Consider the following 54,842-nt stretch of genomic DNA (forward strand, 5'->3'; position numbering starts at 1 on the left):
TAATGACATACTATAGCAGTGATTCTCAAAGTGTGGTCCGGGGACCACTGCTGGTCCGCGACAGAGCTCAGGTGGTCCGTGAGGGGATTTCTACTTTTCCAAGACAAGCTAGCAGTAGGCTTTATTTGTAACAGTGTTGCAAAGCAATTTTCACCACAATGAGACAGGCTTGTAATGTGAATAAAAGGCAAGTGTCGAATTAGCACCCGTCATTCAGTTGACAGGTGGTCCCTGAACATTTTTAGGGAGACAAAGTGGTCCTCGGTCTGGAAAAGTTTGAGAAACGAACTCCACTAGAGGACAGACAGATATGCTGTTTTCTCAAATGTTACCCGTTACAGTATGTTGACAGTGAGACTTTACTAAACTAGTAATGATGAGTCATTAAAAACCTCATTGCAGTTTTCACTGGTATATAAGGGTGTACACAGTGTGAAGTAGCCACCTACGTATATACGTCACACATATATTTCCATGGTATAAACATTTCAAAACTTCAAAACTTCAACCTTTTCACCTGCCAGGGGGCCCCCTGATTGGCCAATAGTGAAACATTATTAAATTGTGACAAGATGCAATATTGAAAAAATGGATCTGTCATGTACAATACTAGTTGATAACATATGTTATCCGTAATTCCTAGCTCATCATTATGACACTGTCTAGTTCTATGTAAATTTGTTGCAAAATTTGCCCTCCAGGGGGGCCACAGCAACCTATAGCCTAAGCGCCCCGGGCCATATTAATCCAGCCCTGGCAGTGAATGTCTCCAGTGTAATTTAGTAATTTAGTAGTTTACACTGCCAGGGGTTTTGACGCCCGAACTTAAGGCTGAGCTGAAGCTGTGGTTATCCAGACTGGCCTTTAAACAGGCTGAGGCACAAGGTACAGGATTAGATAGCATGTCCTTCTAAACAACACGCTGAAACACTATTTTGAGTTTAACCCCTTAGCGCAGAGCCTATGTTATTATCCTACTGTCACCAAAATTGTAATGCCTATGTCTTAATTCGTTACTTAAGGCTCTCTAATGTCATAGCAATGTTGTTATGATGTAGTTGAGTATTTTCAGCAAATAGTGAATAGGCCTGCTGGCGACCCTATCTGCAGTAAGAGGCTACTTTAATCTTATACTGTATAGGTGGTTTGTATGTATCTCATGGTAAATATTTGTGGAATTATGGCTGACAACTTCAAGTGTTGCCACATAACTTGTAGAGATGTTTTTCTAATTGTTAAAATGTCCTGTGCATAGCCCTTTCACCATGCAAATGCGTGTTGTTGCCAAAATTCCACATTAGCAATCATGTGAGAGAACGGCAAAGTAAAATGAACAACAAAACTGTTCCAGCATACTTTCATTTCACCTCGTTTAGCATTTATGGAAATGCAAGAATAATTTATTTTCTATTAATGGTAATAGCATATTTTCTCATAGTTCTTTTCAATATGACTATATTGCTGGTTGTATTGAAGGACAAGTCTCTTCACGAGCAGCCCATGTATCTGTTGATGTGTTGCCTGCTATTCAACTCTCTGTACGGCAGCTCTGCGCTGTTTCCGAGGCTTTCAGCTGACCTTCTGTCTACAACTCACACAATATCCCGTCCTGCATGTTACACACAGCTATTTGTGGTTCACTCCTATGCAATCTCTGAGTTTGCTGTGTTAACGTTCATGGCATATGACAGGTACATCGCCATATCTGAACCTCTGCGATATCACAGCATTATGACACAGAGGAAGACTGGTCTGCTTATTTCATGTGCTTTTTCCTGGTCACTCGTTTGTGTGATTGTTGGAGTGTACTTATCTGCCAGACTACCCCTGTGTGGCAATAAGATACCACGATTATATTGTTCAAATTGGTCTGTTGTAAGACTTTCATGCGTGTCAACGGTAATTAACAATATTTGGGGCTTTTTTGTTACTGTGACCACAGTCTGTCTACCTGCTGGTTTCATATTGTTCACATACATCAGGATTCTCATTGTCTGCAGAAAAAGCACAGCTGAGTTCAGAGGCAAAGCACTGAAAACGTGTCTGCCGCACATTGTCAGTTTTGTCACCTATTCCATAGCAGTCTTCTCTGATATTACTCTTGGTCGGTACGAACCAGATGAAATTATAGTCGCTTTGTTAATTTCTCTTGAATATCTTATGATTCCGCCATTACTAAACCCTCTGATATATGGTCTAAGCTTGCCAGATATCCGAAGAAGAATTCTGAGAATGATCATTTCATTAAAGATTGTCCTTGAACGTTGAGTTCTTAGAAATGTATTTATCAGGAACATGACACCAAAAGAAAACATACTTAAATGTTTGAAATGTATTTCTTGCATTTTGATGAATCTGTTATGGGGCCTACACCTACTTTGCCCTCTGTAAATGGACCACTGGTGTTCTTCAGACATATTTTGAATGTCAGATGTCACACAATTTATACTTTGTAGCACATTGTCCTTACAAAATACATTTGGTACCACTTTATAATAAGGGGTGCATGAAAAGCATTGTGAAGACTTTGTAAATAATTGACTATTGGTAAACAAAACATTAACAAATATTTGTAAATGAGGGGAAATGTTATGCTAATATTTTGTATTTATCAAACATTTACAAATTGTTTGTGAATGAATAAAAAACACTCTGTTAAAAGGTTTGTAAAATCTTTAACATTTTATTTGTAGATATTTTCTAAAGCATTAATAAAACTTACTTCATCATAAAACATTTGTTAATGTGTTGTTCATGATTAGTAAATTATTATGTTATAATGTGAAACATGACTGCCTGATATTGCTATGTCGTAGTGGGAAATGTATTGCATAGTTCTAGTACAGTTTTTGGACAACTGATAAAGCATCTGTCCAGGCAACTCAAAAGTAGACAAAGAATAATTAAATAGTATGTGCCTACACGGATCACTCAATAAATGTACATGTAAATATACAGTAGCTGCAAGCAGCAATTTAAGGCTAAGCAGTGAACCAGTCTAAGTCGACATGACAGTAGAAAATAGACCTGACCAGCTGCGTTTCCCAAAAACTCCTAAGTAGTACTAAAGCCTAAGTAGTACTCCAGTATGAGGGGCCGCCTAGGCAATATAGGCCTACCAGAAATAGGTTTCACATCATAACTAAAAGCTTATGAATACACTATTTTACCTCGCACATGCACTTTAGCAAGAATTTTATTGACATGTATCAGAACAAAACGTTGTGTGTAGGCCAATACAAGTACCGTATTGGCCCGAATATAAGATGAACCTGAATATAAGGCGACCCCCCCATTTTCAGGCTCATGTTTTGGGGAATTTTTTTTTTTGAAGACTAAATTTTGTTTCACATTGGAAACTTCTTTCAAAATGCAGTTTTTAATTTGTTGGAAAATCAGAGGCTTTTTACACAGAAAAAAATGCACAATATAATTACTAAGAAATTTTCATGATAAAAGACCACAGATAAGATGGCTACTCACACCCTTTTCCTTTCTTTGCCCAGTAGGCACCTACAGCTGCCTGGACGCGCCTGTTCTAAGTGCAACGCAAACATAGCCAACACTCAGAGCATGTCTGCGCCAGCCAGGCAACCAGTCCAGTAGAGATAGGCTACCTATTGTGCAATGCACAGATTTTGCAAAATGCTTAGTTGACAGCAATATCTAGCCTAACCAGCATCCGTCTCGCCAAATCGCTGTTCATTTTATGCATCCAAAGTTTTCCATTGTACTAAACCGAACGTAACCAAAAGCAGATTGACGCATTGCATTTGAACAACCGTATCTCGGTCATTTCGTGAAAAAAAAATGGGGAAATTAACTTTAAACTTCGTGGTGCATTCACGTTATTGCCCTTTTTTCGTGGCTGGGCAACGCTTCCGCTGCCTATTCATTTGAATTGCCCGACTGCTGCCTAGCGACCCACTAGTTTGACGCCTTTTCGGTACCGTCACATGGTAATCAAACATTTCAAACAAGCAATTTAGGGTTAGAGTTAGGTTTAGGGTTAAGGTTAGGGTTAAGGTTAGGGTTAGGGTTAGGGTTAGGGTTAGGTTTAGGTTTAGGTTTAGGGTTAAGGTTAGGGTTAGGTTTAGGTTTAGGGTCGTATGACATAAGGCGTAAGTACCGAAAGGGCGTCGAATTAGTGAGTCCCGAGTGTATCAGCAGTGTTCTGTCAGCACCCCTCCCCGCCCCTGCAGACGCTTGGATAACCATAGCAACAACATGTGCTGAAAATACCGACCACGAGTTGCTAGGCAGCAGTCGGGCAATTCAAATGAATAGGCATTTTGAATTTTTAGCTGCAAAAATGACTGTACTTGGATCTTACTAGAAAATATTTGTTTATTACTTAGTAAACGTTCATGTAAAGATCAAATCTGGCAACAGGCAGCCTAGTTTCAATGAGCAGCATAGTTGCAGTACCCTTTTAACGGGCCTTCCCCGTCTCTTTCTCCCCGCTCATTTCCTGTCCCTCTGTTCCTTTACTGTCACAATAAAGGTATAAAAAGTGCAAAATGATTATGATATAGGCCTATATATAAAATCACGTGTACCAGGTTTGGTTTCAATCCGTTCAAAGACTGCCGAGACAAGTGCTCACATGTTGTTTTGCGACTTCTGTCAAATGATAGCTGATTTGTAGACAGCTTGCTGCAAAGAGCATTTTTACCACTACATTACATCACATTACATTTCATTTCATTTAGCTGACACTTGTTTTATTCAGGGTATTGGTTACAGTCCCTGGAGCAATGTGGGGTTAGGTGCCTTGCTCAAAGGCACTTCAGCCATGGATGCAGGTGTAGGGAGAGGTCAGGTGGGATTCGAACCTATAACCCCCAGATTGAAAGACCAACTCCCTAACCGTTAGGCCACGGCTGCCCCACTACTGAGAGAGTCACTTTTTGAAAATTGGATGTTCGTTTCAGAAGTTACAGGCAGAAATGTATCTCAACTTCTGACCTGTTGGTGGCACTAGAGGATTTAAGCTGGGGACTGGATTTTTTTGCGAGGAAAAAAAAAGGAGGAACATCAAAAGGGTGCACTGCAATTACCAAAATCAGTATCGATTGGCCCTACCGGTAGGCCACTCGTATACTGCGCGGCCGACCCGGGTTTGATTCCGGCTTGCTGTCTGTCCTCCACTGTCCTGTCATAAAAAAAAAACAATAAAGGCGTGAAAAGCCCCCAAAAAATGCTTAAAAAAAATCTTACGTATCAAAGTTGGAGGTACATGTATGCATGTCTATTCAGATGCAAGTGGTATTGATAGCCCTGCATTCCAAATCACAAGTTTTAAATTACACTTGTGAACTGAAAAGTGAAAGCCCATTGGGAAACTCCGACTCCCATTGTCATTGTGACACAGCACACAAGTGAACACTGCACACAACAAAATTGCATTTATGCCTCACCCATGCAAGGGGGCAGCCCTCAGACGGTACCATGCACAGGGTACCTCAGTCATGGAGGAGGATGAGGGAGAGCACTGGTTGATTACTCCCCCCACCAACCTGGCGGGTCGGGAGTCGAACCGGCAACCTCTGGGATACAAGTCTGACGCCCTAACCGCTCACCCATGACTGCCCGATACTTTTTACAGTTGTCAATACAGCTTTCATTATGCCACACCCATTTTTGACCGCATGCCGCATGCTCTATTGCATGACTTATGTTTGTAGAATATGCTTGTCGTCATGTTGCTCAGGGCTGTTTGGACATATTTTACCTCAAACTGTATCATATAAGCTACAAAATACTGTATGTGCGCTATCTGTGGCCATACATTTTTTCAATCCACACAACAATGGAATCTTAACTAAAACAGTCTAATAATAGACCATCACACGCCTACTAAGAAATAGAGAAGCAACTATTTGTCTTATTTTTAAGTAACTTTTATTGTGCTTCTATTCTTGTTATATTACAGGTTAAATTTGTCATACAGGAGCAATGTATCACTTACTGTCCAGCGGTGAGAACATACAGTAGCTCCATATTCAAAAGAAATAAAATTGTAATACATTTAGAAATGGAAACAATAGACCTTATATTAAACAGCATTTAGGCCTTCTGTCTTTATTAGAATAAGAATTGGAGGTAAATTATAAACATTGCTATGTTAGGGATGATACACACCACAATGAAACAAGCACGTAATAGCCATCTCCCATCATAACACAAGAACAAGGCCTGTGCATTTCTGTTAAATTATTTAGTCGTCAATACAAAAATTGCATCTTCACATTAATTGCTTCCTTCATCTTTCCTCTCTATCCATCTATCATACAGTTGACACACCGAAGGCTGATTCAACCAATTGGAAATGTGTCCATAATCAGCAATTGATATCTATTGTTGCCTACACATCTATCTATTCAAATAGGTAGTCGCCCATGTTACACTGGTGAACATAACTTTTTGTAAAATATTGCTCATAGAGCTATTTTCTGTTCGTACATGTTGAGGCAAAATATACAGTGTTGCCATTGATCTATAAAACAGAAGAGAAAATGGAATTTGTCCCTGTATAATTATATGTATAAAATATTAATCAGACCACAAATGATTCGGTTGATGAAGTGAAGGTTTATTTAACAAAGCACAGATCAATAAATAGCCAAAGCAAACCCATGCTATCTATCTGTTCACATCATAGTCGTCTACGGTCTTCTTGATAAAGCAATTGTGTATCTTCATTTGAATGGCCTCTTTAATCTTTTCTGTGCGTGCCCCATACACCACTGGGTTTAATACAGGAGCGATGATCAGGAAATAAAGAGATAACACAACGCGAGCAGCGTAGGGAACATGGCTCATGTCAAATCTACTCTGATACAGCTCAAAGGAACAGCCAATGAAAAAGGTGGATATGGACACCAAGTGTGGCGCGCAAGTATTCAATACTTTAGTTTGCCCTGTTCTCGTCAACTGAAGACACACTAGTATAATCCTAACATATGAATATATGATTACGACAAAGGGCAGGACGACATAGATAAATGTAACAGTTGCGCTGTATATCTTTACTGATACAGGGTCAGGACACGCGAGTTTCAATAAGGAGTAGTTGTCACAATACACTTTCTCTATCACATTACCACAGATGTTGAGGCTCGCTGTGAGTGACAGGGTGATCATTACCCGACCAAAAGGAATAAGCCAGACAAAGAAAATACATATGACGACAATTAAAGGAGATATTATCTGTTTGTAGTTTAGAGGAAAGCATATGGAAATGTACCGATCAAAAGCCATCATCATTAAATTCATCATCTCACATCCGCCGTATGTGTTGATGGAAAATATCTGGATGAAACAAGCCGCCCGAGATATCTGAAATGTTCCTGAAAGGATGTTTGAGACAATAAAAGGTGCGAGGCTAGAGCCGCCATACAAGTTAATGCATGCTAAGTTGCCAATGAGGATATACATAGGCTCATGTAGCCTCCTCTCAACACTAACAACATATATAATCAACAAGTTGCCAAATATCATAACGGGGTAAAATAAAGCCAAAACAGCAGCAAAAATATATCTTTCATCGTGTATCTGGCGATAGGCATCCAATATAAAAGTCACATTAGACATTTTTCAACAGCGCCTACAATACACATTTATGACTCACACACAGACTGTCAGGAAAAACAGGCTTAGGTTACATGATGGTGATACTTTCATTTCCCCTGCTCAGGTTTAAAGTAGCATTTTCCAAGCAATAAGCTATTTGTTTATGAAATAAACAACTTTCTGGTGAAGAGTTACACCCTGATAGCTGGTGTGCAGCGACTTTGAAGTAAATTCATGTATTGTCTACTGATCTGTACTGCGGCAAGTGGTCAACTGGCCTGTGGCTCTCCTCTTTATAAAGACTGAGGACACAGGGTATACTGTAAAGTACAACAATTGGAACTGAATAAGCAATGGGCTAAGTCCTGATTGGATGACTACAGCATACGTCATTGTTCATTACGATAATGACATGATGGCATTAGATAATCTGAATTAGTAAAATAGACTGCTGAAATACAGTAGATGTAATAAATAAATGATGTTTAGCTACCCTACAAAACAAGCTATCAAAATGTCAATGTAATAACAAAAATCAATGCCTGACAAGAGTTGATGTGGTCCATATTCAAATAACATGGTTTCAACATGTTTATGCTGCATCAATCAGGTTGGCTTTAAGCCCTGCAGGAGTTCGGCAGTTAGAAATTGTGGTATGAGCCAGGGGTGTAAATAATAATGTAAATTAATCGATCCATCGATCCTACGGCCGACGATTTGACCGATTTAGCGCAGATTTAGCGCAGAGCCTATGTTATAACCTTATTGTAATGGCTATGTCTTAATCTGTTACTTAAGGGTCTCACTAATGTCATAGCGATGTTGTCATGATGTAGTTCAGTATTTTCAGCAAATAGTGAATAGGCCCGGCGGCAACCCCATCTGCACTAAGAGGCTCCTCGAATTGTATCGTATCGAGGGGCATTCTTAAGTATAGAAAATAATCGAATCGCTGGCACCTGTCCAATGCCCTTGCTCCAGAACATAATAGAAGTAGAAAAGTAACTGGAAAAAATCTAATCGAATCGTATCGTGAATCGAAAGTATCGAAATTAATCGAATCCCTGCTTTAAGAAATTGGTACTGTATCGTATCGTCATGAAGGCTGTGATTTACTCCCCTAGTATGAGCTACTCGAATGTAAAGATATAGGCCCTATTAGGGATGCAAATTATCGATTAATTCATTAATCATTAGTTGATAGCCTTATCAATCGACTTACGATTAATTGATAAGCGGCGTTTTCCCCCCGAAATCTCAATGTTCCTCGAAAAAACACTACTCAATCTAAACATTTTAATTACAAATTCAGATAAAATACCACATTTAAATTAATTCTATTTCAATTCCTTAATCCAAAGGTGATTTAAATATTCCCACTATTCACACCCATCTTCAAACACACTCTTCACATGCCCATTTCACCTGGGTCTCTTTTCAGTTGAATTGCCGATTAATTGTGATTATTGTTTTTTAATCGATTAATGCATTGATGGATTAAAGTCGATTAATCGCTTAATCGTTTGCATCCTTAGGCCCTATAGTATGTCACAGAAGCTACAGTAGTGCACATTTCTGCAGATTTGCAAGAATATCTTTTCATGGGACAGCATGCAGCACATCGCCATCCAACACTCATGCAGAACACCGCTGTGTGTTTCTCTATGGCTCTCCACTCACACTGCTAAATGGAGGGAAGAATTTGAATCGTTTGGTACTATTACTTTTCTTTAAATAAAAATATTGATTAAAATATTGTGATATCAATACTCTATTTCCTGTAATAATTGTGATATTTTTATTTTTTACCACAATCGAGCAGCCCTACATTGCATTACATTACTTAGTTGGATGAAGGTGTAAGGAGAGGTAAGGGTTCGATTCACACCTGCCACCCTCTGATCATAGGACCACCTCCCTACCCATAAGGTCACAGCTGCCCCGGCCCAAACATCATGAAAGGGGTTTTTTTTCGTGTGTGAGACACAAGGCCAGGTTACTAGAATCAGCACAAAACAAACTGGGTTTCTTCTCATGGACTAGCCCCAGGGATGACTGAAGCTTCTTTTTTGTACACTAAGGGAGACGCAGGTGCATCGAAACATCATGTTGTGCACCAAAAAAAAACCCTCAAAGAGTAAGTTAGGGGTCTTAAACACCAGGGCGGTAAAGCGTCGCGAAACGGCCGTGTTTTTTACCGGCGTCGGTGAAAATACATTGAAACATACCTGTCCTTACACACCAACCGGCGGTAGTCGGGCGTCAGCGGCGCGGGAGCCGGCTCCGTGCCGCGCTGCATTTGGAAAATAGAACTTGAGCGTATTTTTCACGCCGGCGATCGGCGGTGTCTCATTCAGATGAATGTCAAAGTAGCACACTAGCTTTAGCTGTGGGTTTTTTTTTTAACAGGACTGGCCGCGCACACCGACGCTGTCAGTGTGAAAGGCAGAGAAAAACACAGGCCGAAACTAAGCAGAAAGACCACGTTCGTCCCGCGACCGTTCCGTTCCGCCTTGGTATGTTTTGGCCCTTGTAGTCTGCACATCCAAACGTCTGACCTGGGAGCAGGACAAGTAAATTCAGATAAGAAAGAGAAAAGAAGCTTCAACTAGGGTGTTCTGCTCCCACTTGTTTGAACGGGGTCAGCTCTATATTCCCACAGCCCATTGGTCCCACAGCTTATCCCTAAGAAAGTATTCAAATATAGATCCTATGTTCCACAACTCCATGTTCCCACATTTCCGAGTAAAGTAAGAGCATGTGCCTTTCTCCCCAACATGGAACATAGGACCTACATTTGAATAAAGTCTTAGAAATTTGAGAACATGGAGCAGTAGGAATATGTTGTGGGACCAATGGGCTGTGGGAACATAGACACACTCCCTGTTTGAACAGAACATCCCTGTGGTCATCCCTGGGTCTATTTGATGAGAAGTAGCCAAGTTTTCTCTGATTGTACTGTCCTGCATCCCCAAACCATTCCCAACAGTCCCACTACCGAGCTTGACTAGCCAGATGATGCACTTTTTTGTGAAACTCACTTGTTTACCACCACCACACATGCTTGACACCTTGTAAAGCAAATATGTTTATCTTGGTCACAAGAGAGATGAAAATACCAAGGATATGGATCACTGGAGCCATATCGTGTGGTCTGATGAGACCAAGATATAATATAATGCGTAATATAATGCATAATTCCACTTCTATATAATGCGTTATATAATGCATAATATAATGCATAATATAATGTGTAATATAATGCGTAATATAATGCATAATGCCACTTCTTGGAAATGCTGTCTGCAGTCCTGTTGTACGGTACTTGTAACTTTAAAGTGATTTTGTGATTTATTTTGATACAAGTCTTTCATTGATTGAAAAATGATAGTGTCAGCACAGCAGGCGTGTCAGCATGTGATAATACATTTGGATGACAATAGTATGGACAATGTCCTGTGTGTCATCAGATGTTTATTAAAGACACTAAATGAATAAAGGCGTACACACTGAAGAAGGGCTCTACCCAAAACATTTGTGGGCGAATAAACACAGAAAAACCTGAAGAGTGCTGTCCTTTGCTTTCTTTATTCATTTATGGTCTATGTGGGATTCAACACCCAGCAAATAAGTATAAATAAGTATAAATTAGTATAATCATACAAAGGCAATCCAAATATGTCTGAACAACACAAGACACAAGTGTTATGGTATATGGGCCATAGTACAATCATGTCAAATCTACTCTGATATAGCTCAAAATAAACTCCAATAAAACTGTAAATATGAGGACATCCCCTTCACCCCAAAACTGTAATTGATAACTACATGTTCATCAACAAGGTGTCTTTAGTTGGAGTCATTGTAGCATGTTATACAGGTGAATTGATAGAACATAACTATTTGCAAAATTTAGCTCACAGAGCTATGTTTTGCACACGTTGAGTGTTGCCATTGACCTATAAAACAAAAGAGAAAAGGGTATATGTCCCTGTATAATTCTATTAACACAACATTAATCAGACCACTTATAATACTGTTGATGACATGAAGGTTTATTTAACAAAGCAGACATTAATAAATAGCCAAAGCAAACCCATGCTATCTATCTGTTCTCTTCTTCTTCATGAAGCAATTGTGTATTTGAATTGCCTCTTTAATCTTTTCTGTGCGTGCCCCATATACCACTGGGTTTAATACGGGGGCGACGATCAGGAAATAGAGAGATAACACAACGCGAGCAGCATAGGGAACATGGCTCATGTCAAATCTACTCTGATACAGCTCAAAGGAACAGCCAATGAAAAAGGTGGATATGGACACCAAGTGTGGCGCGCAAGTATTCAATACTTTAGTCTGCCCTGTTCTCGTCAACTGAAGACACACTAGTATAATCCTAACATATGAATATATGATTACGACAAAGGGCAAGACAACATAGATAAATGTAAAAGTTGCGCTGTATATTTTTACTGGTACAGGATCAGGGCATGCGAGTTTCAATAAGGAGTAGTTGTCACAGTACACTTTCTCTATCACGTTACCACAGATGTGGAGGCTCGCTGTGAGCGACAGGGTGATCATTACCCGACCAAAAGGAATAAGCCAGACGAAGAAAATACATACGACGACAATTAAAGGAGATATTATCTGTTTGTAGTTTAGAGGAAAGCATATGGAAATGTATCTATCAAAAGCCATCATCATTAAATTCATCATCTCACATCCGCCGTATGTGTTGATGGAAAATATCTGGATGAAACAAGCCGCCCGAGATATCTGAAACGTGCCTGAAAGGATGTTTGAGACGATAAAAGGTGCGAGGCTAGAGCCGCCATACAAGTTAATGCATGCTAGGTTGCCAATGAGGATATACATAGGCTCATGTAGCCTCCTCTCGACACTAACAACATATATAATCAACAAGTTGCCAAATATCATAACAGGGTAAAGTAAAGCCAAAACAGCAGCAAAAATATATCGTTCATTGTGGATCTGGCGATAGGCATCCAATATAAAAGTCACATTAGACATTTTTCAACAGCGCCTACAATACACATTTATGACACACACAGACTGTCAGGAAAAACAGGCTTAGGTTACATGATGGTGATACTTTCATTTCCCCTGCTCAGGTTTAAAGTAGCATTTCCCAAGCAATAAGCTATTTAACAACTTTCTGGTGAAGAGTTACACCCTGATACCTGGTGTGCAGCGACTATGAAGTAAATGCATGTATTGTCTACTGATCTGTACTGCTGCAAGTGGTCAACTGGCCAGTGGCTCTCCTCTTTATAAAGACTGAGGACACTCGGCATACTGTACGTTTCCACACCTGGAACTGAATAAGCAATGAGGTAAGTCCTGATTGGATCACTACAGCAATGAGGTAAGTCCTGATTGGATCACTACAGCAATGAGGTAAGTCCTGATTGGATCACTACAGCGTTGCTGAATGTTCATTATGATAATGATATGATGACATTAGATAATCTGAATTAGTAAAATAGACTGCTGAAATTTCTCGAAATGTACCTCACAAAAGTGAGTACACCCTGTGTTAAAATCCATGGCTGGATTGGCCATATGGCATAAAGGGCATTTACCTAGAGCAGTGATTCTCAAAGTGTGGTCCGGGGACCACTGGTGGTCCGCGACAGAGCTCAGGCGGTCCGTGAGGGGATTTCTACTTTTCCAAGACAAGCTAGCAGTGGTAACATTATTACAATGCTAAACATACTAACGTCATATTGTCACCACTACAAGACAGGCTTATAATGTGAGTAAAAAGTAAATTATCTGGATCGAAATTAGTAGTGTGAGTGTGGAATTAGCACCCCTCAACTGTCAATTCAGTGGACATGTGGTCCCTGAACATTCTTGAGGGGACAAAGTGGTCCTCGGTCTGAAAAAGTTTGAGAAACACTGACCTAGAGCAGTGTTTCTTCAACCTTTTTTTAGGCGAGGCATCCTTTCAATTCATGAAAAATTTCAAGGCACCCCAAACCAACAAGCCGTAACATGGCATCGCATCCGATACCACACAAGCTTACAAAAAGTAAGACATTTGAAGACGTTCGAAGCTGCAGCTCTATCTCAGACAGGCTATGTGTAGGCCATACTGGGGTGACCGAAATTTACTTTGTTGTGCGTAAATGGTAGATGAAAGATTCCACTGACTAAGCATTCATTTATTCATTTAGACAATTATGAATTATATTACATCATTTATTTATATTATATATTGAGGTCAATTTCACATATCTTCAGCCAGGTTTACGCGACACCCCTGAGGGGGTTGTGTGGCACCCCAGGGTGCCCCGGCACCCCTGTTTAGAAACATTGACCTAGAGGACTGTTGGTGATTTTTAGCCTGGCCTCACCCTCAATGGTATCAGTCCTCATGCTGCTACAGAGGCCTCTCCACGGTAGTGAAATAGAAATGAAGCATTTGGCTGTTGCAGTCAACATAACTCATATTAGATTCATTGGTAACACTTTATTTTAGGGATACATCTATTAGCACTAATACATACAATGTGCCTATATAAGTAACTTGTAAGGCGTGTACAAAGCAAAATCAAACATTTGTTAGGCATGTATTGCAAATGTCTTGTTCATGCACAATAAGGGATTTATTACCAATTTAACCTTAGTAAGGTTAGTAAATTCATTTAATGTCAATACATTACTTGTATATGCATCATTGTCTCTCTGGATGCCTGTTGGACTGGTCTGGTGGTACTATGCACTGATGATGGCTTAGACCAGTGGTTCCCAAACTTTTTTCCTTGCGCACCCCCTTGTACATTTCAATGTGGTTCGCGCACCCCCTAATCGAATGTTTTGGTGTACTTATTGACACTCAAATATGGCTTCACTGCACAAGTCATTGTACATTATGCAGAGTCATTTAGGGAATCCTCATTTTCCAATATACCTCAATATTCCTAAAGTATACAATTCACCATACAATTAAAAACTACGTCATTTTCTTTAAATCTGTATAGAAACGCATATCCACCATTGCTCAATTCAGCTCACGCACCCCCTTGTGGCAGGCCACGCAACCCCAGGGGTGCACGCACCCCAGTTTGGGAAACCCTGGCTTAGACTAAGCAGTGTTGCCAGATGTGTGTGTCTCAAATCCCACCCAAAAGGTGCTCAAAAACTGCCAAGAGGTGCTAAATTCCGCCCAATTTCAACAAATTGCATTGATTTCTATGGGCATAAAACTACAGAAAAAAAAAACAGCAAATGGACGATTTTTCCCGTTTTTTTTTTTTTTTTGCAGACGACCATCCCAAGCAGCGGTAACCGCCCAATCTGGTAACACTGCCACTAAGTATGTGTACTTGTTGCATTGATGAGAGGCGAATGGGCTACTGATAATTAAAACAAAGATAAGATTTTGAGCCCTTGTATCTATGTGATTGGCCAGTGGGATGGGAAATGGGTTATGTCGGGGTGGGAGGTGACCCAGGCCAAACAAAAAAAACCCACTCAAATACAACACACACACACACACACACACACGCATGCACGTGCACGTGCACACACACACACACACACACACACACACACACACACACACACACACACACACACACACACACACACACACACACACAAAATATGTCATATTCTAAAGATGGGCTAAGACAGGAATTTTCCTGGCCAGACTCACACTTTGGTACCCATAGTATAGATGCTGAACTAAACATTGTAGCACAGTAATCCCCTAATGATGATAATAATAATAATAATAATAATAATAATAATAATAATAATAATAATAATAATAATAATAATAATCAGCATCATCATCATCATAATTAAACTAAACTCATTATAATAACTAAAGCGCTGTATTATTAACAACACTGCATCCCCTATTCACCAGTTCATACATGTAAATACATTACATTTCTAAATGTTTTTAATGAAAAAAAAAAAACCCACATGACATGTCTAATGTCAGAGTGTATGACGAAGGCAGTGCTTGTTTACTGGTTTGCATACAGAGGATTTGATAGGGCCAGCGATATGACAAATCTCAAAGGTGAAAGGTGTTGGATGGTGGCTTAACACTTTATAAACGCACACACCAAACACTGCAGCGCACACAAGTGCATTTCTTTCACACAGTCTGCACACACACAGTCTCCTCCTAGTGATTTCCTATGCAACAAGGGACTAACTGCCTATCGTATAGGATGTGATGTGTTGTATGTTATTTACCATTTGTATTGTTGGCGTTGTACGTATATTTGCTGTGACATTTCAATGGCTGCCATGTCTCCTGCTGGAATAGCTAATGCTACGGGGACGTTCATGTTTGTCCTCAACAGCATCAATGACACAGACACACACAAGCAGCTCTACCTCGCTGTGGCACTGACTGCCTATCTCTTCACTGTATTTGTCAACTTGACGTTGATCGTTACCATTTGCTTGGAGAAGGCTCTGCATGAGCCGATGTATTTTTTCGTGTGTAACCTGTGCGTCAATGCCATGCTGGGTGCTAACACGTTCTATCCCAGGTTCATATTCGACCTGTCCACCCAGGTCTACCTCATCTCATACTACGAGTGTTTGCTACAGGTGGGTATTAGCCTAGTACACTGTAAAAAAATATCAGTGATATGTCATGATAACTATTTTATTCTGCTATACACTGCAATACTACAGGTAGGTATTCCAAGAACCTGGCTCAGTACACTGTAAAAACAACATATCAGTGATAAGTTAGTGAAATATATCAGTGATATAAAGTTTTTTTTTTTTATTCTGCTCTACACTGCAATGGCAATATTTTTTTCTAAAACTACACAACTTGAAATCACAAGTTTACCAGCTGCTTCAGAATTACAAGTTAATTTAACTTACAATAAAGATTTAAATTAACTTGGAATTCTGAGGCAGCTGATATTTGTTACAGTGTAGAAAAACAGGTTTAAGTTAACCTTGAGGTAGTTGGAACTGCAGTCCTCATTTTTTTTAACCAAATGACACCTGTGGGCTATTTATTAGTAAGTTTACCACTTCATGTTGTTTGAGGATTATCGTTTAATTTGTTGGCCATTGGATTGTTTTTCTTTGACCTGTGTTAATGTCTGTTGTGTATAATATGTGTTTCTTGAAATGTTCATGTGGGTATTCTGTGCATTTGTGGTAGCTACTTGACACCTTAGTTTCCTTCCGGAAATCAAGTTGCCCCCTAATCCACACAGTACCGCCAGTGGCACGCTGTAATAGTCATTGTTAGGTTATTTACCATAGTATTACTTTACTATCACTAGTACAATTACTATTACTATTTTACATAACATTACCCTAAGCTGATTTTTAAAAAAAAATCCAAAGCGATTTACAGTTTTTTAAGTACAGGATAATGGTTACAATCCCTGTAGAAATGTGTGCTTAGGTGCCTTGCTCAAGGGCACCTCCACCATGGAGTGAGATAGGGAGAGGTAAGGGTGGGATTCAAACCTGCAGTCCTCTGATCTAAAGTCCATCTCCTTAACCACGAGGCCAGTGTTTCCCAACCTTTTTTGTCTCGCGTACCCCTTAAACCTCTTTGTTGTGCTATGAGTACCCCCTAATTCATGTTCTACAAACTTTGTATATTGCTTTCTCTGTCCTGATGTGACTGCTCCATACATTTGTTATAATAATAGCATCTTTCTAAGTACCCCCTGCAGTGTGCTTGCGTACCCCTAGTGGTACACGTACCCCTGGTTGGGAAACACTGCACTAGACCACGGCTGCCCATAACATTATATAACAGAGGGCCTTAAGTAATGCACTATGGCTCGGTCATTGGCATTCTGGTAACAGCAAATGTATAGTGTCGTGTTTTAACGGGTTAAGTGACTGTAGCCTCCTACTCCACTTCCCTCCTCCCCAGATCTGCTTCCTATTCCACTACCTCAGTGTTGCCAGAGGGGAAATGCTGAATTATCACCAAAGCATCAGAATTATTGTTTTTTGGGGGGGATATTATCGTACAAGACCCAAATTGTTTTTTTCAAGCCATCGAAATGAACTGAATGACAACTCTGAAATTATCGTACATCATTTTTTTTTCATACAGAGGACAAAATTATGGTACAAATACGATAATTATCGTACATCTGGCAACACTGTACTGCGTGTTCTGATTGTACTCCTGTACTTCACTATTCCCCAGAACTGCTTCATATACTACTACGTGTTCTAGAACTGCTTCATATTCTACTAGGTGTTCTAGAACTGCTTCATATTCTACTGCGTGTTCTGATTGTACTCCTCTGCTTCACTGCTCCCCAGAACTGCTTCATATACTACTATGTGTTCTAGAACTGCTTCATATTCTACTATGTGTTCTAGAACTGCTTCATATTCTATTACGTGTTCTAGAACTGCTTCATGTTCTATGTGTTCTGATTGTACTCCTCTGCTTCACTGCTCCTCAGAACTGCTTAATATTCTACTACGTGTTCTGCGAGTACACGTCCCTGGCGGTGATGGCGTACGACCGCTTCGTGGCGGTGTGCCGTCCGCTGGAGTACCACTCGGTGATGACGCCGCGGCGCGTGCTGCACCTGGTGCTGTTCACCTGGCTCTTCACGCTGGTCGAGGTGGCGGTGGGCGGTGGGCTGACCTCACGCCTCCCCATGTGCGGCACCCGCATCACCAGGATCTACTGCTCCAACTGGCCCATAGTGAGAGTCATTTTTGTTACTCATTCTCTTTCTCCTTCTCTCTCTCTCTCTCCCTCCTTCTCTCTCTCTCTCCCTCCTTCTCTCTCTCTCTCTCTCTTTATCTCTCTCTCTCTATCTCTCTCTCCTTTTCATCTCTTCATCTTCCCAAGCTACTCCAAACTAGTTGGACACTGGGACATTTCCAATATAATATTTGCCACTTCTCATAAATAGCTCGGATCTACTACTCCAACTGGCCCATAGTGAGACGGCTACGTGCTGTTGTTCATCCACGGGGTCCGGTCTTTTGTCACTCTAATCAGCTGCTGTGATAGACAACACCTGTTGTCTAGGCTACCTGTTGCCTAGTGACGTCAGCTGCTTTTGACACTAGTCAGCCTAGTTTGACACTAGTCGGTGCGTAGCTGCTATCTCTAGCCTACAATGGATTTAACTTAACATTAAATAAAGAAATGTCCCCGCCATGTGTGAATCATTTAAGTATATCCATATAATAAGCGGGTTAACGTTCGGTGAGTCGGTCGCTTTGTGGAATAACAGCACTTCAGAGAGAACGCTCCGCTCCGCGTCGGGGTCTAAAGATTCTCTCTGTCGTGCTGCTATTCCACGGTAGCGACCTTCTCGCCGAACGTTAACCCTTACATAATGTACTGTAATGTAATATAAGTGAATGTAATGTGTTTTGCAGGTGAAGCTCTCCTGCCCGGGCGCAGACACCACGGGGAACAGCTTGTACGGCTACGTGCTGTTGTTCATCCACGTGTCCCAGGCCATGCTCATCGTCGTGTCCTACATACACATCATCCGCACGTCCCTGCGGTCCACGTCCGGCTGGGCCAAGTTCCTGCAGACCTGCCTACCGCATCTCATCACGCTCGTGAACTTTAACGTGGCGCTGGTTCTGGACATGTTTGACTCGAGGTTTGGCCTTTACCAGAGATCGCAGGCCAGCAGGAATTTCATGAGCGTGGAGTTTCTCGTCGTTCCCCCGTTGATAAATCCCCTCATCTACGGGATGTCCCTGACGAAGATCCGAAGAAGGATAATAAAGTTTTGCAAACACCAAATTAAGCCCACGATTTGACAAAAGGTTTTAAATGACGATGAGAGGCCAGTGTAGTGATTTCTATCGTTGAAGACATATTTACTGGGGGTATGAATTAGCTAAAACCCAACATGTTAAATGTTCTAAACATGTTCTAAATATGACGAAACACAAACACATGTTGTATAATAGCATATTTACATGTAGCCTATATGTATGCACATTTATACATGTATTTATTAATTACCTGTATATTTATATTTGCGTGCGTAAACTGTGTGCCAAAGTTCTGTATGTTTTCACCGTTGGTTTCTACCATAAATTTGTAATGTGCTTTTCAGACAAACCAATGACTACCCATTCAATGTGTATTGTACTTAAACACTTTTAACCACTTAGCGCACAGCCTATGTTATAACCTTACTGTCACCAAAAGTGTTATGGCTATGTCTTAATCTGTTACTTAAGGCTCTCAGTGATGTCATAGCAATGCTGTTATGATGTAGATGAGCATTTTAAGCAAACAGTGAATAGGCCCACTGGCGACCCCATCTGCACTAAGAGGCTACAAAGTTGGCCCAGAGTGTAGTGGAAAGCGCGCACATCCAGCAAAAAAGCATCAGCAGGTGCCAAATCAAAAACTGTCACATGTAGGAGCGGGAAAGGATCTGCACACTGCTTGCAAAAGACTTAATTTATTATGAGCAATGTTTTGATCAGGCATCTTGAGATGCCTGAAGAAGATCTATGATCGAAACGTTGCTCCTAATAAATTACGTTTTTTGCAAGCAGTGTGCAGATCCTTTCCCGCTCCTACAAAGTTGGCCCAGCTGGTCTCATAGGACTCAATGTTAAGTGCTAGCATGGAGGTAAAATTTGCACTGCCATACCCCGGGAACGGTTGAAAGTACAGGAGAACGGTAAAACCCTATTATTTAACTCAAGGGGAGGTGTAAAATAAGTTTATTTCCAAAAATGGGACAGTATCACTTTAAGCAAACAGTGAATAGGCCCGCTGGTGACCCCATCTGCACTAAGAGGCTACAAAGTTGGCCCAGCCTTGGCTTAAAACGACTGGGACCTCTACTGCTACTGTACACCAATGACGCTGGTTCAATTCCAGCCCGGGTCGTTTGCCGATCCTTCCCTGTCTCTCTCTCCCGGGTCGTTTGCCGATCCGTCCCTGTCTCTCTCTCCTGGGTCGTTTGCCGATCCTTCCCTGTCTCTCTCTCCCGGGTCGTTTGCCGATCCTTCCCTGTCTCTCTCTCCCGGGTCGTTTGCCGATCCGTCCCTGTCTCTCTCTCCCGGGTCGTTTGCCGATCCTTCCCTGTCTCTCTCTCCCGGGTCGTTTGCCGATCCGTCCCTGTCTCTCTCTCCCGGGTCGTTTGCCGATCCGTCCCTGTCTCTCTCTCCCGGGTCGTTTGCCGATCCGTCCCTGTCTCTCTCTCCAGACTTGTTTCCTGTCTTTCTCCCACAGTCCTGTCTGGAAAAAAAAGCTGAATGTTCTTGTACCATCCCTGTACTGTTACGTGGCGCTATTCCAACATGTCGCTATTCCGACGTCAATGTCTATTGTCGGAATGCCAACACGTTTTCCACCGTCCGCCACTATTCCTACATGCCGCTATTCCAACATCCCTAACCTTAACCCTAACCCTAACCCTAACCCCTAAAAAGTGTCGGAATAGCGGAATAGCGCTATGTCGGAATAGCGATTGCCCCCCTCCCTGTACTGTGTGTGGTGGGTTATTTATTTCACCAATGAGGCTGGCGGGTCGGCTACATCATGCTGTTCGAGCAGGTCTTGTACCGTCCCTGTACTGTGTGTGGTGGGTTGTTTATTTCACCAATGAGGCTGGCGGGTCGGTTACATCGTGCTGACAGGTGACAGCCAGTGCCAATTAAACAGAGGAAGATACCACTGATTTGGTGATTTGCTTTTTTGCTTTTATTTATTATTCACAGTAGATAGGCAAATTACCTCAGGGATGTCAGGATGGAGTCAAACACGCGACCCCAGTGTAATGGTCCAGCGCCTTAGTCCACTGCACCCACCCCAAATGTTTATTTTAATTTCTTCTGGTAGCTTCTAGGATTGTTGCTATGATGCGGTATACAGGCCAACAGGCCAACAGGCCAAGTGTGATGACGTACTGCGTATTGCCTCTCCCCCTCAGGAGGCCTAGTGGTGAGATATAACTCAATCTCCTACACGTCTCTCTCCCTTCAAAGAGGGAGCTGTTCATTGTACTCATTACACGTGGCAGATGCTTTTATTCAAAGCTACTTACAAAGCAGTGCGGAGGGTGCAGAGTACAGCAGTGTGCAAGCAATGTAGAACAAAGCGCAGCAATGTATACATTTAGGAGGACCTAGGTATTCATTACAAGTGGCAGATGCTGTAGATCAATGTCTACATTTTGGAGGACCTAGTAAGTGTGCATGCCGGGCAGAGTAAGTGTACAGGGGTACAGTGTTGTCTTCGTCTTGTGCAGGGCTGACTACAACATCACACTTGGCCTGTTGGCATTGCATAGGTGGACCATACATTTGATTTTTTTTTTTTTTTTACAATTTGCTCAGAGGGCAAGCAAAACAAAAGGCTCAAAGAATGGTAGCTTAGCTGTCAACTGCTGTCACAAATGTACAAAAAAACGCCACATAGAAAGTGTGTTATAGGAAGTAGTTCAGTCATCATAAAAGCAAGGCAAATGTATTCATCTGACACACAGCTGACTAGTGCACTCCATTGGAAATAGATGGAGGGGCGGAGGGGGGAGGCTGACAATGGAAAACGTATCCAGTCACATGCATCACGTTTTCATTCTGTATGGCATACAGGAGCTGGGCAGAAACAAGCCATTGTATTTCTTCTTGACATTCATTTTGTACGTGGCGATTATCACTCTTAATTTAAGTTTAATTGCAACTATTGTAGTGGAGAAGAGCCTTCATGAGCCCATGTATATTTGCCTGTGCAACCTTTGCGCAACTAGTCTTTATGGCACCGTTGGCTTCTACCCTAAATTTTTGATCGACTTGTTGTCCAACAACAAAGCAGTGATTTCCTATGCAATGTGTGTTACCCAAACGTACATCATATACACCTCAGCTATGTGTGAGATTGCAATTCTGACCGTGATGGCTTATGACAGATATGTGGCGATATGCAAGCCGCTTAAATATCACAGCATCCTAACGCCCAGACGTCTTCTGAATCTACTGCTGCTGGCTTGGATATACCCGCTCTCTATGGCTGTCATATCCCTACTGCTGACACTAAGATTACCCATATGTGAATCACGCATTGACAAGCTGTTCTGTGACAATCCATCGATATTAAAGCAGGGCTGCAACTCTAACTCTGCGCACGTAAATCGCCTCTGGAGTATAATCATGATCGTTGGACAGGTCGCGCAGGCCGTTTTAATTTTTGCCTCCTGCACTCAGATCGTGCACATCTGCGTCGGTTCGAGTGAGGGCCGAACGAAGTTTATTCAAACCTGCCTACCGCACGTATTGGCTATCTGCATCTCCACACTCGCTGTGTTATTCGACCTGCTCTACAGCTGGGACGGCGCGGCCAGTCTGCCGCTGCACGTGCGTAACGCGCTGGGTTTGCAGTTTTTGATTTTGCCTCCGTTCTGCAACCCTCTCATATACGGCATGCAGCTCCCCAACATTCGACGGACATTTATTCGAAGTCTCCGCTGCTCCGGAAGAAGAGTAGGCTGCAAGAGAACTCACTGACCATGAGAATAAATATCTGTACACCACAAAAACTCCCTTGTTGTAATTTAATGGAAAACTTGGCACAGTGTTTCGACCTGCAAGCTTTTCTGGTGTGCGGATATTTTGTCCTTTTTCCTTGGTGTCCTGCACCCATGACATTTGCTTGTTGGGATGTGCGCTCACCTCACACGTTTTGACTCCCTGATGGTAGACCCTGGTTGAATAATCACCTGGTTGAATTGGACACGTAAGAAAAAACGGTAACACTTTATTTTAGGGATACATCTATTAGCACTAATACATACAATGTTAATGCCTGCATAAGTAACTTGTAAGGCATGTACTAAGCAAACGCTAAGGCCTACTAGGTCCTTGCCAAGGTTAAAATGGTAATAAATCCCTTATTGTGCATGATCAAGACATTTGCGAATACATGACTAACAAATGTTTGATTTTGCTTTGTACATGCCTTACAAGTTACTTATAGAGGGACATTGTATGTACTAGTGCTAATAGAGATGTCCCTAAAATAAAGTGTTACCGAAAAAACATGGTTGCATTTAGGATGTGTGGCACTGGATTGTGGACTAACGAATCCATGTCCTGTTGACACGCTATACTACTGGCAATGTTACAATAAATGTAATAAATGTCTAATATGTTGTTAAAAGACTATTATATTATTTAAGTTGTGCACAATTAAGGGGGTTCCCTTTAACAGATATATGATATACTGTATATGGTATCAACAGCAAAACCTTTTTATTTTTTTACATTTTTATGTTTCTATTTCATAATTATGCGTTATATGAAATGAAATGTTTCTTTTGTGATGAACAGTGGTATGCTAATGCTATAGTGTAGCATTTCAATATCACACTTTGGATTATTGTATGTGGGTTTAATTCAATTGTGGATTTGGAATATTTGCCATGACGAAATTATGACGAAATTATTATTTTAAAAAATAAATACAAATAATTTGATTATTAGGCCTACATCAAGATTATTATTTATTATGATACATTCATTCTTTTATTTCCGGCAGGTTCATACAGGGCTTGACATTAACTTTTTTTGCTTGCCGGCCACTGTGGCTAGTGGTTTTCCCAAGTCACTAGCCATCCAGCTATTCTACTAGCCACATTTTTTTTATCATGACGCTTTACATCTAACCTCAGAAGATGAGGTGCTTCAAGAAGATGAGTACATGGCTTTCTACATGGAGATAAAACAAACAAATAGAGACTGAGTAACTGAGCATTGTCTTGAACTTAAATACAAACAATTGATACACAAGGGGCAAAGTGCAGAATATACGCCATTCTGATGTCATACCATAAAATAAGCTACCTGCCAAATTGGCTAGTGACACTGAAATTGTTATCAGCCTTAGCCAGGTTTTACCAGCATTTGGCCGGTTGGCAGGTGCCAGTGTCAAGCCCAGGTTCATTACAATAAACAGGAGGTGAGAGATCCTGGTTTCACATCCATCACACTCAGTTTCTTCTTCCTTTTCTTTTCTCTTTTTTAACCTTGCAATGATTGAATAAAAATAAAAGAAATAAGAAACTGTGTGTTATCTATTTTCTACATTATAAGACTGCTTCCGAGCCACACCAAGAACCTAGTGGAGTGCGGCGTGTGGAAAAGGTGAAGGAGGAAGTCAGGTCTGAAGTAAATGGACAAGCATAGAGACATGATGCTGGATCACCAGCTTCTGATTTGATATAAATAAAACCAGAACAAGTTTGGGAGACATTTGTCTGAGATGGTCAAAGATAATGATCCAAGTGCTGACTGTGTAATGTGTAGGCAACTTTGTGTGAGGCTATAAACACATTTGCTATATATGCAGACAACTGGAATGGCTGACCTGGCCTGTCACAAATGTGGGAACCGAGAAGTCATCATAACTGAATAGAGATGTGTCCATCCAACCCAGGCCAAAGACCATACTGTACATGTTTTGTATGCCAATAAGAAGATTAATCTTTACGTAAAGAGCAAATTCGTGGATGATTTTAAGGGCTTTTGTTGCACAGTTCTGTGCAGCTGTGATATTGTTTTGCAGGACAGATTCTGCAAATTTCCTACAACTCCATATACTCAATATGCCGATATATATCGTTATGGTGATATAAAAGTGTATATTCTCCTATATCGTGATAGTAATTTCATCAATTTTATACAATTGAATATCATTTAATTACATTTCATGTTTTCACAATACACACTATAAGTTCATGTAACTGTAAAAATAAGAATAAAAAGATTCATTTTAAAGAACGGTTGTTTTGCGACATGAAAAAAATAAAGAGCTATATAACTCGTGATATAGTTTTTTTTCCATATCGCCCAGCCCTACGAACACGTTTAACATGACTGAGAAGACAATTTTACAACAGTGGCGCAGGGCCTCATAAGCAGACGCTGTGTGATCGAGCTTAACAAAAAATTATACTATAACTGCTAAAACATTCCCTAACAAAGCAATTGCATTTATGTTTTAGTCCAAGTCCCTCCAATGCTTGAAAGTGGCCGAACGGCTGTTGCGGTGGGCCCATCAACATCTTCTGAGTCTGCGGGCCGTGTATTTGCTGGGCACTGCCAACAGGGTGGTGGATCTGCTGTCCCTATAGACCCCTTTAGAGTATGTAAACAGGTATGACGTAATTTGGCTGCATGCGCACCGCTGCCTCAAAACCTTCCATGCTCCGTTCACTTGTACAGAGACTCGACAGGTGTTTTTTTTCTCAAATAAGATAACGGATGCTCGTGCTAACCTCAGATATGCAGTGGACACCAAGGATACGGGTATTCTAGTCTAGAGTGGAGGAGACAGATGGAGAGGGAGAGATGGAGAGGCTTGTTGATTTGTTCAGTTGCTGCCCTGCCTGAAGCATAAGAAGCATAAACACTACTCTATCAAGTACCAGAGAGAGAGAGAGAGAGAGAGAGAGAGAGAGAGAGAGAGAGAGAGAGATGGAGAAGGAGAAGGAGAGAGAGAGAGAAAGAGGGAGTAACAGAGTAGTAGGGAGTAGTAGATCCGAGCTATTTATGAGAAGTGGCAAATATTGGAAATGTCCCAGTGTCCAACTAGTTTGGACTAGCTTGGGGAGATGAAGAGATGAGAAGGAGAGAGAGAGAGAGAGATAGAGAGAGATAGAGAGATGAAGAGAGAGAGAGAGAGAGAGAAAGACGGAGTTACAAAAAATATTGGAAATGTCCCAACAAGAGTCCAACAAGCCTGAGGTTTGGACTAGCGTGGGAAGATGAAGATATGAGAAGGAGAGAGAGAGAGAGAGAGAGAGCAAGAGAGAGTGAAACAGAGAGAGAGAGAGAAAGAGAAGGAGGGAGTTAGAGAGAGAAGGAGGGAGAGAGAGAAGGAGGGAGAGAGAGAGAGAGAAAGAAGCAGAAAGAGAATGAGTAACAAAAAATGAGTCTCACTATGGGCCAGTTGGAGCAGTAGATCCTGGTGATGCGGGTGCCGCACATGGGGAGGCGTGAGGTCAGCCCACCGCCCACCGCCACCTCGACCAGCGTGAAGAGCCAGGTGAACAGCACCAGGTGCAGCACGCGCCGCGGCGTCATCACCGAGTGGTACTCCAGCGGACGGCACACCGCCACGAAGCGGTCGTACGCCATCACCGCCAGGGACGTGTACTCGCAGAACACGTAGTAGAATATTAAGCAGTTCTGAGGAGCAGTGAAGCAGAGGAGTACAATCAGAACACATAGAACATGAAGCAGTTCTAGAACACGTAATAGAATATGAAGCAGTTCTAGAACACATAGTAGAATATGAAGCAGTTCTAGAACACATAGTAGTATATGAAGCAGTTCTGGGGAGCAGTGAAGCAGAGGAGTACAATCAGAACACGCAGTAGAATATGAAGCAGTTCTAGAACACGCAGTAGAATATGAAGCAGTTCTACAACACCTAGTAGAATATGAAGCAGTTCTAGAACACCTAGTAGAATATGAAGCAGTTCTAGAACACCTAGTAGTATATGAAGCAGTTCTGGGGAATAGTGAAGTACAGGAGTACAATCAGAACACGCAGTACAGTGTTGCCAGATGTACGATAATTATCGTATTTGTACCATGATTTTGTCCTCTGTATGAAAAAAAAAGATGTACGATAATTTCAGAGTTGTCATACAGTTCATTTAGATGCCTTGAAAAAACAATTTGGGTCTTGTACGATAATATCCCCCCAAAAAGCCCCAAAAAGCCATAATTCTGATGCTTTGGTGATAATTCAGCATTTCCCATCTGGCAACACTGAGGTAGTGGAATATGAAGCAGATCTGGGGAGTAGGGAAGTGGAGTAGGAGGCTACAGTCACTTAACCCGTTAAAACACGACACTATACATTTGCTGTTGCCAGAATGCCAATGACCGAGCCATAGTGCATTACTTAACACACAGAGGACTGAATGCCCTTCAGAGGGCAATTTGACATGTCTCCAAAAACAAATCTGTAACTCTGAGTTTTTGTCATTGAAACATATAACTCACACCATTAGAAACCTCAGACCTACCAGATTTCAAATATATATATATATATATATATATATATAAAATAAATTATATAGCTGGCCCAATTTAAAGATGTGTCACATGTAAAGTACCGGTGCTTGAGTGGCTATTCAGAGGTGACAACACGCCCCTTTCATCTAGGATAAACACAGCCATGCTGCTCACTTGGCCACAGGACAAAGAGAGTGACAGTTGGGTGTGCTATCAGAGCACATGGAGATTGACAGGGGGGTGTGGGCCATTAGAGGTTTTTCACACCTATCTCATTAGTATTCAACTGAGACAGGCAGTGGCAGTGGCATAGTCTTTCTTTTTTGCATTTTGTATGAAAACAACAAAACATTTCTAAATGCCCTTTTTACTTTTATGCAGCGAACACATTTGTTTACAAGATTCAAACTTCAAAAGTCTTGGCTAGATATATTTATTGTGTGTTTTCTTGCACTTTTTGAAGACCTCTGAAACCTGTTTTTTGTACAGTTGTGTTTATACTCAATTTAAATAAAACATGTTTGTATGACAGGCTTTTCAGAATACAACCATATATTCCACTTTTGCAGAGATGCTTACTGAAAATACTTGAAAATGTCAGGGTGGTGCAAGCAGCCTAAAAGCCTCTGAAAGACCTTAGACCTTAAGGCCCTCTGTTATGTAATGTTATGGGCAGCCGTGGCCTAGTGGTTAAGGAGATGGACTTTAGATCAGAGGGCTGCAGGTTTGAATCCCACCCTTACCTCTCCCTATCTCACTCCATGGTGGAGGTGCCCTTGAGCAAGGCACCTAAGCACACATTGCTCCAGGGACTGTAACCATTATCCTGTACTTAAAAAACTGTAAATCGCTTTGGATTTTTAAAAAAAGCATCAGCTAAGTGTAATGTAATGTAAAATAGTAATAGTAATAGTAAGCTTTGGAACCAGCTTCCAGATGACGTAAAAAATGCACCCACTATTGATACTAGACTCAAGACAAAGCTGTTCTCAGATGCTTTCCCCTAGCTTAAATTTATCATTATTATTTTTATTTTGATGTTTATTTAATTTGTTTTATTTTATTTTATTATTATTTTTACCTTGTGTTTTATCTTAATGTTTTAAATGTTTTTTGACTCTAATTTATTTCCTTCTTTCTTCCCTGTTTCCTTTCATTTACATTTGTTAACTTTGTGAAGCACATTGAGTTGTACCTGTGTATGATATGCGCTATATAAATAAACTTGCCTTGCCTTACTAGTCATAGTAAAGTAATACTATGGTAAATAACCTAACAATGACTATTACAGCGTGCCACTGGCGGTACTGTGTGGATTTGGGGGCAACTTATAGGGGCAGCCATGGCCTAGTGGTTAGAGAGTTGGTCTTTCAATCTAGAGGTTGCGGGTTCGTATCCCCCCTGACCTTTCCCTACATCTCCATCCATGGCTGAAGTGCCCTTGAGCAAGGCACCTAACCCCACATTGCTCCAGGGACTGTAACCATTACCCTGAATAATAATAACTGTAAGTCGCTTTGAATAAAGTGAAAGCGTCAGCTAAGTGCAATGTAATGTAACTTGATTCCCGGAAGGAAACTAAGGTGTCGTGTAGCTACCACAAATGCACAAAATACCCACATGAACCAGCATCACTGGGTACTGACAAGTCAAGGGTAGCGTGAGAAATACAACAGCATATTGGAATTAGCAGAACTGGTCCTTTAAGTACATTCAGATACAGTATTACTGTGAAAGGAGGCCATTGGTTATTACATATTCACTCAGCAAACCCTAACCGCAACCCTAGAGACCCAACATTTTATGTAAGACACATTTTGGCGCCTGACAATATGTCCATTTTTACATTTCTGATAAAATTCAAGGAAAGGTTATGGTAACACTTTATTTTAGGGACACATCTATTAGCACTAATACATACAATATTAATGCCTGTGTAAGTAACTTGTAAGGCATGTACTAAGCAAAATAAGACAGTTGTTAAGCATGTATTCACAAATGTCTTGTTCATGCACAATTAGGGATTTATTACTAATATAACCTTAGTAAGGACCAGTAAGCCTATATTTCTATTTATTAGTAAGTAGTAAGTGACAGAATACAATGTGTATAAGCTCCCGACACACTGTGTGAACAAACCCTGAACAGTGTGAAAACAGATGCAGAATAAGGGTCCCTATTCTAAAGTGATGCACTGGTCAGCCCAGATGGCTCAGGGCCTCTGCACTACCAAAGTCCTAGGGCCCCCACTTCACCCAGGCCTGCACTACCTAGCCCCCCCCCCCCGATCTACAAAGTGTAAGGGTATATCAAATAATTATTTTTTACCCAGCTGAGTCATCTAGTTTTCTCTTGTTCATATCAATGAGAGGGAGGTAACAAGAGCCTATATATAGCAAGGATTGAACGTACACTTGTCAATGGCGGTGGGTTGGTGAGATGTAATTTTTTTTCATGTACCACTGAGTTTTAATTGTAAAAAACCCCAAAATAAATGCAGAACATTAGAATAATAGTTTTGAAGCAAAACTAAACTACTCTTTTGTGATAATTAAGTGAATGTTTGAGAACATTAGCTTCAAGAAGTGCAGTGCATGATGGGTACGCAATCTAGGCCAACAGACAACCTACCCAGCTCTGAGCCTACGTCCTTAGCTCCTCCCCCCACTTGTGAAATTTAGTTGCTATCCAAACAATTTGCCATGTACGTAACAACAGAAATATTATCATTGCTGCATTGGCCATGCATTGCATTTCTGACTAAGGGCGTAGCCTACCCATCATGCACTGCGCTTCTTGTAGCTAAGTTTTCTCAAACATTAACTTATTTATCAGAAAAGAATAGCTTAGTTTCGCTTCCAAACTATTACTCATCGTTATATTCTGCATTTATTGTAGGGTTTTTACAATTAAAACTAATTGGTGTATGAAAAAATGACATCTCACCACCCACCGTCATTGAGAAGTTTACGTCCAATCCTTGCTATATAATGCTTCCAATTACTCATTGACATAATGAGAAGAATAAGTGAGATCTTCATACCTACTGAGACTTATGTAGACTCTGAAATGTTCTTACACTTTGCTTCCCGGGGGGGGGGGACGTAGAGTGGGGGCCCTAGGTAGTGCGGGGGCCCTAAGCCATCTGGGCTGAGCAATGCTTCACTTTAGAATAGGGACCCTTATTCCACATCTGTTTTCACACTGCTCAGGGTTTGTTCACACAGTGTACCAGGAGCTTATACACATTGTATTCTGGCCCTTACTGCTTACACATAAATAGAAATCTAGGTCTACTAGGTCCTTACTAAGGTTATATTGGTAATAAATCCCTTATTGTGCATGAACAAGACATTTGTGAATACATGCTTAACAACTGTCTTATTTTGCTTAGTACATGCCTTACAAGTTACTTACACATGCATTAATATTTTATGTATTAGTGCTAATAGATGTGTCCCTAAAATAAAGTGTTACCAAGGTTACATATAATCACACACGTCCTGTGATACAAAATTCAAATTTCCACAATCATTCTTTATTGATAAAAACATGAGAGATGGTGCCAGGAATTTCGTGAGGGCCCTCGTGCCCTCCCGCTTTGGCCTTGTGCCCTTGAAAAAAAAAATCTGCCATAAGGCCACAGTGGCATTGATGCCCTCTGACCAAGTTTTGCGGTTTAGCATTAAGCCGGACACCTAATTGATTAAAATGCATGAAATTGCATTTAAGAAACACAAATCCCCAGTTCCTCCCAATCCCCCGTCCAAAAATATGTCCTCCTTTTTGCTGTCACGGAGATGGTCACCCTACCCTTCACACAGTCTTGTATTTTGCACTGCATTCACTCTGAATTAACACCGGCCAGCCTGCAAAATGCTGCTTACATTTTGATGTAACTGCTAGAAAAGACCAACTTACCAACCACTTTTATCAATTAGTATTTTGCTTTAATTTATGGCCAAGGTGCCCTGGCTTTTGGCCTTTGTGCCCTTAAAAAAATGACAACTTAAAAGGCCAGGTGGCCTTGCCCCTAAAATGACAAAATTCCAGGCCTGGATGGTGCCCTCCATCCTTTTACTGAAAAGCAAAGAAAAAATGAATGAAAATCAAAGGGGCGTCTTCTTCTCTGTCATTTTCATGATTTCTAAGCACCCTTGTCTAATCATAGGCATCTTTAGCCCATACATGACGGGGTTAAAAAGCGGTGGAATCATCAGGAAGTATAACGAAATAATGACTCGCAGTACGTCTGGCATGTTTGCTTTCCCCAATCTGCTCTGAATCATTTCGAAGGAGCAGCAGATGCCGTAGTTTAGTAGCGAGACGAGGTGAGGGCCACACGTGCTCAGGGACTTCCGCTTGGCCTCGCGACTGGCCCTGAACGTAACACTGATCACCCTGATGTAGGAATAGAGTATGATTAGTAAAGGGCCGCCAATGAACAAAACGGTGGTGTAGAGGCCAAATATGCTGTTCATGGTCGTATCCGAACAGGCCTGTCGCACAAGCAAGTAGTTGTCACACCAGACCTTCTGGATGACGTTACCACACAGCTCCAGCTGCACGTTTAAAGACAGGGTGATGGTGAACTGGCAGAAGGAGGACGACCACGCGAGAGCAAGCAAAATACACACTTTCCTCTGTGTCATTATGGTGTTGTACTGCAGCGGGTGACAGATGGACGTGTACCTGTCGTACGACATGACCGACAGATGGCAGAACTCAGCCGTGGCGTACGTGTACATGCAGTACATCTGTAGGTAGCAGTACACCAGAGAGATTTCATGCGAGTCGGAGATGACGTTGACCAGCAGACAGGGGAATAGGCTGGTGGTACCGTACAGCTCATTCACACACAGGTTGCAGACAAACAGGTACATGGGCTCATGCAGAGTGCTGTTCACACAGATGGCCGAAATCACCAGGACATTGGCAAATATTATGCTGCCGTACAACAGCAATATTACAGCAAAATAAAAATATGCAGTATTACCAGTGTCAATGTATCCTGCAAGGACAACAGTAGAGAATTTTGTTAAGTTTGTCATGGTTATCGTCACACATATGTAATATGAGGGGAAAAGTGTTTGAGGTATGTTGTTAGGTCATGATGGCAGCTGTCCCAAAGCCTAATGATCCTTCTTGCAATGTGGCCCGTGTACAGAGATGAAAAATAAACTGAATATAAAACAGTATAATATAATATAATACAGTATAATACAATAAAATACAATACAATACAATACAATACAATATACAGTAGATGATCTGTGCCCCCAACACTACTTGCTAGTACACCCTGTGTGAGAGAGATGAAGCTGTGGTGCAACTAGAGTATATTTAAATGGAGCTATTGTATTGTAGTAGGCGTCAATGCATGACAGCCTCACCCAGGGACCAGCTTCTGCTGAGTCATTACATCATATTGTATCTGCTATAAGTGGGAAAGAGGTCAATGGGAGGAAAATAGTAAAGTAACTAAGTTTTTAGATTGTTTTAAAAAAATGTGTTTTTTTTTTTTACAATTTAAGATTTACCACTTAGCTGAACTATTAACTTGTATGTTTATTCTTCTTGTCAGCTGAACTATGACCTTATCTGGTTAAACTAAAGATTCTGTTAGTGATTACTTGTTAGGGGCTAATAAAGGCATGCCACCACTGTTAGCAGACGGGGCTTGTATCATTTCTGTAACATCTCTGTGATGAACAAGACTCCCATTCTGCTGCAGAATGTTAAATGTTACCTCTGTCTCCTGTGTGGGTTTTCTTTCAGGTAAATTTTAATAAGGTGATACAGTGAATTTATTCACATATTCCCTGCATTGCATCGCATTGCATTTGCTGTGTGGTAAGCCCACTTCTAGGCACTAACATTCGCAACGCTAAGCAGTTCCGAGACGCTAAAACAGCTAATTTTGCTAATGTGGAAGTCGGCCCTACACCGTAAACCCCAACATGTTCCACTAACTCAAAACTTTTGTGGAAACTTATTCCCGTTAAAGTTTTAGTTTTGTGACCAAATGTTTTATGTAAATACTACATACATTCATGCATATGAAGGACACAAAATCTTTAATCTCAAAAACTTTGAAATGACTGAAAAGATTGAAAACATTAATTCCATAATTAGATTTTTTGTTTTTAGCAGCCCAAGTCAAGTATGTACTCCAAACTCTAAAATGCACAGAAACAATGGTTTACACAAAAGATTTGAGTTGAAAACTAAAACGTTTACGTAAGTCTTACATAAAATCAGACATGTTATGTGAAAACAAATGTTATGAGAAAAAATAAAATCTTGAATGTTTTAGTAGCTGCTACTCAAAGATCTAACATGCTCCATTGACATAAATATTTCGAGAATGATGCAAAAATCAATGCAATTAGTACTTAGCATTGAGTTACAATTTTAAAGTAAACAAGCACAGCTTTTTTTTTTTGCTATATTGGCTCTAAGTTGTTGATTTCAAAATCAAAAGTTTTATGTTTTCCCATTTTAGAGCCAAAAAAAAATCTTGGTTGGTTTATTGATTGGTTGGTTTATACTAATGCACTAGGCTACCACCCCTCTGTTTAAACCAAATATAACATGAGCTTTAATTCCACAAACGTGAACAATGCTTTATATCAAGTTTTTTTTTTATTTTGTTCCATGTCGTTGACAAACAAAAACAGTAGACAATAACACAACAATCATACAATACACAACAATCTGTTCAAAAATGTAGACCCAGTCTATACAGTCAACAGTCAATACATTACAAAGAATCAACCTCAACACATTAGGCAATTTAGTCATTTATTTGTTGTCCATTTCTGAATCTTTTATTAGGAGCTGGTGGCTGAAGGAAATCCATATAGCCTAACTTACAATAACATTTCTCCCAAAATAGTGTCAGATTTCACAACACAGTCAGTTGTTTATTCTTTGGAGTGTTGAGTAGAGCTGATGGATCATATAGTTCTGGTGGTCCCATATCCGCTGCCTGTGGAGCATAAATAGGCCTAATAAGTTTAACCCTCTAGCTACCAGAATTTTTTTTGAATAGGCCGGAATTCTACCAAGAATTCTGAGGAAAAATTGACATTTTGGTCATATTTTAAATAATGTCAAATAACTTGAAAAGACATGAAAAGTGTCAATTACAAGTTACTTTCATATTAAAGTAGAGACAACACACTTTCAAATGGTATATCATTTATGGATAATTAATTGTTCAGTATTCCCATAGAGTGCCTTTGATGTGGATTAAATGATAAAAATGTGATAAAATCCGATATTATCTAGGCCTATCTATCTATATATCTATATATTTAGGCCTATCTATCTATCTATCTATCGATCTCTCTATCCATCTATCTATCTATCCTTCGTCTATCCATCCATCCATCCAGGCGCAGAGGTAAGAACGGGTAAAAAAATCCAAGCCCGAACCGACATGGGCCCATGGGAATTGGGCCGGGCCCGGCCCGAGGCCGACTAATTATTGGATGTGTAGGCCCGAGCCCGAGGGAAGCCCGAAATTTCAAATTTATTTATAAGGAGGGGTGATCTATGATAACAAATCAAAGCCCTTAAATTAAAGCCATTAAAGTATTTTGTTACAAAATCTAAGTTAAATAGACTGTATAAACATGCAGGCCAGTGTTCACGCTAGAATTCTTACCGGCCGGACAAGTGGCCGGCTGTATTGCAGAATACTGGACATTTGAAATATCTAACGGACCTTCCGTCATATGGCCAAACACACACTCCCTAATGGGTCAAAGTGTAGTAAAGTGGTATTTTCTGCCAGCAAAACTTAAATTGCACTAACATTTGGCCAGTTGGCTGGTGTTGATTTAGAGCCCTGCTTGTGCGCACGGGCCGGGGAGTAAACGCGCGCTTTCTTTCACACTCGAGAGCTCGAACTGAAAGAGAGAGAAAAAACAGCCAGCCAACGTGCTGTGCGCAGATCCCTAAATTATCAACTCAAACAGTGCATTCTATCAGCAAACCCTAAGAGGATTTCCCTACTCAAATTGGGTAACGAGGTGATGACTGTAATAGTGCAGTAATGGTATCGACGCTACTGACATTTGAACTGTATTGCGCTGTGTTCCTGCGCTCTCGAAAGTAACGGAATTGGCACGTTCCGTAGGATGCTCTATGGGCTACACGTTTTGGCCGGTGATGAAAACAGTTATAAAGCCCTGCATGCACTTTTACTGGGACTTCTCGCGAGTCCATCTTTCTCTGGAATGTTTATCTTGACCCTCTGTAGCCTACTTTGAGATCCACCACCAATTTTCAGCAGAGGTAAAAGTGAAAGTGATTCGATGCTGCGATGCTGCGCATGCCATTGAGTCCCAAACCGTTAGGCTTGACTTCGCAACTGGGCATGATATGGTTTTGTAAATTCAATGCCCTTTGTTGTGTTCACTGATATATTGGTAAAAATAGCCTACAAAAAAAACAGAATCGTGACAGCACAGCAACCAGCGTGAGTCAAGTGATTAGAAGCATAACGTGATTGAGGACAACGACGGTGGGGACGAGAGCGCAAGCAATATTGCGTGCTGCTTATGACAAGTGTCTCTCGTGGCCAAAACACGGCCGAAATGCCGTTATTTATTTAATAAAAATTCATTGATCTAGCATCCATGCATAGTTTTAGTATATATTTTATAAGCACATACATAGCCTATTTATTTATTTAAAAAAAAAAAAAAACTGTCAACGATAGAGAAGCCGAACCCGACCCTACCCGAACGTAATGAGTGACATTTCAGGCCCGACCCGACCCGAAATTGGCTCGGGTTCGGGTTCGGGCTCGGGCCTGGGCCAAAAATCATAGGTCTAATCCAGGGTCAAAGTTGAACAATGAACATGTGACGACAACAAATGTCGTTCACCCAAAAGTCCTGTTTTCAAGCGGTTTGAAGCGGTAACTGTAATGGACTACACTAGCTATTAATGGTTGAACTAAACCATGCCAAAGACGTAAGGATAACCGTAGAAGTGTCCGTGATAGCAGACAGGACATGAATGGAGCTCTAAGGAAGTTTTCTCCCAATTTGGCACAGGTAAGACGCGCCAGGCATCACCGAGTAATACGGAATTGAAGTGCTACAAACACCACGTTGGTAGGCTATTATTGGAAGTTAGCATTCAACTCAACGTCTTCACGCACATTTTTATGAAGGACACGTGGAGTAGTAACAGTCCTTGACTGCTTTGCCAAAGCTGACACGCAAAATTTCACAGTTTCGTGAAAAATAAACAATAAATATCTAATTTAGTGCTTTTTTCAAACCTGCAATCCTCTGATCTTGTGGCCATTCCCCTATCCAGACCACAGCAGCTAAATCATTGTCTTGCTTTACCTAAGCATTTTTCTTTTGTAATTTCGCTCGAAATTAAATGTGAAAAACATTGCTAATTAAAGCTGGAGTCATGGGCCTGGTGGCCATCTGAACATTTTCATACCATGTACCTGGAAGTTTGAAAGTAGGTAAAGTTATATCCATATTGGGGATTGAACTTGCAACCTTTGAGATTGAAGATCAACTGTTTAACCACCACTCCATGGTTGCCTCAGCTGTTGTCATGACATCTAACCACTCATATGCCAGATAGAGTTCCAATTTACAAACTGAAAGACATTGTGTTAGGATGTCAGTTGTACTTAAAAACACAATGCCAACCAGAGTTAATTAATTGGTACCTGAAAACCTGTTGAGAACACCTAAAATGTGTATGTCATCTGGACATTTTTGCAATATTGAGTACTACAGCATAAACTTTTCTAGTTCATAGTACTGTTGGGGAATACAGTGTAGGACACAGTGGAGATTGCCCGACTCTCCTCCTGTATGGCTCTGGGCAGAGCTGCTACGGATTGCCCTTCGCTGGCCAGGCCGAGTTGTGGTTTCCCAAACTGCTCTATACAAAGCCAATTGGAGCCAATTTTGGACCCCTAGGGAAAATTCTTTCTCTGCACTTCAACCCATTTGGACTAGTGAATCACATTGAAGTACACATACTAGTCCGTAGCAGTGGGCTGCCTGCTGAGCGGGGGCCGGGGTGCAGTGTGGGGGTTAAGTGACTTGCTCAAGGGCACTTCAGCCGTGGTCCAGTTGGGCATTGAACCGGGAACCCTTGGGTTGCCAACCCAGTGCTCTAACCACTAAGCCACGACTGCCCTAGCTCCTATACAGAGACCCCTGATGCCTGCCAGTGAGAGCAGACTTGGGGTGAATCCCATTACACCCCTAGCCCTACGCAACATGATCTCCAAAAATTCCGTGCTCCTGGACACGGATGTTAAGGACACAAAATCCGTGTCCAGGAGCACGGATTTTGCCAAAATTCCGTGCTCCTAGACACAGAATTATTTTCCGTGATGGACACACAGAAGTGCTCTCTCTATACAGCTCTCTCTCTCTCTATACAGCTCTGTTTCCACAGTCTTGTGTTTTCTCAGGATTTTTCTAATTTCAAATATTTTTTCTCAAAAAATTTTTTTCTTACTGACAGGTTAGGGTTAGGGATTGTTTTGGTCTGGGCACAGCTATTTTTCTTTCATTCTTTATATGAATTTCATATCCTAGCAACCAACTGGAAAAGGTATTTCTCAAAAATATGTCTTTAATGACAGGTTAAGCTTAGGGAATGTTTTGGTCAGGGCACAACTTAAATAACTATAGCATTATTTTGTTTAGGATTAGCATTTGGTATGTATTTTCTAATGATAGAGTTAGCACAGTGTTGTGGTAATAGCCTTTAGAAAGCACTTCTGTGTGCCCATCACGGAAAACAATTCCGTGTCCAGGAGCACGGAATTTTGGCAAAATCCGTGCTCCTGGACACGGATTTCGTGTCCTTAACATCCGTGTCCAGGAGCACAGAATTTTTGGAGATCAGGCTGCCCTATGCGAACCCCTTTGCCTCCGTTTTGCGCGTCCACGTGTAGGGGTAGTGGCATCCCGATTCACGTTCAGACAGATGGGTAGGGGTAGGGAAAAGGGCTTTCCACCCCTCCGCGCGGATATTTCCCAACACCAGACTCCGCAACGGAGGGCTATGACAGGTTTTCCTGAATGCATTGCGAATTCATTTAAAAATTGGCGGCAAGCCGCGGCACCCACAACAGCACACAAGTTTAAAGTGGTAATAATTATTCCATTGCACTAAGTGTAACATTGTCCTAATGTTTTATGGCCCTTTTCTCTGTGAAACGCACATATAAACAATCGCTATTAACGTCAACCTAATGCATGGAATTAGTGACAGCTGTGAGTGTCATTCCGTGATTGTTGAAGGGGCATCCCAATCCATAGGGGTTGCGTTTCAAGCCCTACACCTTGCGGCTTTGTTTGAAAGCACGAGGGGCAAGAGGAAGGCAAAGGGGTAGGGGTGGAGATTAGTAATGGGAAAGGCCCTTGCTGTCACAGCTGGAGGGGGGCAGATCTGGCTCCTGGATCCAGCCCAGTTGCAGCTCTGGGTGTGGCCACTGAGGGGCCGGATGCCCTGCTGGGGTTCCGTGAGCCTGCGGTGGTCAACACCAATGAAACTCGACCAGAAGAACAATTTCTCAGGGGGGGGGGGTGCATTGGCCACGGTGTAGTACGGGGGCGTAGCCTGAGGACACGAGTGGATGGAAAACCCTTGCGCATGGTCATTGGTCAGTGGGTGCGATGGATACAATTTCCGTACTCCCTTGCGCATGGTCAGTGGGGGCGACACCATGATGGATAATTTGTGGCCAAATTAACGGCAGCTGTTGGTCAGCAGTAATTGCTGGGGGTAATTAAGGACAGCTGACAAACATTCACGCTGTCCTATGACCTGTTCCACACTCCGACCCTCGCGGAAGTGGCATTGCGTGCTTTCCTGATGCTTCCAATACTGACCGTAGAAGAAGAATACAATTTCCGTACTCCCCTGGCCATCATTTCGTACTACGCTGTTATGAGTAAGCCCTCTTGTCTCTACTCTCCTTTGGTCAACACCACCAGACATCATTGCACCGTGTGGATGGTTACAAATAAGTACCCCTTTAGTTTGTACCTTTTAATCACAACTATGTTCAGTTTAGTTCAGTTCAGTTCAACTTTATTGGTACCCGAAGACAAACTGGGTTTGCAGTTTAAAAGAGAAGATGGCGGTCCTTACATCAGAACCACAAGACATTTGACACATAAACATGGAGTCTAAAAAACAGATGTAGGCTACACAAAGAAATAAATAAAATGCTTGACATTTGACTAATACACATACAACATATACACACAAGGGGGGGGGGGGGATAAACTAAACTAAACTATGTGCCTAATAGGATACAAATGGCCCTTTGCTTCAGTAGACAACAGACTTTGTTTAGATGTAAATGGATAACAAATATCTGTGTTTAAAAAATATCGGCATGCATATTAACAGTGTCTTGATCTGTGCAACCACACAAAATACATAGATCTAGTGCCGCCTTACTGCTAAAATTATTTGAAAATAAAAAAAGACTGCGAATTCAGTCAGACAAAATATATTTTATTATGCCAAATGCGCCTTGAATCTGATCTTAGCTCTGTTTGGCCTTGACAGTCCAGGAAGAAGAAGGTGAAAAACACTGGGTAACCCATAGGAGAGGGCCGTACTGCAAAAACATTGGCCAACCCATCGAAGAGGGACCTGAAAAAAGAAGGTGAAAAACACTGGGTAACCCATAGGAGATTGCCGTACTGAAAAACACTGGGTAACCCAGAGGAGAGGGATGTGCAAAAAGAAGGTGAAAAACACTGGGTAACCCATAGGAGAGGGCCGTACTGAAAAACACTGGGTAACCCATAGGACAGGGCCGTACTGAAAAACACTGGGTAACCCATAGGACAGGGCCGTACTGAAAAACACTGGGTAACCCAGAGGAGAGGGACGTGAAAAAAGAAGGTGTAAAACACTGGGTAACCCATAGGAGGCCGTACTGTAAAACACTGGGTAACCCATAGGAGGCCGTACTGTAAAACACTGGGCAACCCATAGGAGAGGGACGTGAAAAAAGAAGGTGAAAAACACTGGGTAACCCAGAGGAGAGGGACGTGAAAAAAGAAGGTGAAAAACACTGGGTAACCCAGAGGAGGGGGACGTACTGTAAAACACTGGGCAACACATAGGAGAGGGCCCTACTGTAAAACACTGGGTAACCCATAGGACAGGGCCGTACTGAAAAACACTGGGTAACCCATAGGACAGGGCCGTACTGAAAAACACTGGGCAACACATAGGAGAGGGACGTGAAAAAAGAAGGTGTAAAACACTGGGTAACCCATAGGAGAGGGCCGTACTGTAAAACACTGGGTAACCCATAGGAGAGGGCCGTACTGTAAAACACTGGGTAACCCATAGGAGAGGGCCCTACTGTAAAACACTGGGTAACCCTGGGCTGCGTTTCCCAAAAACTCTTAAGTATGAGGGGCCGCCTAGGTAACATACCACATCACTAAAAGTGTATGCATACAATCATTTCATAAGTCTACATACAACATTTTTTTTCTCGCACATGCAAATAAAATGGTTGTGCCAAGTGCATGTGTGAGGTAAAATAGTGTATGTATAAACTTTAAGTGATGATGTGAGACCTATTTCTGATATATTGCCTAGACGGCCTCTCATACTTAAGTACTACTTAAAGCTTAATTCCACTTAAGAGTTTTTGGGAAACGCAGCCCTGGTCATTCGGGAGAGTCGAGGAGAGAAAGGCCATCAGGAGGCTATCAGGAGAGTCTGGCCTCAGAGACACAATGACACTTGAATGGCCAAGTCTCCCTCTACTTGAATGACCAAGGAACAAATGTTTAATCTTTTGGATTATATACTGTTGAATTCATGGACTGTCTAAATATTATCTTGACATGAGAAGGGTCTTTTTTATGGAGTAAATGTCATATGAAGATTCAATGTAGAACTCTGCACGGCTCGCGGTCAGCAAAAAATAGTCCATTTTTTTGCTATGTGTACTCGGTATAAACAAGCGTGTATCGCGAGTCAATTAGGGGGTGTCTACGCCTCCAAGTTCATCTGGATTGAAAAGCTACTGATTTGAAAGCTATTCTACTGTATATTGAGCACCTAAATTGTAATGGCTATTTCTTAATCTGTTTTTAATGCTCTCTGTGCTGTCATGGCAATGATGTTTTGATGTAGTTAAGTATTTTCAGCTAATAGTGAATAGGCCCGCCGGCGACCCCATCTGCCACCGGCGACAACCCCCCCCCCCCCCCCTTCCCCTCCCCAAACCAGCCCAAAGGTTGCTGGTTTGACTCCCAACCCGCCACGTAGGTGGGGGGAGTCATTAACCAGTGCTCTTCCCTCATCCTCCTCCATGACTGAAGGATCCTGCAAGTGTCTGCACACAGACAAGAAAAAGATGGTCAAGATAATCTTCATCTAATGACTCATTTAACAAAGCAGTCTTTGACACTGAGCGCACACCTTTGGCTTTACATGTTGACATGGTTAGACCTAGACCTCTCCCTCCCACTATGTTTACGTTGTCATTTTATTCATAAACACTTGTAAAAATCTTATTTACATGTTTTAGTTAAACTGCATATTGGAGACTTGTAAAACGCAATTTCAAACTTCTGTGCTAAGCCTGTTACATAGACTTTTGACAATAAAGTACACTTGACATTGACTTGTAAAGAACTTTTAAAGACAGCTATTTAACAATTCTTTGCCGTGGCTAGGAGAGGTAAAGAAATGGGGAAAGCCTTTCAGCATGTGCCATCGAAAGCTGCCATACAACTACCAAAGCAACATTATTCCCCAAGCCAACCTAACCACCACTCAAGCCATGTCGACATGCAGGAGTAGACCTACTTTTGAGGTTTAGCGCCATTATCTCACACCTAGCGCAGGCATACCCTTGGTGTCTGTAATTATTGCCTGATGAAATACTTCAAAAGTGACGCATAGGGCACATACTCTTAAAGGTGGGGTAGGAGATGTTTTTCTGGAACATGTTTTACCATATCATCTGAAAAACTCCTCATGACGCCATAGCACCCATTAAAATAGAGTGTTTGGAAAAAAAACGAAATCTTTTGGTCCAGTGTAGAGGGCGTAGTCAGAAGAAAACGGCAACCAATAGAAGTAATACTCATCATCACTTCTATTGGTTTCTGACACGTCCATCAACCGCCAGCACTCACCCCTCCTCCCTGCGCGTTCACCGACTCGTGAACTTGACCGACCCCGCCCCCATCATTCATGCACATGCGACGAGGCTCGTCATCACTCGGCTAGCAAGGAAACGAGAGTTAGCAGCAGGCTGAGCTACTTGGAAACTTTGCTAGCTTTTGCAGAGCTACAGGAAGAACTTTGGCTCTTGGTACACTGGACTAACCATGTCAGGATAACATACTCCCTTGGATTATAGTCATCGGACTCGCAAAACCAGATTCCAACACGGGCTGTAAAATGGAAATGGGACCTGACACTCTTGGACACAGATGTCGGCTATGGCAGCGGCTTCAAACGTACGCTTTGGTGACCACATTTCTAATCGAGAGGTGAGGTAATATGTTTGTCTGTATAATATTTTGTGAATTGGTTTAGGACACAGTGGTGTCTTTTTTAAGCAAGTATCCATTGAGAGGGGTCAGAGGATTAGCTCAAGTTCCAACATATCTAGCTGCTACCTTGCTTAACATAGCTGCTACCTTAATCGCGTTATTTTTGGTGTTTCCCCCCCCCCGTGGCATTTATTCTGTGCACATAAACACGTTTTCAGAATTGCTTTGTGTAACTCAGACGGTTACTCTTGTGTGTTTTGCTACTAGTTGACTGTGCGAACGAGCCAGACAAACCAGCTGGGAGGATGGAAGCACCTGTCAATTCCCCTTCTCCACCCGCGTTCAGTTACTAAATACGGATTCACCCCGTAATAAGTAAGTAACCTACCATGTTTAGAGCACACATTACTTTGACCAGCAAAGCCCATGTCTTTCTAGTGGTTTACAAAAATATCGTTTGCATGTTTTGCATTTGATAAATACCACCTAATGACCATGACGGCTACACAACAGATCTTTATTGTGATGGCTACACTGAATGATCACATGGAGATGCCGGTACATCATTTGTTTTTACCATGGTTATATAGAAATGTTCTGCTTTGTCCATTCCAATGTTGTGGTGTTTTCCATAGCTGTTCCTTGCTCCTGTATCACAATCAAGGCTGCCAAGTAAATGAAGGATGAATCACCACACACTGGTAGTTTATTTGCTGAACAATGCGTTTCGCTATTGCTTCATCAGGTTCACTCTCACATCAAGGCTGCCTTTGAATTGTTAAAATGTTTTTCATGTTTGTGGGTGTAATTTCGTCCAGTTGCAGATACTACTATCCCTTTTGGAATGATCTGCCTTTGAGAAACAATGGTTCTATCTGACAAAAGCATATGAACAGATCCTGTAGTTGTAATTGATACACTAAATTATCATATTCCTATGTGTGCGCGCACACGCGCTATAGTCTTCAATTCAGTACACTGGGACACTTTTCAGTCTTTGAGGTTGCTGGAATCAACACAGACTACCTCCATGCACCTTATCAGAACACTTTGCATGTTTTTTTGTGTACTTGTCCCCTTTGTGTATTGCTGCTAATCTGTCTCTTTCTAGGTTCTGTTGGTTGCATGCAGATTGTGCCAGATGATTTACCTGTCTATGGTCTAAGCATTGGGCTCTGTGCTAATATGCAATTTGTGCTCTTTTTTTCCCTCAGGTCAACCGCAGACAGGGTCCTTCCACAACCACATACTTATGCCAGTAAAAGCTACAGCTTTTCTCCTCCGATCCAAGAAGCCTGGACTGCAGTCACCATCTCAACACACCAACCAAGAGAAAGGCGGATGGCTCAATTCAGTATGTAGTTCTGCAAATATTCTCAAAGGTCTTCACAGCCCCCCATGGTGCTGAATGCATTTACATTTATTTTTGTAAGGTAAAAACAATGCTGATTACAGAACATAACTTGGGCCATGAATGAAATTTGAGGTAGCAGCCAGCCATCACCTGATGGTGAGAGGTGGTCCTAAGATCAGAGAGAATCAGGTTGAAATCCCATCCTTACCTCTCCCTACCTACACCTCCATCCACAGCTGAAGTGCACTTGAGCAAGGCACACAAGTCCACTTTGGTCCTGTGACTGTAGCCAACACTCTGTAAAACCCTGCTGTGTAATTTGATGTAATGAAACCCTAATATAGTCTAACACATTGCTTGTTTCAGATATGGAAAATTGCACAATAAAAGTTCCAGGACATGAAGGCTGCATACTGTGAACGTCAACCTTCAGGGCACCGTCCTGCGCAGAAGACTTTCTACCCATTGACAGTAAATAGAATGGACGCCAAACCAACGCTATTTGCCATTCAACGCTTTGAAGCCAGATTTGGGAACATTCCAACTTACATTCCACCTTAGCAACGCCAAACGCAGGTGCTGATTGGACAACAAAACACCCAATCAGACAACGCTAAATTCAAATCATGTCCCGCCCCTCTACGGGCCGGGGAGACGATTGTGACATCATAATCTTTGTTATGAGACTTCGCACAATGCTCGGGGCTTGGTTGCTGGTAGTATTAATAAACAACGAAACCCTCGAATGTAACAGTACCACCCTATACATCTCATGAGTGAATCTGGCGATCGACAAGGATGGAAAATATAATATTCATGTAATAGTGTTCAATGGCTGGATGTAGTCTTGGAGTTAGTTTGTAAACAGTACAATATACCGTACACATTGACTGACCGTACACCATATTAGCTAGTGGCTAGCATGTGCCAGTCCGAAGTTGGGAGACTTAATTTCTGCTAAAGTGTAGTGTCTTTACAAGTGGTGGAGACATCGCTATGGCATATTGTTTGTGTATGCTATTCTTGAAATATGTTTGTGGGAAAAAGTGGTGGGGACACGTTTACCTCTGGTGACACCCACATCACAAGTAAACGTACAAGTTATGTTTTGTAAGTACACTAGCACATTGGCTGTTGCACCTTTTTCGCCATTGCAACTGATGGGATAGACAGACATAGCCAGACCGTGTTGATTCTGAAACCCCAACAAGGAGGACCCACCACAAACTAGCTGATCGGAGGACAAGTACATACAGACTGAGGCCTACTCTGTACTCGAATAAGTTACTGGTGTCACGGAAAGATATTTGTTTATTTTATGCCTTTACTTTCAACACCTCTGTCCACCACCCACACCAAGAATTACACCCATTCCTGCAACACATAAATAACTCCCGTTGAATGCTTTGCCATTTACAAATGACGAATCTAAACCTTTCCGTTTCACAGCTGTCATCTTCACAAACCTGAAGGTTGTTTCCCAGGCCCCATCGACGTCGAGGCAGTCACGGAGATGTTAGTTGCTCTCATTCAGTCAACACAGTCATTTCAGACTTTTGCTTTCAACAGGATTCAGAAAACACTTCTTTTTACATATGTACAGCTTTAAAGCGATGCATTACCAGTACTTGAGATTCTTCTGTTCATTAATTTAAACTGACAGTTACAGTGTGTTAAGACCGTGTTAACCAGTATTGCAAAATAATTAGGAAACAAAAAGTATGGGCAGTCATATTTTATCATTTATTAAGCTTGTTAAAACAATGAAGTGGTGTGAAGATAGTTGTGGAGAGCAGATCCTAGGAGGTGCTGGGCCCCTTCTCAGGTGTGGATGACTACACATCTTGAGCTGTAGAAAAAAATAATAATAATGCAAATGAACATGAAAGATGAGAACAGGATCCATGTCATACACGAACTACAGAAAAATACATGTACATAACATTGGGCCACAGGTCTGCACACATGTGAATGCGCTGGCACAATCTTTTAAAATTGAGTGTACTATAAACAAAACGTATAAGAGTAATAATCCATAAATGTATGTACCATTACATACAACACTATGATGTGCTATGCCAGTGTGCGAGGATTTTTTTTGCTTTTCAATAGTATACACTGTGATACATAAGAACACTACGTAACATACGGAGTAACGTGGACAGCAGTGGTCCTGCACAACACCTTGGTGGCGCCTCCTCCTCAGATGTGTGTGGGTGACCGCAGCACAGGTCCTTGGTCCAGGTGGTGACAATGGTGGCGCCTCCTCCTCAGATGTGTGTGGGTGACCGCAGCACAGGGTCCTTGGTCCAGGTGGTGACAATGGTGGCGGCTCCTCCTCAGATGTTTGTGGGTGACCGCAGTGGCCCCTGACAAAAGTGGTGGTGGGAGATTAGGAAGGAGAATCCCCCTTTCCAGCACTCCCACCACCACCAGAGAAAGACAAGTATTAGTGGTGTAGGTCCTTGTCATGATAATAATAATAATAATAATAAAAAAAAAACTGCATTGCCAACAAATACTTGGTAATGGAGAAGACTTACTTTGAATGATGACAGGCAAGTAGTGTAGACAAACCTGCGGAAGGCTGTGGTGGGAGTTCACTCACTCCCACCACAGCCAAGAAAAAAAACCAAGAATCACTACTTCCAATTTAAAACCACAGTTTGTAATTGCTACGTGACAACAAATAGGCGGCAAGACCAACGGCATTATATATATATATAGTAATAAGAGGCACGCTTTAATTTACTGAGTCACACACAGCGCCCTTCTAATGCCCCCCTGGAGGTTTCTCAGGAAAATGTCATGTCCGAGGTCCGTCAAGTGGACCCCATCAGCTAAGAACATCCCCGGCCAATTGTGTTTAATTTCGGGGTGCCGAATTGCTACTCCCCCTAATGACCCCACAAATGCGGACATGACATTGTTTAGAAAGGCACGTGTACGATTAATTCTGGAGGGGCGCCCACACCTCCACACGCACCTTTCTGTGATGCATGAGAACACTAACTTAAGGTTGGGGTACCTCTCATGCATCTGGCCTAAGTACTGCTTCATTTGGTTGACCAATTTAGTCCCTTGAATTTGTCCTAGGTCATTTCCTCCGACATGCAAGACTATCATGTCTGGGGCAGGTCTAGAGCGCAACAGGGAGTCCAGCCGTGACTTGAAGGACCCCCATCGCAGGCCTCCAACTCCAGACCAGGTTATGTCTGCCGGCAGGTGTAAATTCTTACCCATACTCACCCTTGCCCTCTCAGATGCCCGGCGGATGTAGCTGTCCCCGATGATCCAAACTGCTGGCCTGGTCTGACGACGGTCCATGATGTTGTTGTCTTCTTACTTGTTTTTCTAAACAAAATGACATTTGGGACAAAAACCACTATTAAAAGTGTCTTACAAAAAAAACCTTTAATGCAATATGTATATATTTAAAAAGATAAGCATGTTTATTAAGGGCCAATTAGGCCTATGTTGTAATGATGGTAAGAGTCTCACTTTCCAATCACTATTTGTTTCATATTATTAATAACAGGTTATGCAACAAACAGCTAAGAGCAACTGTATATACCGTGTATATATATTTTTTAAAAACTGACCTTTGACTGACTTTGATTAGCTGTTCAGCTGTAGAGCAGATTCCTGGAACACAAACAGAACAGTCCACTTCATCAGTTATAAATCAGCGACATGTCCATCTGGCTAGCTTGGTTAAGCACCATGCCATTGAGCAACATCTTGCGGGAAACTAGAGCCTTGACGTATGCAAACACTACTGTCAAGAATACCAGTACATTTTGCTTAATTATGATAGAGTGTTGTCACGTCGTAGCGTTACATGCAAACAATTATTCATATATGCCGTCATGAGATGTTGCTGGGTTGCATGTAACGCTATGGCAGACATCCCAAGTTACAAAAACTCATTTCATGGAAAAGTACACATGTTCCATAGCGAGACGGCTGCTAGCATTGCCAAGGAACACGAGGACTGGTTACTAGTCCAGATTGCCTACGGCGCTGTTTCCCGCCTGCTAGTTGCACAATATCATAGCGTTAACTATTCCGATATCATATACATTCAAAGCAAATCATTCCCATATGTAATCAACGACACAACAATCATACACACATTTTTTTTGTGCGACAGAGGTTACTGACTCGTCCAGATTAGCACCACAACTTCGTTTCCCGCCTGCTACTGCTGCACAAAATTTTGGAGTTTAATATTTCCATTTCATATGTATTAAATGCGAATCATCCCCGCATATAGACTATACAAACGTCACACAACTGTTGTTGCAACAGGAAGACGAGACAATCAAGTATGCAAATTATCTCCACAAATTATTTTTACCCTTCCTACCCCGCCTCAGCCCACATTAATCTCCTTACCTTACAAAAGCACGGAAAGGACATAAAACTAATGGCGGTCAGACTTTATAGTCAGAGTGGAATTGTGGGATTGCATTAGAATGCCGCAAACTCTGCGAAGAAACTGCAGCGAGAACAATGTCGTTCCCAAGAAAACCCTTTGTAGGCCTAACAGATATTTTACTGAATTGTCTTACTTTCTCCATTAACTCCATTTCCCCCAATGTTTCATACCATCTGTAAAAAACAAAAAAAACAAAAAACAAAAATATTAATCTTATTTCAGACACATATTCACATGATATAAGTAGAGTAGTATAAATTGTAAAGACTAGACTAAAAACAATAATTACCACAGAAATCATGGTTGTCATAGACCAATAGTTATCAAACTTTTTTATTTTTATTTTTTTTTTTTAACATAGACTGATTGTAGACAACACACTGACGACATCTACTGACAAACCTTGACATTGCAGCATGTCTTACTATGTCTGAGAAGGCTGTCAATAAGCGAATAATGACAGACTACTGCTGTAAATTGGACAACACTTGTGAAATGAGTGATAAACATCTAAAACAAGGACTAGCTCTAGAGCTCTACGCGTCGCTGTATTACTTCCCACCAGGCGGCAAAAAAAATGTATTCGCAGCAAATGTCGTAGCAATTTAAAACATGTACAATTCAACAAGTAGCCTGATGGGCACTAGATCAGATACCGGTACACAAAGAATCCGAAACTACAGAGCGAGCTGAATATGCTCAGTGATTATACACCTAGAAATAGGTTGCTTTAAAAGCTATGTTGTACTCTGAGGTAAATCATACGATAGGTGACAAATCTATTAACCTTACAGCGGTTTAAAAACGGTCAGCAAAAGCAATAGTTCACATAGAAACGAAACCATGCCCGATAAAAGGAAATTTATGCCGCCACCATTTAGAATCACAAGATTAATCAGCGATAGCGTCTTGAATGTTGCCTGAGGTAAAATTGCCGCCTAGCCAAACAGCACTTTCTCCAGCATCTGGCCGGTTTGCTTGCTGATTTGGAACACTACTAAACAAAATAAATAACGTAATCTTCACACAAATGACCACAAATAACATAACCTGTACATACTTAACTGACGACACACAAAGAATAGGCTACTAGTCGCGCTAGCAGTACTGCAGGTTATGTTGCCAGTGTCTTCACTCAACACCGATACTAAGAAACGACCTCATAATAAGCATACAGGCAACAGCATATTGTTTATTGTATACACATCGACAGCGGCCAAAACACTTAAGCACGATAATAAACCGAGGTAACTTGCTGTGGTGGTGGCTACTGGCAAAGCTAGCATGATCTTGACATTAGGAATAGGCTATACTTACCGAAAAAAAAAAACTGCACAGAGCTCTCAACAGAAGGCCGATTAGTACAACCAAAAGCACAACACGAAGGCATTTCTGTATAAAATATGGAACAAATATAGAACAATAAAACAAGTGAAGATGAGATTAAATGAATCCGAACTGCAACCAAGACCGGTCAGAGTGTTTGACAGCCGACAATGACAGCTTTCAAAAACAAGGGGGAGGGATAATCTTCCAGCGAGCATATTTATACCCCTGTGGGGTTTCCCAATGACGCAGTACTCACGTCACTGAGTGTGTTTCCCTAGAGACGAGCTGGTTCGGAACCATCTACTGTCAATGTTCGGAACGCGCAACCAGACTAACGACTTCTAACTGTCAATCAAACCATGTTCTGATGCTCATTGGTCAATTTAACTTTTAATATCTCTCTAAAATAAAACATCACCACAAAAAATCACCACCCTGGTAAGTTGGAGAGCAAGGGGACCTACTAGTTGAGCGAAAAATGATCCCCCTGGAGTGGCATTTAAGGGAGATACAGGGTTTTATGTCTCTCATAGGAATGAATGGGATTTGGCCCTTTTTTGGTCTTTTTGGGTCCAACCTTGGCTCCAACTTGGCTCCAACTTGGCTTCAACAATGAAATAGAATTTTGGCCTCCATTCTATTTACTCTCAATGTTTCTACCCTAAGAGGGATGGCTGACCGCAGACACTCACAACCAGGTGAGCCCAGATAAAGGAGTTATTTTTGGTGTCCCTACCCCAACAACCCAGGTTACTTACATTTAAAATGTCACTGGAGCTACTGTCAGATATGTGATTTCTAATTATGTTTATCTTTTTACAGCACAGACGCCTCCAACCTCAGACTAGGCCCTTCACAGTTGCTGCACTTACCCACCTTCCCAGAGTTTTTGTGTGGTAATGACAACTGTAAATATAGTATAAAGTAATGTATCTAGTGTCATGTGTAATACATTGTTTAAATTGTCCATACATTTCAATGACAGTAAATATTGGTGGACACAATTTGACTTTTTTTATTCATTCTCTGACTGAAAATGCATGGTTACATAATTTATATATTCCACAAGACCACAATCAGAAGATTATTTGACAGGTTGCATTTATTTTCTATGTATGAAAAAAAAACAATGGTAACAAGACAAACGTGGTTCCAAACCAAGGTGAGATGTATAAATGTACAGATGAATGCTCCTACAGATAATGAAAAATAATAAAACTCTGCACACTGCCGGTTTGTGTGTTTTATACCGTACTCTGTATAAATCTTTTATATTGCTCTAGTGGAGCAGGGTAACCCTGGCTAATCCTGGGTATTGTACTGTGTATTACAACGTCAACCCTTTAAGTGCCCCATACTGTCTGTAGGCTGCATGCCTGAAGAGACCGTTTCTCTCACCTGGTCCTACATCAGCCCAAAGTCTTCCATCAAAACTGAACACCACAGCATTTCCTTTCAATGTTCATGGGCATCTCCTTACAGATTGCGCAGAGGCGCCAGGTTGGTTGTGCTACTGGGCTGTGACTGAGGACCAGATGTCATGTGCCAGGTCGAACATCAAACTGGGGTCACGGGTCGGGGCACGCTGCAGTAACCGATGGGATTACTTCAAATTCAATGATTGAATCAAGGCCTGCAAAGCAATAAATACATTTTATGTAGTGTATTTTCTATTTGATGATGGGGACTAAATAACTCTATTGACAATAAGACCAATATGGACATAAGCAATCATTATTGTGTATATAAATAAAGATGTGCCAATTGTATGCATACAATGTTTTCAGTCAATTTCTTACAAACTGGTGTTGTGCCAGGGGTTACACAGATGTATGAAGTAGATGGGCTTTTATGGATGTACTTGAACTACCACTGGTGTTGTGTACCTACAACCATGTAATATCACACTACTACTCATAGGAGTAGAAATATTGTAATGGTTATCACAACAGGTGTACTCGTGTAGCCTACTCGTGTTGCGATAGAGCACATCTGTTGTGATAACATCCATTACAATACTTACACATCTGGAGGAATACAGCAGGACATAATGTTATAGGGATGAATGTACATCCTTACAGTTAGCAGGGCGTCAATTCTGTTGGAGTCTTCCTAATCAATACCCCCGACCTCTGCTGCGTCTATCTTCCTCCTCCTCCATCTCCTACTGGGCTGTTAGGTCGTTATGATTGTGATGGGCCAGGAAAGTCAGAGCTGGAGCTTTCGTCGTGGTCGTGGAAGGTCTAAAGCATATGAAAATATCGTCAGCCAAAACAATTTCATTAGCGTTGATCAGTTCGGTTGTTTTTCTTTACTCCCTCTGCCCCTGTGTCTGCGCGTGCGACAACCCAAGTGAAATCTGAAGTCATAGCCTAAAACACTACGGATTGTGGTGTCGGGTATATATAAATACAATAGTAAAATGTATACTGCTGTACACATCTGTCAAAATAAATCCATGTGTCAGTACTGTAGCTACTGGCTAGAACTACTGTCTAGGGATGACGGCATCTGTCATCAGTGTTATGCCGTGTCCAGACCAAGAGCGAACTACGCTGCCTGGTAGCGTGGGTAGCAGAAGAAGTTTCGCCTTGAAGTCGCTGTATTCGCTCGAGACGCAGCATTGACATGTTTGATTCAGCTAATCACATAACGGCTCTTGCTTGACAGCCTGGGACATTCGGAGATAGGAAGTTAGAATGAGATATCTAAGTAACACGTATCAAGTCAAGTTCAATAACTAATCTAGTATACATCTACTGTCATCAATATTTCTTGAAATGGCAACCATGACGGCCTGTGCGTTTATTGTGATGTTGAACATTCTTACCGTAGCCGGAGACAGTGCCATGGCTGGAAGTTAGCTTGGCTAATCGATTTGTCGTGGCTTAGTTCTAGCCCCGCCTCGTGAGCTCTCGTGGGTTCCCGGGATAATCCGAACACTTGACAGACTGCATGCGCGTTCATGTGTTTTGAAGGCGTGGCTTTGAGGGGAGGGCTGAAGGGAGAGGCGGGCTGTGTATTTTCAAAAATATAGCTCACAGGAACCGTTTTTCAAAGATCTCCAACCCTACCTTTAATGCCAGGGCACTGTACTGCACTGCTACGCCGGCGACCTGGGTTCGATTCTGGGCCGGGTCCTTTGCAGACCCTTCCCCTTCTCTCTCTGCCCACTCATTTCTTGTCAATCCCTCGACTAACCTCTCAAATAATAAAGGAAAAGAAAATAAAAAGTTACGCATAGGGATGAGATGATGTTGCGTTAAAGGGACACTGTGCAGGAAATGGTCAAAAAAGGTACTGCAACTGTGCAGCTCATTGAAACTGGGCTTCCTAATGCCAAATTTCGTCTTTGCATGAAAGTTTACTAAGTAATACGCAGCTATTTTCTAGTATGGTCCCAGTAGAGTCATTTTTGCAGCTAAAAATGGCTATTTTTGGAAATTCAAAATGGCGGACCATGGAGAAGATCCTCTTTTCATGTACAAAGCGGATTCCAAAAAAGTTGGGACACTTGGTATTTTGTGAATAAAATCAAAATGCTGGCATTTTCAAAACATTCAATATGTTAATAAGGTAGAGCATTGTGTATAGACAACATATCAGTTGTTAAAGCCAAGCAGAATGATTGTTTTGGGGTAATTGTGTGATGATTTAAAATTTCACCCTTGCAACAAATTCCAAAAAAGTTGGGACAGGGCCAATAAAATGTGTTTTTTATGTTGGATAAGACTAAACACAACACAAGGGACTTCACATTTAAATACTTTGACTGATGGCATGATTTTATTTAAAAATTAGATATTTTCATATGCGAGACATGATTTCAGCAGCTCAACTGATAGGTGTGTTCTTCGACTTGTTTACCTTCTTGTTATGCTTAATATGTGCCATATCCTGACTGAAAGAATACAATTTTATCACCTGTTTACACTTATGATGGAACCACACAGTTGGAAAACATAACAGAATGAAATTTACCATCATTATTTGGCAATATCTCAAGGCTGTGCTCCAAAATATAATGCCTTTAATGCTGTTTAAAATCTGTATATATCATTCGGCCTTCATTTTAATGTGCTACATAAGTAAGAAGACCATAACCAAGGCATCTCTGCACCCCTTTACCATCATATATGCTGTCTTTCAGACTGACCACTAAATCAAGCTGAAGTGTTAATTTTCATCATAACCTGGAGGGTGCATGACTCCATGATTTTAAAGAGAATGAAATATGTTCCATTCTGTAATCAGAGGATAGTTTCCCATTTCTTCTGGGTCCATCTAGAATGAGCTTGGTCACATGCAACACTGTTAAATGCCTGCCTCATGTGCATTAATGATAATGGTCATTTTTTCAACAGCTTTCATTGTTGGAGTGTCATAGTTTGCTTATTGACGATGGGTATGTCATGATCTCACAACTCGTGCAATGATTTTACAGAACTCTACATTACAGAAATAGGCCTTATATGACTGCAATTTTGATAATTCAATATTTCTGTGTAATAGATCAGTAATTAGTCCCTCAAAATCTTCGCTACTGAGTGCCACAGCCTCTCTGTCA

The 54,842-nt window shown here is 41.5% G+C and overlaps 5 protein-coding genes and 2 long non-coding RNA genes across 10 annotated transcripts; 4 read left to right on the top strand and 3 right to left on the bottom strand.

Moving 5' to 3' along the window:
* Positions 1–1,329: 1,329 nt before the first annotated feature.
* On the top strand, positions 1,330–2,268 carry LOC134453980 (putative gustatory receptor clone PTE03). The gene has a single exon (XM_063204725.1). The coding sequence runs from the start codon at positions 1,330–1,332 to the stop codon at positions 2,266–2,268; it is 939 nt and encodes a 312-aa protein (XP_063060795.1).
* A 9,408-nt stretch (positions 2,269–11,676) lies between these two features.
* Positions 11,677–12,609, bottom strand: LOC134453981 (olfactory receptor 4D11-like). Its single transcript, XM_063204726.1, has 3 exons — positions 12,300–12,609; positions 12,049–12,137; positions 11,677–11,850 (listed from the first exon to the last, which is right to left on the bottom strand). Exons 1-3 carry the CDS (start codon positions 12,607–12,609, stop codon positions 11,677–11,679), a joined length of 573 nt encoding a protein of 190 aa, XP_063060796.1.
* Positions 12,610–15,909: 3,300 nt separating this feature from the next.
* On the top strand, positions 15,910–19,365 carry LOC134453982 (olfactory receptor 1468-like). The gene is made up of 3 exons (XM_063204727.1): positions 15,910–16,179; positions 18,033–18,281; positions 18,970–19,365. Exons 1-3 carry the CDS (start codon positions 15,910–15,912, stop codon positions 19,363–19,365), a joined length of 915 nt encoding a protein of 304 aa, XP_063060797.1.
* Positions 19,366–22,113: 2,748 nt separating this feature from the next.
* On the top strand, positions 22,114–23,076 carry LOC134453983 (putative gustatory receptor clone PTE03). The gene has a single exon (XM_063204728.1). The coding sequence runs from the start codon at positions 22,114–22,116 to the stop codon at positions 23,074–23,076; it is 963 nt and encodes a 320-aa protein (XP_063060798.1).
* An 8,627-nt stretch (positions 23,077–31,703) lies between these two features.
* LOC134453984 (olfactory receptor 11A1-like) lies at positions 31,704–32,645 on the bottom strand. The gene has a single exon (XM_063204729.1). The coding sequence runs from the start codon at positions 32,643–32,645 to the stop codon at positions 31,704–31,706; it is 942 nt and encodes a 313-aa protein (XP_063060799.1).
* Positions 32,646–43,454: 10,809 nt separating this feature from the next.
* On the top strand, positions 43,455–44,963 carry LOC134454719 (uncharacterized). Its single transcript, XR_010035902.1, has 3 exons — positions 43,455–43,526; positions 44,366–44,505; positions 44,872–44,963. It is a non-coding gene; the product is annotated as an uncharacterized LOC134454719 (long non-coding RNA).
* Positions 44,964–46,225: 1,262 nt separating this feature from the next.
* LOC134454720 (uncharacterized) lies at positions 46,226–49,123 on the bottom strand. Of its 4 annotated transcripts, none has more exons than XR_010035905.1 (4): positions 49,080–49,123; positions 48,108–48,150; positions 46,690–47,859; positions 46,226–46,354 (listed from the first exon to the last, which is right to left on the bottom strand). It is a non-coding gene; the product is annotated as an uncharacterized LOC134454720 (long non-coding RNA). The 4 variants fall into 4 exon arrangements; XR_010035904.1 differs by lacking the exon at positions 49,080–49,123 and adding an exon at positions 48,904–49,026; XR_010035906.1 differs by lacking the exon at positions 49,080–49,123 and adding an exon at positions 48,641–48,658.
* Between the last annotated feature and the right edge of the window lie 5,719 nt (positions 49,124–54,842).

Source organism: Engraulis encrasicolus, chromosome 8, assembly GCF_034702125.1.
Source record: "Engraulis encrasicolus isolate BLACKSEA-1 chromosome 8, IST_EnEncr_1.0, whole genome shotgun sequence".
In the NCBI taxonomy this organism is placed as follows: Eukaryota; Metazoa; Chordata; class Actinopteri; order Clupeiformes; family Engraulidae; genus Engraulis; species Engraulis encrasicolus.

What these genes read in the sequence shown, in the direction of transcription:
- LOC134453980 (XM_063204725.1), top strand. Translation starts at nt 1,330, where the DNA reads ATGAACAACAAAACTGTTCCAGCATACTTTCATTTCACCTCGTTTAGC.
- LOC134453981 (XM_063204726.1), bottom strand. Translation starts at nt 12,609, where the DNA reads ATGTCTAATGTGACTTTTATATTGGATGCCTATCGCCAGATCCACAAT. An exon ending in CATCAACACATACGGCGGAT is followed by an intron (nt 12,138 to 12,299) that starts GTGAGATGATGA and finishes TGTCGCTCACAG; the next exon opens with CGAGCCTCCACATCTGTGGT. An exon ending in CATGCCCTGATCCTGTACCA is followed by an intron (nt 11,851 to 12,048) that starts GTAAAAATATAC and finishes GAGCTGTATCAG; the next exon opens with AGTAGATTTGACATGAGCCA.
- LOC134453982 (XM_063204727.1), top strand. Translation starts at nt 15,910, where the DNA reads ATGTTTGTCCTCAACAGCATCAATGACACAGACACACACAAGCAGCTC. An exon ending in ACTACGAGTGTTTGCTACAG is followed by an intron (nt 16,180 to 18,032) that starts GTGGGTATTAGC and finishes ACTGCTCCTCAG; the next exon opens with AACTGCTTAATATTCTACTA. An exon ending in ACTGCTCCAACTGGCCCATA is followed by an intron (nt 18,282 to 18,969) that starts GTGAGAGTCATT and finishes TGTGTTTTGCAG; the next exon opens with GTGAAGCTCTCCTGCCCGGG.
- LOC134453983 (XM_063204728.1), top strand. Translation starts at nt 22,114, where the DNA reads ATGGAAAACGTATCCAGTCACATGCATCACGTTTTCATTCTGTATGGC.
- LOC134453984 (XM_063204729.1), bottom strand. Translation starts at nt 32,645, where the DNA reads ATGACAAACTTAACAAAATTCTCTACTGTTGTCCTTGCAGGATACATT.